The sequence below is a fragment of the Taurulus bubalis genome, assembly GCF_910589615.1.
Source record: "Taurulus bubalis genome assembly, chromosome: 9".
NCBI classification, from domain to species: Eukaryota; Metazoa; Chordata; class Actinopteri; order Perciformes; family Cottidae; genus Taurulus; species Taurulus bubalis.
Window position 1 is genome coordinate 17,165,855 of NC_136597.1, and position 62,053 is coordinate 17,227,907.

General features: G+C 41.4%; 6 protein-coding genes across 6 annotated transcripts; 2 read left to right on the forward strand and 4 right to left on the reverse strand.

The window, feature by feature from the left end:
• Positions 1-4,928: 4,928 nt before the first annotated feature.
• map2k1 (mitogen-activated protein kinase kinase 1) lies at positions 4,929-14,060 on the forward strand. Its single transcript, XM_079223942.1, has 11 exons — positions 4,929-5,035; positions 11,097-11,307; positions 11,729-11,875; positions 12,074-12,151; positions 12,322-12,373; positions 12,607-12,731; positions 13,071-13,278; positions 13,469-13,530; positions 13,619-13,677; positions 13,784-13,829; positions 13,920-14,060. Exons 1-11 carry the CDS (start codon positions 4,953-4,955, stop codon positions 14,031-14,033), a joined length of 1,185 nt encoding a protein of 394 aa, XP_079080068.1. The 5' UTR covers positions 4,929-4,952; the 3' UTR covers positions 14,034-14,060.
• A 405-nt stretch (positions 14,061-14,465) lies between these two features.
• Positions 14,466-21,630, reverse strand: LOC306741628 (uncharacterized protein). The gene is made up of 13 exons (XM_079223941.1): positions 21,587-21,630; positions 21,161-21,244; positions 20,919-20,981; positions 20,676-20,738; positions 20,434-20,496; positions 20,192-20,254; positions 19,936-20,011; positions 15,792-15,870; positions 15,536-15,611; positions 15,280-15,353; positions 15,023-15,098; positions 14,774-14,844; positions 14,466-14,593 (listed from the first exon to the last, which is right to left on the reverse strand). The coding sequence occupies exons 2-7, from the start codon at positions 21,235-21,237 to the stop codon at positions 19,966-19,968; spliced, it is 375 nt and encodes a 124-aa protein (XP_079080067.1). The 5' UTR covers positions 21,238-21,244; positions 21,587-21,630; the 3' UTR covers positions 14,466-14,593; positions 14,774-14,844; positions 15,023-15,098; positions 15,280-15,353; positions 15,536-15,611; positions 15,792-15,870; positions 19,936-19,965.
• Positions 21,631-22,174: 544 nt separating this feature from the next.
• Positions 22,175-26,766, reverse strand: LOC306740900 (large ribosomal subunit protein uL4B-like). The gene is made up of 10 exons (XM_079223143.1): positions 26,710-26,766; positions 25,863-26,034; positions 25,620-25,726; positions 25,244-25,382; positions 24,827-24,951; positions 24,526-24,655; positions 23,000-23,156; positions 22,721-22,804; positions 22,423-22,543; positions 22,175-22,334 (listed from the first exon to the last, which is right to left on the reverse strand). The coding sequence occupies exons 1-10, from the start codon at positions 26,710-26,712 to the stop codon at positions 22,233-22,235; spliced, it is 1,140 nt and encodes a 379-aa protein (XP_079079269.1). The 5' UTR covers positions 26,713-26,766; the 3' UTR covers positions 22,175-22,232.
• A 559-nt stretch (positions 26,767-27,325) lies between these two features.
• On the forward strand, positions 27,326-31,743 carry zwilch (zwilch kinetochore protein; the record flags this gene model as incomplete). The annotated part of the gene is made up of 18 exons (XM_079224047.1): positions 27,326-27,375; positions 27,562-27,604; positions 27,706-27,798; positions 28,208-28,353; positions 28,480-28,670; positions 28,801-28,880; positions 28,953-29,108; positions 29,256-29,327; positions 29,428-29,521; positions 29,616-29,668; positions 29,747-29,843; positions 29,940-30,019; positions 30,116-30,272; positions 30,405-30,433; positions 30,511-30,647; positions 30,745-30,840; positions 31,243-31,358; positions 31,470-31,743. The coding sequence occupies 18 exons, from the start codon at positions 27,326-27,328 to the stop codon at positions 31,556-31,558; spliced, it is 1,779 nt and encodes a 592-aa protein (XP_079080173.1). The 3' UTR covers positions 31,559-31,743.
• A 432-nt stretch (positions 31,744-32,175) lies between these two features.
• Positions 32,176-36,158, reverse strand: lctlb (lactase-like b; the record flags this gene model as incomplete). Its single annotated transcript, XM_079223193.1, has 14 exons — positions 32,176-32,291; positions 32,461-32,505; positions 33,366-33,429; positions 33,585-33,784; positions 33,886-34,012; positions 34,150-34,427; positions 34,507-34,668; positions 34,767-34,821; positions 34,905-35,000; positions 35,154-35,282; positions 35,379-35,488; positions 35,583-35,670; positions 35,769-35,929; positions 36,032-36,158. The coding sequence occupies 14 exons, from the start codon at positions 36,156-36,158 to the stop codon at positions 32,176-32,178; spliced, it is 1,758 nt and encodes a 585-aa protein (XP_079079319.1).
• A 1,254-nt stretch (positions 36,159-37,412) lies between these two features.
• On the reverse strand, positions 37,413-39,558 carry snapc5 (small nuclear RNA activating complex, polypeptide 5). Its single transcript, XM_079223855.1, has 4 exons — positions 39,428-39,558; positions 38,780-38,907; positions 38,621-38,701; positions 37,413-37,980 (listed from the first exon to the last, which is right to left on the reverse strand). Exons 2-4 carry the CDS (start codon positions 38,867-38,869, stop codon positions 37,804-37,806), a joined length of 348 nt encoding a protein of 115 aa, XP_079079981.1. The 5' UTR covers positions 38,870-38,907; positions 39,428-39,558; the 3' UTR covers positions 37,413-37,803.
• Between the last annotated feature and the right edge of the window lie 22,495 nt (positions 39,559-62,053).

A 62,053-nucleotide genomic window follows, 5' to 3' on the forward strand; every position in this document is an offset into this window, starting at 1 on the left:
ACAGAGCAGCTTCGTGTCTCCAATTGTTCCCCCATCCTGTGGCTAAATTTGTGTCTTGCACAGATTTGCATGTTTGGGACCCCAACTGTTGGCCTCTCGCTTTAGCCGACGCAACTGGCTGCTGTTATCGTCTGCTTCAGAAGCTGCCTTCGTGGCCTGCTGTAATCCCCAACCACAAATCCCTGACTCCCCAAACAAAGTGGTGGTGGATGAGGCAACAAATCCGCAGCATCAAACAAGACATGGCGTATTCTGTTTTTCCTGCTCTGTTGCGTGTCCTCGATCGGTGCATCTGAGTTTGTTCCTTTTATGTCTCATCTGCTGTCTCCTCATGATGCAGCAATGCCTGGTGAGTAATAAGTGTTGGACTGAAACACTGAAACTGATGTCTGTTGGAATTTTCATTTACCATCTTCAATGTGTTTGTTCTGCAATCATTTCTGACCATTTTTCCTTTCCTCTTCTGGCAGTTAAAGAATCAGTCCATACAAATCACTGGACACTAATTGAAAGAATGGCTTACAAATAAATGTATACATTTGATATCATGTGCACAATATAACATGTTGAAGACATAGCATTCAAAAAACATTCAAGTTTTAGCTAAAACCGATCAACTTAATAATCATTTGGTTTTCAACCAGGAATTTAGATAAGGATACTGCGCCGGCTACACACAGTGTGTGCCACACACACACACACACACACACACACACACACACACACACACACACACACACACACACACACACACACACACAGGTAAGCACACATTTCTGAAACAATTGTTTGAGAGTTACATAAGTGTGGAGCATAAGCATTGCAATATTGCAATACTGCAGCCAGCCAGGTGCAATGGTGTCATTTAAAAAGAATTATGGAAAACCAAAATACAACATACTGCAAGGCTGTGTGGTGTTTGTTCATTTCAAGTTTGACAGCAAAGATGAATGGCTCACAGAGATTGAGGCCAAATCTGATTGGTAGGTGTAAGAAGTGTGATTGCTCATCAATTAAATAGGAAGTAGAGAGAAAATAATATCTGGTTTCTGCTGCCACTATACTTAAAATGGAGATGACTGTAATTGTATGTGTTTACAGCTTTGAAAATGGACATTTTGAAGCTCCATTTGTGGATAATCCACAGACCTCACATTCAACAGTTTTCATAAAAATCTGTTGACAGCAAGATGGATCATCCACAGAGACACTGACTCTGGAAAGAAGTGTCACTGCGGAATATTTTAAACATCCTCTCCAGTTATGTTAAAATATAAGGAATAAATAAGAGAAAAATACCCTGCTTTGAATCATAAGTTGAGTCTAATAGGGTTTTCCACATAAAAGATTCAATCACTTTGCTCAAAGAAATCTTTAAATTTCATCTGCTCCACCACCCTCTTTGAAAAACCCTTCCAGTCTGACTACTGGACACAAGATGTGTTATATGTGTTCGATGTGTCAGTGTTATCCATCACACTCGTGAAAGCTTCATACTGGACCAAGACTCACAAAGTCATGCTCGTACGTAGGCGTCAGATTAAAGGTGAGCACAGACACTTTCCCCCTTTAGGATATGAATGTGAAAACACACCTGGTGGAACTCCAACTGAAGTAATATTGATACTCATTTATGATTGGAGGAGAACTATAAGTGTCATTTTCCAACGTTTAGATCAAAACAAATTATATTCATCTCATGTGTTTTGGGATGAAGGCAAAATCTCAGTGACAGATGTATCTCCAAACCTCAGGGGTAAATAAAACTAATCGATAGAACTAAACAAATATTATAATAGTTTCTTGATTTGATCGCTCTTCGTTGCTCCCGACAAGTGATGTTGTTAAGTGATGACTCTAACTTGAACTCAAACAAGTCTCAGAAAACATTAGCATGCAAAAAAGGATGCTCGCAGCTAAATGGAAGCATCCATAAACTTTTGCTTTATTAATGGTGCAGTGCAAATGTATTGAGAATGGAGTTATTTGTGGCAAGAATCAATGGGCTCAAAGCTGCATGGAGCCTGGAAGGCAGCACTTGAGACAGCATAATCGTTACTTCCATAACCACTTTAAAAGTCTGGCGTCATATTGAGTATGTAAAGATACATTAACATTTTACATTTACCCATCTTGGGGTTGGTTGGAGGGAAGGGAGTTGTTTGTATAATGAACTGAGTTCAATTAACTGTAATGCTAATTCACTCTTTTGTACTTATATACGTATGTACTTATATATATATATATATATATATATATATATATATATATATATATATATGTACATATATATATATATATATATATATATATATATATATATATATATATATATATGTACATATATATATATATATATATATATATATATATATATATATATATATATATATATATATATATATATATATATATATATATATATATACCTGAGCAAGACACCCAACCCCCAACTGCTCCCCGGGCGCCTCACAGGGCTGCCCACTGCTCCCTATCCAGGGATGGGTCAAATGCAGAGAAGAATTTCCCCAAGGGGATTAATAAAGGATACTTTCTTTCTCTTTTCTTTTCTTTCTATATATATATATAACTAAATTATATAGCTATTATGATTTTCTTATTTTTGAAAAGCTCCAATATGATGTAGCCTGCTTTTTAAAATGTGTAAAATAATGGAATGGCCAAAAAGATGAATAACTGCAACACCTCCCACCGAGCATGGACGACCCCTTGCTTACAGATCAAATGTAGTGGAAATAACACTCTTTTTGAGAGTATAGATCAGTAGTTCTCAACCATGTCATCTTTTGAAGCCTTAATACAAAGCAATATCTACAGTTCTTGCAACTCCTCGACACCCAGAAAGGAAAACCACTGGTGTAGATGTTTTATGGTCCATTGGGGGATTGTAGTCAGGTCTGATATGCTTGAGTGCCCACAACCCAATTTGTCAAAAGCAACTTAGAATTCACACGGTTCCTGTTCATGGGCTCGAGACAGGACACGACCAATCTTTCCTCTCTGTCAGTCTTGGTTTATGGAGAAAAAGATGATTTTGGCAGTAAGATGCTTTTGGTAAACCAGGCACGGCTCGGTGGCCTTGTGTCTGTCAGGACAATGTGTAGAGACTTTAGAGCAGATTGTAAAAATGGCAGCCAGTTTCAAATTGTGCTTGATGACTAATCTGCAGGGTACGGTTGGGCTGACAGCTGAGACATCATTCACTATAAAGGACGCTGATGGGCTCCTGTCCAACAGGTGAAGCCATTCATAGGTGGTTCTGATTCTTCTTTTACACAGAGGTCAAACAGTCTGACTGATACAGTATGTGTCCTATATTAAAGAGAGAATAGATTAGAGAGTCTAGAAAATGATTACGTTCTGTTCAAATCGTTTTAATGTTCAGAGATTCATCCTGATAGAATAGCTTTTTTTATATGCAAAAGCCATTGGGGATCTGTTACATTTGTAAGTGTTTAATCATCAGTGCAGGGCATTGATGGAGAAAGTAAAGGAAGCTTGGACTGTTAAGCATAAGTCTGAGTTCCTCTAAAAGTCAAACCATGTGTACAATATAAAAACAAATCATCAACAGTTTCTTTTAATACTCTCAAAAGCCATAAGATACCAAATGTGTAAAGGCAAGTATTAAAGAAGGGAGGGTATTGCTCCGGGTGAATTCAGACACTGCATGCTCAGTGATTTGGGACTGAAATACAGAACCTGCACAAAAAATTAATTTAAAATTGTTTAACTCAAAATGATGACTAAATGGTGTTTATGGTCCACTGATCGTGAATGTATTCCATCCTATATACATTACATTAAATCTATCACATGAAGTGGCCTTCAGATGTATTCACAGGAGTTTCCTTCACTAAAAGCATTTACACTATTTGCATACTAATTACACACAACAACAACAAGATTTGATGCCCTTCACATTTCATTTCGGGACATTCTTTTTAGCGTTTGATGCTATTCTAGATTTTGGATAATTAAACATTTAAGGGAATATTTAACGGTGGGATGAGAGATCCTGAACGAAATTATCTGATTTCATGAGAAATATACAGTTTTTAGCTTTATTCATATTGCTTTGATTTTCATCATTGTTATTCAGTGTTAAACATCCAAATGGGAATCTCATTTCTTTTGAACCACATGAAAGCATACCGTTTTTGGCTCACGTTATTGACTCTGTCAAGACAATCTTGTAGCTGTTAACACTCCTTTGAGCATATATTATACTCCAATGCAATAAAATATTGTATTCTTTACTCTGCTCTTTATTACATTGTCAAGTTTAGTTAGTTACTTTGCTTTAGTTTGATTCCGATTATTAATACAATATATTATTAACTAATAAATGATGATGTCGGCAAATATTATGGATAAGGATAAGACTTTAATGATCCTTTCATCAAATTGGCAAACTACCCAGCAGTATATATATTAAAAACAAAGAGCCATAAAAACAGTGAAGTTATTTTTACGTCAATGAATCAACAATTATAATTAAATATTATTAATTGCATTATTCTGCAATGCAATTTTTATTTTCGTACTTTAGTAGTATATTTTGATGCTAATACATTTGTAATTTGACTTGTAACAGAGTATTTCTACACTGTACTTTCATCTCCATCGCTGGTGGTAATACCCTCCATCACCAGCAGAGGAGGCGCTATCCCAAGCACAGCCATGCTGTCCGGAAGACGAATGTAAATATTTTTGTGACGTTGCATCTCCCGGATCCTTCACATCCACCCATTAACAAGAGCATCAGCCCCTCCAGCTCATGGCTGCACAGCTGTGTGTCTTATTCTGTTCGTCTCTGTCGAGTAACCCGACTGCGTCCTGTTGATACCAGAGCTCTTTTTCTCCGGGGTTTCCATTCATCCTGCTGCAGCTCGTGTCTCCACACCAGCTTGCTTCTTGTTGTCTCTAACATGCAGAAGAGAAGGAAGCCGGAGCCGATCCAACTCAACCCGATCCCCGATGGAAACACTATCAACGGCACCGGAGCCACAGAGTGAGTGTCAATATTCATCTACTTCTGATGTTCAGACTGGTGAATGTGGGGATATTGATAAGAGCTCTCTGATCGATCGTTTATGTCAGATTCACATTCAATATATATATATATATATATATATATATATATATATATATATATATATATATATATATATATATATATATATGAATATATGCTATAAAGGCTCGTGACAACTGTAACATCCGAATAACTGAATAACTCAATTACAGTGTGTGTAAGATGTTGTCTTCTGTCTAATATGAGGCACAGGTGTGCGTGCGTGCGTGTGTGCGTGCGCGCGTGCGTGTGTGCGTGCGCGCGTGCGTGTGTGCGTGCGCGCCCGCGCGCGCCCACGCGCGCCCACGCGTGCCCACGCACTGAGGTATACACTTTCATTGGTATTGATTTATATATTAAGATAATTGATTCGAAGTTTCCAAATAGGGAAATGTTCAAATATATATTATGTCTAATTAGCAGTGGAGATGAAACTAATGATAATTTTCATCAATAAATCATTTCCAATGTAATTAAATAATAATAATTAAAAAAAACTCTAGCTTAAGTTGGCATCTTGCAACAGCATTCATAGTCAGACTAATTGTCCAAAGCACAAAGCATTTTTGCTTAACAAATGACTCGCACCTAAATAATCACCTATCATAATATTTGCAGATTAATTTTCTGTCACTCAATGCTGACACGTTTGTGGTTGATCAAACTCTTTTGGTTGATCAACTAATCGTTCCATGTATCGGTTTAAATAATGCAACTGCTAAAACATTCCAAAAATGTCTAATGAAGAAATAATTGTTTTACATGCTTTCATGACTAAATCACGTTACAGTGCTTCTCAGCAGTGAAAATACATACATTATCTACCCAAGATCTTCCTCTTCGCCAGTGTTTTGGTACATTTTTGTAAAAAGACAAAAAAACATGTTTAATGAAATCTAAAGTAAAGAGGTAAAAATGAAACACCAAAGTATGGTTTACATTTTGTACTACCGTGTCATTTGCAAGTGCCTGCATCATTTCAAGTGTTGATTGTAAAAAAAAGAAAAGAGAAATGTTATTTACAATGTTCCTTCCACATGTTTTAATACATACATAACCATAGCCATAGAAGACCTTTCGGCATGTCATAGCAGGAAAAGCACAGTTTATTAACTTTATGACTGCATTCCATCGAGGTGAGCTCGGTTCTGCGTGCCGCTGGCATGACATTTGATGGAATTGAGTCATCGCTAGTGAAATTAGTATCACCTGTGTGCCATGAAAAAAGGTTGATGGTGTGCAGCTCTCAGGTCATCTCCTCATGGGGTTATGGATGGGCAGTCCACCTTGTGTGGGCAACAGATTAGTCAGAGATTGACCTTTGCAGGGAGGCATCGTGTAGAATAGTATTTATGTGTGCTGAGGAAGTTTTGCGGAGGCCTGTTCCCACCACCACTAGACATAAACACAGTAATGGAGAAAATAAACTGTTGTGACTCTTTGCTCTGGTTCTCTGTTCACAGAGAAAAGCAGTCCAGCAACAAGTTGCGTGACGTGTCATCCCTCGTGATGGCTGGTTTTCTGATGTGATGTCGAGGTGGAATATTTACATTGCGTAGGCCAAACGAAAACATTAGGAAACGGAGAAAGGGGGGGGGTATTTGTAAAGCTTGGTAATGTCTTCAAATTGCTTTTATATTGACTGACCGACCAAAACACAAAGATATGCAGGTCATTATTGTTAAAGACAAAAAAAAAGCGGCAAATTCTCAGATTGAAGAAGTGAGACCCATCACAGGAGGAGTTGTGCCTTGGCTTTGTTTTTACATGACATGATGTTTGGCTGGAGCTGTAACAGGCGAGGAGCAGCATGTTGTGATGAAGCAATAATCAGGAACTCTGAATCACATATTTGGAAGTTTCTGCTGTTGAGGGAACTCACAGCGTTGCTATATTGTGCACTGTGGCTGTTACACTGACACACTGCTGACAGAAAACCATGCTGCACCACTTTTCCATGGAAAGACCGTTTTATCTGCGTCCCCACGCTCAGCTGTCTGAGGCTCTGAGGGAAAACAAATCTCTTTCCAGGCCAGTGATGGTAGATGACGGGTCTGCAGGCTCACAGTTGTCCCTCACAATCTGGACACATTTTGTTACATAACACTGAATAAAACCAAACTCCTCTACACCCACATTAAAAAGGAAGTTACATTTTATTTAAATAATGATGAAACTGTATGTTGTATGTCAGATGCCACAGGAACCAAATATAGTGTACAAACAATGGTCATCTGAACTTTCTGTATGATGGGGAAGTTGTATGCATAGATACTAACAAAAGTGTAAATGTCAAACAGGACAAATATATTTCCAATCAAAGTGTACTATTTTCAAATGTTCACCTTTTAGGGGCTTCAATGAACCAAAAGATTCAAGGGTTATTTATTTGTGGCGGGCTGCGCTTTGCCAAACATTTACAGACCAGTGAAGGGGAGGACTACATTTAAAGAGCCGGGCTTCTCCGCTCCACATGTGGCATAATAGGATGGGTGTGTATGTTTGGGGCTTGGAGATGGGAGGAAGAGGCCCATGTGGGTTCTTGCAATGTCAAACTAGGGGGTATCTTTGTCTGGGAGCTAGACTTTTAATGGCAACTAAATCAACAAAGTATAGGCTTTAGCTGTCCAATGGTGTGCACAGCCTTTCAGGACTTAGTCTGTTATTCTTTAAGTATTCTGTTAATCCCGAAAAATTGCATTAAAACAGTGTCGCTGAATTATTACTAGGTGACCATGTGGCAAACGATTACACAGCCTTGGTTAAGTTCTACAGGTGCTTTGTATTTCAGCTGATCGCGTCTCTTCTCAGCTTACACGCTTTGTTCTTCTTATTGGTACCTTAAGTTTAATGACCTCATTTGATTCTCAGCGTAGCTCCACCCGAAAGTCCTTTTTCACAGCAGACATTTAGATTTGTCATAAGCACAGGTGTTACGTTCATTATTATAGATGCACTGTTCTGTTCTGTAAGTGTCCCAGGAAGCCGTGACAATGATTCAGGCTGCGTGCACAATACCAGTGAAACAGCTAAATGGAAATCAAGCCACATTAATTTAAACATTTGCACTTGTGATGTTTCTACTGAGACGTGTTCTGTAAAAAATGTACTGGAAAAGGATGTTAGATCCCAGATGGCATCCAGTCTCATAATACAATACCAATACTGTTGCTTAAACTATAGAAAACGCAGCCGTTGTTTAGACTAGAATAAGGGAACAAAATGATCAGAACGGATACATAAATTAGCACATTATTTGGATTTTGGACAAGCACGCGGGAGGATCTGCTGCTAATATAGCAGCACAAGGTGTTGCATGTTGGGTGCAGAAGAGCCTAATGCAATCGATGAGCCTCTCATTGAAACCAGACCATTCCACTCGGATGGAAAGGAATTGCCATTACAGCCTGCAAAATGCTCTCTCAGCGTGAAATGGCTGGCAGCCATGGGAGTAGTGTACTGAGTGGCCCACATAATGCCAGCCAAGCATGTAATATTATCAGAGGAGATCTGAGAACAAATAAAATACAACCTGTTCTGGATAGACCTCTGCAGGCAATTTGCCATTTGCTAAAATCCTAGATTTGATCCTACTATCACCAAACTTACAGAATATGCCTGCATCTTTTATAGCTTTATTATTCAGAAAGGTGTTGCGGTTCATTCTTTTGCATCGGCTTGTTGTGTTTAGAGAACTGAATGTGCAAAAATAAAATGAATGATTAACCCATACTGCTATAGCCAACCATAGTTTGAGATGCTGATCCTTCATTGGTTGGATACCACTTACTATATCTTGTTTTACCACAAAGGAATTGCTTTTGTAAAAGTAAACATTCCAAATTTGTCCCAGTTTATTTCCTGTTGCAGTGATATTAAATGAATGACATAATCTATCAGGAAGTACAAATGTGACCCGCGCTGTTGCCTATCATTCTGGAGAAATGCACGCTTGGTTGCAAAAGCATTAATTTCCCTTCACTTTAAACACTATTAATTTTTCTTGCAGAATTCAATCTTTTGAAAATGCAATCATGCCTTCCTTGTGAAACATTAAACTATGCTTTTTATATGCATTTCCCCTGAGTTTAACTAATGAAAGTCCGTGTTGGAAAAGCTACAATCAAAGTCCTCTGTATTAAAAAAGCAAGGATGTTATGATGACCTATTTCCCTTGAACCTCTTTCAGTCCACTGTGAACCATGTCATAGGTTTGGTGGGAAAGCAGCAGATTCACAGCCGTCTTAAAGGGAGGCCTCACAGTTGCCGCCTCTTAAATGGATCTGGTTTGATTTATTTCAGTCGAATAACTAATGTCATCGAAGCCACACTGCAAAACAAAGATGCCATCTTCTTTCCGGCGCTTTGTAACTAGCTGTGGAAATATTGTGTCTTTTGCATTTAAGCTTCACTAGGTGTCCTTGCACATTGTGTGGATGGAGCACAAAGGGCCAGCATCGTGCTCACTTCGTCCAGGGAGGTGGGGGCAGAGTATAGCTGGTGTGTGTGTGTGTGTGTGTGTGTGTGTGTGTGTGTGTGTGTGTGTGTGTGTGTGTGTGTGTGTGTGTGTGTGTGTGTGTGTGTGTGTGTGTGTGTGTGTGGTCCCTCACACATACTATTGTGGCAGGCTGCTCCTCTTCTCAGTATCTCCAGCCTCCTCCACCTTCAGCTTTTGTCGACAAAGCGCCCACGCTTCCCACAACCAACTCAACCTCAGCACTTGGTCTCCATGGATATGCAGGCCTACCGTCAAAAATAAAACCACTTAAACCCTCTCTTTGCTGTGTAGTGGAGCAGCAGAGAGAAGGGCGTACTTCCCCACTATAACTGCTCTCTACAAAGTCGTGATTACGTTCATAGATATAAAAAAAAAAGCAGAATTACCACTGAGCATAAAGAAAACCATCTTATTATCATCAGATAAGCATGCAAACATGAAAGATTAGCACTTCAACTAAAGATTCAGCTTTTGTTAAAAGCTAAAGATGAGACATTTTACAGTAGCTTGTACATCATTGTTGCAGGTTTGAATATCATATAACATGTTGTATGTTGTATAGTTATGCTGTGCTTATGCTGGCAATAAACACCTTTTCTTTGCACTTGCGTAAACCCGGTGCAGGACCTCGAGGAAGCCGCCTTAAGTTACCCGGCACACAAGCGGTTGAGCAAGTTTCCTGCTGAGACGCGCTAAGCATGTTCAGAGGAGTACATAGCGCTCCACAGATGTGTCGTCAAAAAACAAGGAGGTAAACCATAACCTCTGGTGTACCTTTCCCTCCCTTACATGCTCGGGTGCTACCCAGACCCTTAGAAGGAAGGGCGTATAACTGAGCCCCAAAAGCCAATCTCTGCTGCACGTTTTTCGTTCTGCAGACTTGTTCCTTCTTGTGCAGGAATAAATACTCTGAAGTAAAGGTTGTTTGGGGGTTCTCTTTATTTCAAACATCTCATCCGAAGGTTGTGAATGGGAGTTACAAATAAATTCCACCACAGACTGTCCTTGCATGTTTTGTTTACTCAAAAATAATTATAATAATACATTATATTTGTATGGCGCTTTACACGGTACTCAAGGCCTTTTACATGGTATAACAAATACAAATGTGTGCCTTGTAGACATGAACACACATCTACACTTTTTTTTTTACCAATACAACTCACTGGTCTTTACATCACCTCCCGTTAAAGATAATAAAGAAGGCTTTGGCTGGCTTTGCGTGGCAGCACTGCAGTGTTTTGAGACCGTGGCGTAGGAGTGAAGAAGAGGTCAAAGAGAAGCATCTCAGAAGAGTTTGCTCCACAATTGATTTCTCAAGGAAATGCATTGCCATGACAACAGCGCCAGGAGAGAGCCGCCATGCAGCGCTCGGAGGATCTCTGAGCTTCATCTGGGAAGAAACACTGAAACACACCCTGTGACCCTTTGTGTCTTTCTGCTGGTTAATTGTAATTGTTCATTGGAATTACTCATCTTTCTCTCCATCTTATTTCTAAGAACAAATTTGGAGGCGCTGCAGAAGAAACTAGAAGAGCTCGAGTTGGATGAGCAGCAGCGGAAACGCCTGGAGGCCTTTCTGACACAGAAGCAGAAGGTGGGAGAGCTGAAGGACGATGACTTTGAGAAGATCTGTGAGCTGGGTGCCGGCAACGGAGGAGTCGTCTTCAAGGTCTCCCACCGTCCCTCTGGTCTGATCATGGCGAGGAAGGTGAGCTGTGGCCCTGAAGGCTTGGCGTAGGTCGGCCTTAAGCTTTCAGAAAGCCATTGGAATTACATACATTATATATAATAAACATAGTTCTCTTCTTCAGTATGTCAAACAAGAAATACTTTTTTACAGGAATCATCAATGTTTGGAGTGTGGAGTCAACTTTGTCTCTCATTTTCCAGTATTTAATGAACAGGAAATGTGGATTAATGCGACGAGTCTGTTACAGCGTCCACTCTATAATATCACACAAGATAAAAAAAACAAATGAAACATGCAGCCAGATCAAAAAATAAATAATGTCGTGATCCTTTTTTTATTATAACATATGTAGGATATGATGTTCTGTAAAGATCTCCTATTATTTATGTTCCATGTGATATGAGAACATGAATACAACCTGATGTCTGCTGCGTTCCAGCTAATCCATCTGGAGATCAAACCTGCCATTAGGAACCAGATCATTAGGGAGCTGCAGGTGCTGCACGAGTGTAACTCCCCCTACATCGTGGGCTTCTACGGAGCTTTCTACAGCGACGGAGAAATCAGCATCTGCATGGAGCATATGGTACTCATCTTTAATAAGTTCTGGCTCCCACTGTGTTTATACAGCATTCACTTTGAGTGCTGCTTTGTAGACGGGGCTGTTTTTCCTTCCATGTCATTAATATTGAAAGAAACTCATTTTTGTTTAAATGATATTTTTGAATTTCAAAGAGTCCTTTCAGTAGTTGCTCTTCGTATTTCCCTTCCCTGCCGGCTGTAGGACGGAGGCTCCCTGGACCAGTCCCTGAAGAAGGCCGGCAAGATCCCAGAGCAGATCCTTGGCAAAGTCAGCATCGCTGTGGGTAGCTCCAACACCTCGACTGCCAGTTTCGTGCTCTGGTCGTCACACGACAGCTATATTGGTTTTGTTTTGGGATATAAAACTCTGTTCATCACTGCGCTAATACATTGTGTCCTTTATACAATCTGAAATTATACTTCACTGATAAGCAATATTTGTCATTCCAGGTCATTAAAGGGCTTGCCTACCTGAGGGAGAAACACAAGATCATGCACAGAGGTCATTATGTCATTTAATAAAAGATGTTATAATACGGGTTTATTAATGAAGACGGTGAGCTTTATTGAAGTCCATATTCAAGATGCATAGACTAGATCTTTGTGTTGTACATATGAATGATGCAATTAAATGTTATGCACTCGGCCTTTGCAACAGTCTGTTCTTTTGTGCTGTTCCGTGTTGAATATTTGCCCACTATGTCCTCCTAAATATACTGCATGTCCCTCTGTCAGATGTCAAGCCTTCTAACATCCTTGTGAATTCCCGCGGTGAAATCAAGCTGTGCGACTTTGGAGTGAGCGGACAGCTCATCGACTCCATGGCCAACTCCTTTGTGGGAACCCGCTCCTACATGTCGGTGAGTTAAAATGGACGCACTTTCCTTCAGCCATCATTCATACATTAGCATTTACGAAGTGTCAGATTTAATGTGGTTGGCTACTAGTCCAAAACCTGATTCCAATTTCTATGACGACTAGCTATACACTAGTCACGTGGGCCGAATACCTTTTCAGCATTGACTGTTTATAGTTGGGCTTACACTGCACTGGAACATGAAACAAATATCAAAAACCACTCAGTTTGTGAGGCTTTTTTCTTTTCTTTCTGCGTTTGCCTGTTGTCTTTTGCGATGCTTTCTAATGATACAATCCCCACATGGTTGCAGTAGTGATATAATTACATGTGTGTTGTGCAGCCAGAGCGTTTACAGGGAACCCATTACTCTGTTCAGTCGGACGTCTGGAGTATGGGACTGTCCCTGGTTGAAATGGCAATTGGACGCTTCCCCATCCCACCGCCTGACGCCAAGGAACTGGAACAGATTTTTGGCTTCCCAGTAGAAGGGGAGGCAGCTTGCAGCGAGTCCTCCCCAAAGCCGCAGCCCCCCGGGCGACCAGGCAGCTGTAAGTCTGACATGACACTGGTTTGTCTTGTGATTCTGCAGAATGGCCTTTTCAAAAGATTTCAAAGGGTCTGTTGAAATAGTTGACGAATAAAACAAGGACAGCATGAAGTGACATCCATTGGTGACATTGAGTGATGAGGACGCGGTGAATTATTAAAGCAGCTGAAATTAGTTTTTATTCCCACCAGCATACGGACCTGACAGACCACCGATGGCTATATTTGAGCTGCTTGATTACATAGTGAATGAGGTGAGTGCCTATTATATATCCACATCCTGACATGAGCATACCAGTTTAATGGTGTACATTGTGAAACCGTGCCATTCTGTGCCGACAGCCTCCACCCAAGCTGCCTGGAATATTCGGCTCTGAATTTCAAGACTTTGTGAACAAATGGTATGTAGGAGAAATACATTCGAACACCATTGGATTATCCATGTTTGCCTGGCAGACTTTCTGCCACCTAGTGGTTTTAAAATGCATTACACCGTCTCCATTGCAGTTTGATCAAGAATCCTTCAGAGAGGGCGGACCTGAAACAGTTGATGGTGAGTGTTCAAACTTAGCAGTATGCCCATTCCCTACATGTTAAAAAAAAACAACCTTTGTAGCCACCTTAAGCACCTTTTTTCCTTCAGGTACATTCTTTCATCAAGCTGTCTGAAGCAGAGCAGGTGGACTTTGCAGGCTGGTTGTGCAGTACCATTGGACTCAATCAGCCGGTGACACCCACCCACAGTACAGCAATGTGAGGGCCATTGTATTTACAACAAATCCCACATCCCAAGATCCTCTGATGAATGGGTTGTTATGGGTCAAATATATCCGTTTATACTGATCACTAAATTAGTTTAAAAGTTGTGCAATCAATAGTTGTATATTCAGTGTACAAACCTACATGCCAAGTGAAATTATGTATTGAACAAGTCTTTGGCCTACATTGCAGGCCTGCCTGAAAAGCCATCTTTTTCTAATGCTCAAATACTTTTATCATGACAAATGCTGCTCAACCTACCTGTGTGCTTGATATTCCTCTTTGCCTTGTGTCCTTTAGCGCCAACAGATTTAAGGCTTTGTTAGCTTATGTGAAATAAATTGTCTTGTGAATCATATATTTGAAAAGAATGATTTATTAAAATCACTGAACTCTTGTCGACAAGTATAGAGATTTATGCCTTGGGTTTGGCAGGTGCTGACTTCTCCGGTTTTGCTTCCAGCTTGAATTTATTTCCTGTAGGGTCATGCTTTAGGAGGATGGCATGACGCTTTTCCGTCTTGGTATAAGGGTTGTAATCTGCGGCTGATCTTCTTGCTGTAATGATAAAATAACCTAGTCTTAAAAATATGAATTTCTGCTTAACTACAAACGCGTCATACATTTAACTGTAGCTCAGGACTTCAATAACATCAGGATTCAGGAACACAGACCAAGTGGAACATCATCATAGCAAAAATAAATGCTCAACAAGTTTTCAAAGACCGCAGTGCTTACATTGGTGTACGAAGAGCCTTCTGGATCTCCAATCTTCAGAATCCTGCTTCAGTATTCTGCAGCTGATCTTGCTGTGATGATGAAATAACCCAGTCTTAAAATTATGACCTTCTGCTTAACTACAAATGCATCATACATTTAACTGTAGCTCAGGACTTCAATAACATCAGGATTCAGAAACACGAACCAAGTGGAAAATCATCATAACAAAAATAAATGTTCAACAAATGAAATGACGGCAGCGCTTACGTTGGTGTACGAAGAGCCTTCTGGACCTCATCACTCTTCAGAATCCTGCTTCAGTATTCTGCGGCTGATCTTCTTGCTGTGATGATAAAATAACCCAGTCTTAAGATTATGAATTTCTGCTTTAATATAAATTTGTCAAAAGCTTTAAGTGTTGCTCAGGACTTCAATGACATCAGGATTCAGGAACACAGACCAAGTGGAACATCATCATAGCAAAAATAAATGTTCAACAAGTTTTCAAAGACCGCAGCGCTTACATTGGTGTACGAAGAACCTTCTGGATCTCCAATCTTCAGAATCCTGCTTCAGTACTCTGCGGCTGATCTTCTTGCTGTGATGATCAAAATAACCCAGTCTTAAAATTATGATCTTCTGCTTAACTACAAATTTGTCATACACTTAATGGGTTGCTCAGGACTTCAATAACATCAGGATTCAGGAACACAGACCAAGTGGAACATCATCATAGCAAAAATAAATGTTCAACCAGTGTTGAAAGACCGCAGTACTTACGTTGCTGCACGAAGAGCCTTCTGGATCTCCTCACTCTTCAGAATCCTGCTTCAGTATTCTGCGGCTGATCTTCTTGCTGTGATGATAAAATAACCCAGTCTTAAGATTATGAATTTCTGCTTAATATAAATTTGTCAAAAGCTTTAAGTGTTGCTCAGGACTTCAATAACATCAGGATTCAGGAACACAGACCAAGTGGAACATCATCATAGCAAAAATAAATGTTCAACCAGTGTTGAAAGACCGCAGTGCTTACGTTGCTGCACGAAGAGCCTTCTGGATCTCCTCACTCTTCAGAATCCAGGTCTGTGTTGGTCATCTTGTGCATGGGCAGGCTGAAATAAACACAGCATTACGGATTTAATTCATCATGTTGAAAATGATGGAAATAATCAATTGACAAGTCTTTTGATATCACAGTCTGAGATGTTATCAGTTAATATCCCTGAAAGAAACAAGTTCAGTCAAAGATCTTTCTACTAAATGCAGATATATACATGTGAATCAGATAACGGATGCTAAGCATCTCTTCCAGTCGTGCTTTACTCAGCCATATTATTTAGCGCTTTCATCTTTACTCAAGTAAAATTTGCGCACAGGATTCCTCCCAAATTGACTGGACTATGTGAAAAAAAGGCATTTAAAATCGTTTATTCCTAACATCAGGATTCAGGAACACAGACCAAGTGGAACATCATCATAGCAAAAATAAATGCGCTCACACACACACACACACACACACACACACACACACACACACACACACAGAGATCGCTGCAGACACGAACACGAGCTTTTGAACGCGTGTTCTTTTTTTTAAATATATATTTTTATAGTTCCTCCTTTTGTAGTACCTCGCCCGGACAAGGGAAACCGGGGCACCCTCCCGGAGCCAGACCCAGGAGGGGAGCTCGTCGGCGAGCGTCTGGTGGCCGGGCTTTCGCCCATGGGGCCCGGTCGGGCTCAGCCCGAAGAAACAACATGGAGTAGCAGTCACCCCGTGGACCCACCACCCGCGGGGAGAATTATCGGGGTCGGGTGCTATGCAGACCGGGCGGCGGGCCAGGCAGGAGACCTGGGCGAGCCAATCGCCGGCAGCATAGACTAGCTCTAGGGACGTGGAACGTCACCTCGCTAGCGGGGAAAAAGCCGGAGCTGGTGGAGCGGTACCAGCTAGATATAGTTGGGCTCACCTCCACGCACAGCATGGGCTCTGGAACCAAGCTCCTGGGGAAGGGTTGGACTTTGTCCTTTTCTGGAGTTGCCCAGGGTGAGAGGCGCCGGGCGGGAGTGGGGATACTCACGAGCCCCCGGCTGAGCGCCGCTACGTCGGAGTTTTCCCCGGAGAACGAGAGGGTCGCCTCCCTGCGCCTACGGGTTGCAGGGAGTAAAGCTCTGACTGTTGTTTGTGCTTATGCACCGAACAGCAGTTCGGCGTATCCGGCCTTCTTGGAGTCGGTGGGAGGGGTCCTGGAAAGGGCGCCGCCTGCCGACTCCATAGTTCTCCTGGGAGACTTCAACGCTCACGTGGGCAATGACAGAGAAACCTGGCGGGGCGTGATTGGGAGGAACGGCTTGCCCGATCTGAACCCGAATGGTGTTTTGTTGTTGGACTTCTGTGCTAGCCACAGTTTGTCCATAACGAACACCATGTTCGAGCATAAGGTGGCTCATAAGTGTACCTGGTACCAGAACACCTTAGGCCGGAGATCAATGATAGACTTTGTAGTCGTATCATCTGATCTGCGGCCGTATGTCTTGGACACTCGGGTGAAGAAAGGAGCAGAGCTGTCAACTGATCACCACCTGGTGGTGAGTTGGATCAGATGGCGGGGGAGTCGGCTAGAAAGACCTGGAAAGCCCAAACGTGTAGTGAGGGTGAACTGGGAACGTCTGGCGGAGGATCCTGTCCGGGAGGTCTTCAACTCCCACCTCCGGAAGAACTTCTCACAAATCCCGAGGGAGGCTGGGGACATGGAACCCGAGTGGACCATGTTCAAGGCCTCTATTGTGGACGCGGCTGCTCGGAGCTGTGGCCGGAAGGTCATCGGTGCCTGTCGTGGCGGCAACCCGAGAACCCGGTGGTGGACACCGGGGGTGAGGGAAGCCGTCAAAATGAAGGAGGCCTTTCGGGCCTGGCTGGCCCAGGGGTCTCCTGAAGCAGCTGACGGGTACCGGCAGGCCAGAAGGGCTGCAGCTGCGATGGTCGCGGATGCTAAAACTCGGGCATGGGAGGAGTTCGGGGAGGCCATGGAGAAGGACTTTCGGTTGGCCTCAAGGAAGTTCTGGCAAACCATCCGACGGCTCAGGAAGGGAAAGCAGGGCCTACCCCAGGCTGTTCTCAGCAGGGGGGGGGGAAACTGCTGACCCAGACTGGGGACATCGTCGGGCGGTGGAAAGAGCACTTTGAGGAACTCCTAAACCCGGCCAACATGTCCCCCGGAGAGGGGGCAGCGCCGGAAGTCTTTGGGGTGGTTTCTCCCATATCCCTGGCAGAGGTCGCTAAGGTAGTCAAAAAGCTCCTTGGTGGTAAGGCGCCAGGGGTGGATGAGATCCGCCCTGAGATGCTGAAAGCGCTGGACATTGTTGGGCTGTCTTGGTTGACACGCCTTTTCAGTGTCGCATGGGGGTCGGGAACAGTGCCCATGGACTGGCAGACCGGGGTGGTGGTTCCCATCTTCAAGAAGGGGGACCGGAGAGTGTGCTCAAACTATCGTGGCATCACACTGCTCAGCCTCCCGGGAAAAGCTTATGCCAGGGTGCTGGAAAGGAGGCTCCGACCGCTTGTCGAACCTCAGATTCAAGACGAGCAGTGCGGATTCCGTCCCGGTCGTGGAACAGTGGACCAGCTCTTTACCCTTGCAAGACTACTGGAGGGGTCCTGGGAGTTTGCCCAACCAGTCTACATGTGCTTTGTGGACTTGGAGAAGGCTTTCGACCGGGTACCTCGGTGGGTGTTGGCCTCCGCCAGGGCTGCCCTTTATCACCGGTCCTGTTCGTGACCTTCATGGACAGGATATCTAGGCGCAGCCAGGGGGCGGAGAGGATCCGGTTCGGGAGTCTCGGGATCGCCTCTCTGCTGTTCGCGGATGATGTGGTTCTGTTTGCCTCCTCGGACTGTGACCTCCAGCATTCACTGGGGCGTTTTGCAGCCGAGTGTGAAGCGGCAGGGATGAGAGTTAGCGCCTCCAAATCTGAGGCCATGGTGCTCTGCCGGAAACCGGTGGATTGCTCCCTCCAGGTGGGGACAAACTGCCTACCCCAAGCGAAGGAGTTCAAGTATCTCGGGGTCTTGTTCACGAGTGAGGGTAAGGTGGAGCGGGAGATCGACAGACGGATCGGTGCGGCTGCAGCAATAAAACAGGCGCTGTACCGGTCCGTCCTGGTGAAGAGGGAGCTGAGCCGGAAGGCGAAGCTCTCCATTTACTGGTCGGTCTCTGTTCCAACCCTCACCTATGGTCACGAACTATGGGTCGTGACCGAAAGAACGAGATCTCGAATACAAGCGGCCGAAATGAGCTTCCTCCGCAGGGTGGCCGGGCTCACCCTTAGAGATAGGGTAAGGAGCTCGGACATCAGGAGGGAGCTTGGAGTCGAGTCGCTACTCCTTCGTGTCGAAAGGAGTCAGCTGAGGTGGTTCGGGCATCTAGTCAGGATGCCTCCTGGACGCCTCCCATTAGAGGTTTTCCAGGCACGTCCAACTGGTAGGAGACCCCGGGGAAGACCGAGGACACGCTGGAGGGATTATATCTCCCGGCTGGCCTTGGAACGCCTCGGGATCCCCCAGAATGAGCTGGAAAGTGTTGCGGGTGAGAGGGAAGCCTGGGTCGGCCTGCTGAACCTGCTGCCACCGCGACCCGACCCCGGATAAGCGGCTGATAATGGATGGATGGATAGTTTGAAGTTAAAATATTTGAAGCTGTAGTTTGAAGCGTGTTTTGTATGTATTTATATCTATAGTATACTTTAAACAGTTAATAATATTGTTCAATTTGAAGAAAAAAAATTGCCTTGGCAATAAAAAAGTATCGGTTCAGGCCCCTGTATTGTTTTAAAAGTATCGGTTTAGCACCGGTATCGGAAAAAACTCAAACGATACCCATCCCTAGTCATGTTTGAGGATGATGGCATGACGTTTTTCCTTCTTAGCGTAAGGTTCAGTTTGAGCATTACCCTCAAGTTCAGAGGATTCCGCTTCAGTACTCTGCGGCTGATCTTCTTGCTGTGATGATGAAATAACCCAGTCTTAAAATTATGACCTTCTGCTTAACTACAAATGCATCATACATTTAACGGTAGCTCAGGACTTCAATAACATCAGGATTCAGAAACACGAACCAAGTGGAAAATCATCATAACAAAAATAAATCTTCAAGAAATTAAATGACGGCAGCGCTTACGTTGGTGTACGAAGAGCCTTCTGGACCTCCTCACTCTTCAGAATCCTGCTTCAGTATTCTGCGGCTGATCTTCTTGCTGTGATGATAAAATAACCCAGTCTTAAGATTATGAATTTCTGCTTAATATAAATTTGTCAAAAGCTTTAAGTGTTGCTCAGGACTTCAATAACATCAGGATTCAGGAACACAGACCAAGTGGAACATCATCATAGCAAAAATAAATGTTCAACAAGTTTTCAAAGACCGCAGCGCTTACATTGGTGTACGAAGAGCCTTCTGGATCTCATCACTCTTCAGAATCCTGCGGCTGATCTTCTTGCTGTTATGATAAAATAACCCAGTCTTAAAATTATGATCTTCTGCTTAACTACAAATTTGTCATACACTTAATGGGTTGCTCAGGACTTCAATAACATCAGGATTCAGGAACACAGACCAAGTGGAAAATCATCATAGCAAAAATAAATGTTCAACAAATGAAATGACGGCAGCACTTACGTTGGTGTACGAAGAGCCTTCTGGATCTCATCACTCTTCAGAATCCTGCGGCTGATCTTCTTGCTGTCATGATAAAATAAACCAGTCTTAAAATTATGATCTTCTGCTTAACTACAAATTTGTCATACACTTAATGGGTTGCTCAGGACTTCAATAACATCAGGATTCAGGAACACAGACCAAGTGGAAAATCATCATAGCAAAAATAAATGTTCAACAAATGAAATGACGGCAGCGCTTACGTTGCTGTACGAAGAGCCTTCTGGATCTCATCACTCTTCAGTATTCTGCGGCTGATCTTCTTGCTGTGATGATAAAATAACCCAGTCTTAAGATTATGAATTTCTGCTTAATATAAATTTGTCAAAAGCTTTAAGTGTTGCTCAGGACTTCAATAACATCAGGATTCAGGAACACAGACCAAGTGGAACATCATCATAGCAAAAATAAATGTTCAACAAGTTTTCAAAGACCGCAGTGCTTACGTTGGTGTACGAAGAGCCTTCTGGATCTCATCACTCTTCAGAATCCTGCGGCTGATCTTCTTGCTGTTATGATAAAATAAACCAGTCTTAAAATTATGATCTTCTGCTTAACTACAAATTTGTCATACACTTAATGGGTTGCTCAGGACTTCAATAACATCAGGATTCAGGAACACAGACCAAGTGGAAAATCATCATAGCAAAAATAAATGTTCAACAAATGAAATGACGGCAGCGCTTACGTTGGTGTACGAAGAGCCTTCTGGATCTCATCACTCTTCAGAATCCTGCTCAGGTCTGTGTTGGTCATCTTGTGCATGGGCAGGCTGCAATAAACAAGGCATTACGAATTGAATTAGCATTACGACGTGACCACCAGGGGCAAGCCTCAGGAGGTTGTTTGTTTTGCAGTCAGGATTTCATGACAGGACAGTGAATAAACTTGCAGGTTAAAACATCAAGTTACTTTTCAAAAGTTAGTTTAAAACTGAGATCCACTGATTAAGATTTTGAGGTTAAAGGATAGTTTTACTGCCCATCAATGTCATTTAAGATGTTCATACCTAGTGCATATGAAAACCTATTATTGGTATAAAGGACTATTAATATAATGTTCTGATATAATTTACACAACAGTGATTACTTTTACATTTGAACAAATAAGTCACCTGAGAAATTGCAGAAGACTTTGGAGACGTTGGTTGTAGTTTGTCCTGCCGGAAACTCCCCATCTTACCTTTACCAGCACTAAAGTTTTTTTCCCACCATGCACCTTTCTTCTTTAGGTTCACGCGGTTATCGAACTGAGAAGAGCTGGTCGACTTTGCAGTATCAATGGAATCGGTCAACCGGTGACACCCACTTTACAGCTATGCGAGGCCCATTGTGTTTACAACAAATCCCACAGCCGAAGGTCCTCGGATGAATGGGTTGTTATGGGTAAAATATATTTGAATACTGATCACTAAATGAGTTTAAAAGTTATGTAATCAAAAGTTATACATTAAGTATACAAACCTACATGCCAAGTGAAAGGTTGTATGTATGGAACAAGTAGTTTGTCTACATTGCAGGCCTGTCTGAAAAGCCATCTTTTTCTAATGATCAAATAATTGAGTCAAGACAATGCTGCTCAACCTGTGTGCTTGATATTCCTCTTTGCCTTGTGCTTTAGCGCCAACCGATTTAAGTCTTTGTTAGCTTCTGTGAAATAAATGCTCATGCGAGTCAAAATTTGCAATTACAGGTCTGACTCGTATATTTGAAACAAATGATTTATTAAATCACTGAACTCTTGTCAACAATTACAGAGATTTATGCCTCGGCCTTGGGTTTGGCCTCGGCCTTGGGTTTGGGTTTGGCAAGTGCTCCCTTCTTCCCAGGCTTCTTCTTGGGTTTCAGCATCTTGGCCTTGATCTATGGAGCAAACAAGCAAGATGTCAAAGGAATTAACAATGTATGGCTACTAGTTCTGCTTTAAGCTTGAATTTGTTTTAGTTCTTACCGCAGGGTCATGCTTGAGGATGGCATGACGTCTTGCGGTCTTGGCGTAAGGGTTCAGTTTGAGCATTATCCTCAAGTTCTTCAGAGGATTCTTCTTCAATACTCTGCGGTTGATATTCTTGCTGTAATGATAAAAATAACCCAGTCTTAAAATGAGCAACTTCTGCTTAACTACAAATTCGTCATACATTTAGTGGGTTGCTCAGGACTTCAATAACATCAGGATTCAGAAACACGAACAAAGTGGAAAATCATCATAACAAAAATAAATGTTCAAGTTAAAAGACCGCAGTGCTTACGTTGGTGCACGAAGAGCCTTCTGGATCTCCTCACTCTTCAGAATCCTGCTCAGGTCTGTATTGGTCATCTTGTGCATGGGCAGGCTGAAATAAACAAGGCATTACGAATTGAATTAATGTTGAAAATTATGGAAACAGTCAATTGACAAGTCTTTTGATGCTCAAACGCAGAACTTCTTTAAATATCACAGTTTCAAAAACACGGACTAAAGTGGAAGCTCATCCCTGATGTGATAGACATGCTTTACTTGTGTAACAGTGAGTTTCTTAAACACTCACTTGTAACCGGACTTCAGGGTAGAAGGTTTACGCCAGGTGCCGTACAGCTCATCCAGCTTGCGGAAAGCACTCTCGGTCCAGATGCAGAAGCGTCCAACGTGACCACCAGGGGCAAGCCTCAGGAGGTTCAGTTTGTTTACGTTCTGCAGAGTGATGCCTTTAAAACATAGCACAATCATTCAGATTTAATTATCTTTTAACACTTCACTGCAGCACAGAAAAACAAACTACTACGACAAAAAAGGGCCCGTTTGCTCGGTCCTCTCAAAAACATGACAAATCCTCATCTTGTTCTCTATTGTTGACGTGTAAACATGGTCCATTTTTCCCCCCACTTGTCACGACATTGGTCCTCTCGAGCTCTTATTCTGTGGGTTAACAGTTCCATCTCATATTTCAACCATCCATCTTGTGACGGTGGTTCTATTGTGTGCCATCTCTTTGTAATAGCCTTTTCACTAGCTGCTAGCAGAATTTTCAGCAGATATGCCTTCCTTTAACACAGTGTTTGTGCTGATATTACCAAATTATAGGAACATACAGGACGTAGGTGTGTCATAGCACAGAATTTTGACTGTAACCATATGGACCTTTCCCCAGAACTGTACAATTTCCAGACATAGCCAAATTACATGGGAGTGGTTTACATTTACTGCCCCACATTTCCTCCAGCATGGTTGATCAATAGACAGACATTTGTTTCTAATTTGGAGGGTAATAAATAATCTAATTATATTTTTCCAACCGTGTTCTCTCCAAGTTCGCGCAGATGTTGAGGAATGTTGTATCTTTCAAATATTCGACCATTCATCCTCTGTAATAGTCACACCAAGTTCCTGTTCCCATTTCAGTTTTACATAAAATGTTACATTTCCTAATTTTTCCATCAGATTTTGATATACATTTGATACGTTTCTATATTTCTTTGAGTTGAAGGCGCCTATTATGGTTCTAATATCCCATTTTTTATTTCTGTCAAAAAAAGTCCCTTAATTGTAGATATCTGAAGTGGTCTTGGATATTTAGTGAGTATTTGTCTTTCAGCTCCTGGAAACTCACAACTTCTTTAATCATCTTTAATTACTGTGCATAATGCTGTTATTCCATACGGAATCCATAGTTTAAACCTCTGATCGAGAGTACCTGGAATAAAATGTCTATCATAGGCTATCCATCATAGAAGCCTGAGTTCTTCTAATTTATATTTCTGTACCAATTTGAACCACATCTCTAATGTAAATCGAGTGACAGCATCCATCTGTTCAAGCAAATAGTTTGCTATATTTAAGATTTAATTATCTTGTTGCTGGTTTTTCCAATAGTTGTTCAAAAGTTTACTTCAAATCTTTGATAACAAATCATTCAGGACTAAACAATGGTAGTACAGCATTTCTAGCCATGCCATTTAAGTTTACAAGCAAACATTGAATATGAACTATACATTGTTTTTAGCCATTACATTTTCAGAGCTCTTATACCCACTTACCCAACAGTAATGAATTATTGAAATGTAACAAATAACACACCTGGGATATTTCTGAAGGCCTTGGTGACACCGGAGTCTTGGTTGTAGATGATGCATGGTCCTCTGCGTTGGATCCGTCTGCGATTCCTCATCTTACCCTTACCAGCACGCATGCGCTGAGAGGCGTAGACCTGAGAATAGAAAGATTATATCATTACTATAAGCCATTTAAAAAAACGAACACAGCTCCCAAAATTGAGGGGACAATGTAAAAAGAAAGAAAAAGGATTTTTAAAATGGTGTTTTCCCTATTGGGGTTCCAAGTCATGCCAACAGAAAAAAAGTGACCAAATGTAGATTACCTTCTTGATGTCATTCCAGGCTTTCAGCTTCTTCAGGAGGAGCACTGCCTCCTTGGTTTTCTTGTAGCCCTCAACTTTGTCTTCAACCACCAACGGGACCTCAGGGATTTCCTCGATGCGGTGTCCTAACAGAAAGATAATCGTGTCAACCATTTTCTTCTCAATGTGTCACAGACTAGAGTCACCAGAGCTTGCTCAGAACTCAAGACACATCAATACCTTATGACAGCTTAAAGACGGCAGGCTACCGTCACTGTTCACAGGCTCAGACGCAAATTACACCATCATGGCAAGACAAATATTAAACTCTACTTTCAAAATAGTAATCACGGCAATATGTACCTATGAATATTTAATTATAGAAAGTTATTATGTACATTTTTGTATGTATACTTCAGATTCTCAACAATTGCTTACCTTTGGACATCACAAGTGCCGGAATTGCAGAGGCAGCCACGGCAGAGCAGATGGCATAACGCTTCTGGGTTGTATTGATTCTGCGGTGCCAGCGACGCCAGGTTTTGGTGGGGGCGAACATACGACCTCCACGACACATCTAGTCCAAAGTCAAGGAGGTTTAAAAACTACTGAATAAAATTCCATAAGTGGTGAATTAAGTAATACCTGCTCAGACTCAATGTTCGTCAGCCATCTGAGCCAGCATATGACAGTAGGCAAACCGTCACTGGTCACAGAGTAAGTCGCAAATTACACCATCATTGCAAGTTCTAGTTTTCACATTTTAAAAAAAAGGAGAAAATGGAAAGCTTTTCAATTTTAGTCACAAGGATACATTTCCAAAAGCACCCTGGCCAGAGCGGTGAGTACCACCACCTCTCACACGGGGGATACGGGCTACAGCTCTTCCTGTACCCCAAGACTCTGCACTGGTCTGGTGGCCTGTAATAAAACAAATATATATCTAAGTTACAAACCAAATACATCACATTTGTGAATGCATGTCCTCTGTTGTCATCTTAGAATCCTGTATTAACTATGATGGCCAATCTTTGTCCACTTGGACATATACACTCACCTGCCAGTTCACTGACTGCATAAGGCTGGCGATTGTTTTTGCGCATGTTGGTGTGCACAAAATTCACAACATCGGGGCGAATTGGAGCCTTGAACACAGCCGGCATGACGACATTCTTGCCAGAAGTTTCTCCTTTCTCGGAATAAACCGAGATCAGTGGTCGGGCACAGGCCTAAGATGCAAAACAAACATTGAAATGCAAGTAAATATGTTAAGCTGGATTTGAGACTAATGAATACCCTTTAATGTCAATCATTCTTATATATATATATATATATAGTGCTTAGGACAAGCCACCGAACCGCCTGTACGTCGAGGCCGTTAAACTATAAACCAACTTCAAAACCAGTTAGATATAACTCGGTGTACTTGACTGCCAATATCAACAGTGTACAACTCATTAACATTACTTATTTAGACAAACTGCAGGGGGAAATATGCCGCGTTGGATTTTAGCTTAGCTTCTTTAAGCTAACGCGACTAAATTAGCAAGCCAGTATAAAACGTAGCGTTGTCTAATCATAGGTGGCATTAGCGCCTTTAATAGTATTGAAATGTGATGCTTACGAGAAAAATATACCATTAGATGACCTGTAAAAAGGCCACACGTGTTACTGGTCTACTACTGAGGCGACAGCTACACGTGTAACTGGGTTGAACGCTACACGTCCAAAATGGCTCCTCGTGTTAGCTTCGTTAGACGGAAGTGTCCACACTTCTGTTCTCATAATCTTAGTTCAAGCATCGCACAATCAACGAACAAAGGTTTATGTGATATGTAAAAATCACCAAATACACCCTACGTATTATATAGCATGGCAATAACAGTCCGGGTGCGTTTTCTCACCATTTTCGGAAAATATTTTTCGGCTCGCCGGGAACCACACTGCTCACGGAATGGCGGCCACAGTGAAAAGGAAGTAGGTACGTTACCCTAAATGCTTTATGCCTCCGCCTCGACGAATATCACTTCCGCCGACTGTTAACTTTCACCATTATTTTTCTTACCACGAAGAAACGTTGATTAAAAAATGTCTAAGATTATATCAAACATTTGCATTCGCATTTTCAATCAAATTCTCCAAACAAAATGTATTAAAGTCAGTTGCTTCAAATGGGACTATTTCTTTACGCCATGTTGGCGGAGCATGAACGTAAAGACCGAACTATTTTTCTTAGTAACATTTTATTTCATGAAATATTATTTGATTATAAAACGTGTTACAGTGTATGAGATTATATAAACCATTTGCTGACTTAATGCATTACTTTCTGATATATACACGCATAACCCTGAAAAAAAATCGTGACCTGCGACCTTATGACGTCACCGCCCGAGTTAGCGCGCGACAGTCAAAATATCAACAGTAGCAGCCTAGCAGTCCGTTTAACTCTGTTAACATCTTTTGTATTTGATCCATGTACTTCACTCTGTAACAGGTGATCTGTTGTACAATTGTGTAATGGGTTCAAAGGTGATATCCAGAGCGAAGGAGTTTTATAATATTCTTCGGTGAGTTGACTTATTTTACTTTCTGTGTAGCTTTAGATAAAGTCAAATGGACGCTGTGCAGTGGATGAGCCGTCCGCCTTTAGCTTAACTCTACATGTGAATTATTCTATTGCTTTGATTGCTACTAAATACTTATTTTGCCGAGGTGACGTAAATTTGTGTGTGTTATGTGTCGTTTGATTGAAGGTCTCTTCAAGATGAGGAAAACAACGATCCATGTACATATGAGGTAATTACATTTTAGTTTAAGTAACATCCGTTGTAATATGGTGTACATACATGTGTTACACCGTAATGAATAATGGTGTTTCTGTCTCTGATTGGTTTTAGGAGGACATCCAAATGTTAAAGATGAATGGAGACAGAATCCCTGTGCTGAATATGTACTGTGGGAACCAGCCAGTCTTCATCTGTGAAAAAGCTGTGAGTGAAGTATTGTTGTGACTCATTGAATGTAGTCAGTGTTTGTAAGCTCTACACACATATTATTGTGTAATATATTTTTAAACACATGGACATTGTCTTGCATTTAAAAAGTCTATGATTTCTAGTTGCCTGGGTCTTCTGCTACATCACCAGTTATTTAGGATTCTTTTGACATGCTGATATTGGTTTGGAATGGCGCACATTCAGTTTCATGGCTGAAAAGGAATCCCTTCCCTAGTCTTGGACTTCTGTTAAATTGTCAGAATTGTGTATTACAACCATACACCATTGTAAAAGCAAAGGATATAACTACCTGCAGGTACCCTTTTCTCTCTCATACAATTGTATTAAAACACCTCTCTAACGTTCACTATTGGACCGTGTTTTTTTTTCTTGATTTTTCAAGGTTCCAAAAATAAATGAACCTGATGACCAACCAATGACTGAAACACCAAACTGCGCTGACAGCGATGATGATGCTGATGATAATGCTGATGCCAATATTCTCCAGGCAGAATTGGGACCACAGCCGCTCACAATCATGAAAGCAAGGTGATCAACTAAGACATTTAACACGTCAATCAAATGAAGCAAGTGCTTGTAGGATTACATAACCAGTATAACCAATACACTGTTGATAACAATCTAAATGCATTTTTTTCTTCCTTTTTTTTATAGGCAGTTTCTGTCTTGGTACACATTATCTCAAAATACTAATGTGTCATCTGTGGACAACAACCCTGCATTGCACCCTCTGTGGGTGCGATGTGACATGTCTGATCCAGCTGGAACCACCTGGTTTGGAGCTGAAACGGTCAGCATGGGAAATAGAGTGTCTGGTGTCAAATTATACTCTGTTACCTGCAAAGGTATTGCCCAAAGGCTTTCCATAATACATCCTTATAAATATTATCAGTATAGCGAATATTTCTTTAATTTAACTCCTGTGGGATTTTGATGTTTCTGGCATTCCTTTTATTCCAACTTAAATTGTGTTAGGCTCAACTGTGGACAAAGGATCGCTCATAACCTTAGACGAGCTCAAACAAGAGCACAAGAAAAGGCACCACCCATCCTCGGTGAGTGTGCATCCTTTCTTATAAGTCTGTGGGAATTAATGTGTATTCACTTACATCCGTCAATGCTTCTAGATGGCAATCAAAGGCAGTGCTAGGTTCATTTTGTTTGGCTCCACTGTTGTGGAACACACCATAATTGAGTCACAGAGTAGTGTGACAGTGGATTTCAAATGGAGCCATGTGGAGAGTATCCTTGAGACCCCACCCCTGTCCTCGTTAGCAACACTGGTAAGAACTAGTAATTCACATTCTAAACACACCTTTTTTCACCCGTAAATACTTACTTTATATATATATATATAATTGTGTAATACTATTTAAAATACAGAATAAAGTGGTAAATTGTGTTTACTTTGGCTTGTTTATCATGTGCAGAATATCAAAGTTGCCAGCGGGGACATGAGGAGTCCAATGTATGAGATCTACAGGGAGCTCGAGTTTCTTCAGGTTTGTGTCCCATAGTAATCTAACATGATGACTGTAATGATGACTGTAAGCATTAATACACAAATAGACATCTAAATGTATCCGATTCTTGTTATTTCAGACTCTTGCTGATGGTTTGAGAACTGGTGAGACTGAATGGTTGGAGCCTTTGGAAAGCATGTCAGCTGTAGATCTGACCAAGGCCTTCCTTGAAGGTATCTGCTTTCTTAAGTCGATGCACATTTGTTATGATTTCATTCTAGCAGTTAGTTAAGACTATTATTTAGCTTTTTTTAATTTTTGTTTCAGAGCTTCAGGATACTGCAAAGACACTACAGGACAAGGCTGCCAAAAAAGCTGATGTATGATAGAATAAAGGGCTTTTTCACAAATTAATTCATTTCAGAATAAATGTAAAATAAAATCATCTTTTCTTAAAGACCACAAAGCTGAAAACTGAGACGGAAATTTTCAACTCTTTCTTGGAACGAGGAGATTTGGATTTTGTGGAGCAGCTGTGGGTTCGGATGAGAAAGAGTGAGTCAGGCCATCTATTAAGGAAGGATTCACTTGATTTTGTATTACAAACAGACAGTAATTAACCATTTTCCTCCATTTTGTTTTTTGTTACAGGTGTGACTTCATGTCAAGACATTGGAGACTGCCTGAAATTGGTCACAGAAGCTCTAAGATACGGTGACATCAAACCCTGGGTAATAAATGATGCAGCTCCTTAAAACTGTTTATTGCTGACAAAAGATTTTTGGGTTGTTTTGTGTACGTTTTTTGTTTTGTCTCTGTTCCGCTAGATTCACAGAGACAGCAGCAGCTCCCTCAGCAAGCTCATTCTGCAGTCTTACCACCAGCAGATTGACCATGTGTCTCTCACAGGCGTCACCCCTGTCCAAATGCTGCTGGAGATGGGTCTGGACAAGATGAGAAAGGATTACATCAACTACCTCATCGGTAACCTCCTAAATATCACTTTGAAGCTCTGTGTAACTCTATGTCCTTTACATGTGATTCAAAGTTTCACAGTAATATTTTAAGCACAAACTTTGCTTTAATATTCTATTTGCTTTTCTTTTTTTTCCTCAGGTGAGGAATTGACCACTCTTAACCACTTGGTAAGACTGTTTTACTGACAACTATTTTGTAATGACTGTTAAGAACATATTCTAAGTTTAAATATTTTACTCCATAGTGCTATTACTTGAGCACAGAGGTTGATCTGCAGGAGCAAGTGATCCGACTCAGAAAGCTGCACCATCTGCTGGAAATAATAGTGACCTGCAGTACTTTCCTAGGTTTGCCCTACGACCGGCTCTTCCTTCTCACACAGTAAATTAATTTGCCTTTTTTTCCAATCATGTAGAAGAGTGCAAAAGTGTTCTTTCCCAAAGATGACATTAAAGTACACAATTTAATTTCCTCTTAGGTCATGTTTGCAGCACTACAAAGCACACCCATATGATGAGGAGCATGAATTCAAACTGCAAATCAAACCCGCACTGATCGGCCATTTCTACCAGAAGTAAGGAATACAACCCGTTGCACACTAACTGATTCATTAAATCTAAAGAAAATGGTAAACAACAGTGATATGTTTGTCTTTACATTAATATTTTAACATAAAATAGTCATTTGTTTCACCCACAAAAGTGTCAACAAAGTGAAACGAAAGGTAGGAGAAGGGCAGTGTGAGCAGCTTGTACTTTGCCTTTTTTTGACGGAAGCAAGTCAACTGTATTCAGAGGGTTTGTTGTGCTTCGTATTTTGACGAACACATTTGCTTCCACACAGTTCTCCTTATGTGGTCATGTGTGTCTGTGATTCAAACCCACTGTATTCTGTGTATGTTTTGAACACCGAAGTGCCAACGGTGAAGTTTTAACAGAGGCTGTTATCTCATCCCTCATGTTTGTGTGTTCCACAGAGAGCAGCCAGTACTTTGGGGGGCCGAGGTGTCCAGCGGCCACGGTTCTCGTGAGGTCAGGACATCCGTACAGCTCAGTGACAGACCACTGGTTGATCATGTCATCTTTGAAACAGGTGACCTGAATGCACCACTCCAACATACAGTACACCCCATATACTTACAAGAGGTTATTATCCCGGTGAAGTAAAGATAAAAATGTTCTTCTTCAACTGTTCTGTCTTTAGATTACCCAAATGAAACCGTGAATGGGGACAGTGAGAATTCTGCCTTCTTCTCCACCATGGCGTGCTGTAGCCTCGTCAACTTTGCCTGAATTTACACAGAGCTCCACTTTACAACAAAGGAGGTGTTTCTTGTCATTTTTTTGATATTCTCATCAGCAATTAAAATGTTTTAAAATGCCAGAAGAACTAGCCAAATCACCATATATTACATCACAAAGTGTATGTTTCTGTTAATAGACTGTAATTTTGTCAAATGTTTTGAATAAAGCACTTTCAGTCAGTTCTGTCACACTGCCATGGGTTTCTAAATGCATCTTTATTATCACATTTGCTGATTTGTTTAAGGTTCGATATAACAGTTGAAAGAACTTGAAAAGTGTTTTTGCTAAACAACTCAAAACACAAAGTAGAATAGATCACAAGGGCTGTTTGCAATGGTAATATTCCACAGCAATATTGTAAAAAGAAAATCCAACATGTTGCAGGGATATCCACACTGTTTGAGTCTCTGGTACTAAATGTATTATAAAAGGCTAAACCAATGTTTCTTACAACATGGTATACACATCAGATTAATAAAGCTACTTATTCTCTTTTAAATTCAGTTCAAATAATTTATTTATGTTCACGCATTATCCATGAAAGAAAGTATGCACTTGCAATATGTGTGTGTATTGATGTTTGTGATTGTAAACATGCACACTGTCTAGTTCCGCCTCCGCAGCAGGAACATAAGGAAGACGGCGCTGAGCAAAATAGAGAGTGTGCAAACAGTGGGAACAACAATTTCAGTTACCATCTCCATGTGGCTGGTCAAAGGGTCTGCAAAGCACACACATACATTAACAAATCACCAGCATTATTATATAGTTCAGACAGCGCTCATGAAGCAAGTGATGATGCTCAAGCACAGCACTCAAAGGGTTAATATTTGTCCCCTAAATCTAATCATCCTTTATCTGATTTATAGTGAGCATGAGTGATTCCTTACCATGTATAAGTCTTAGAATATTGGCAGCAGTACTCCGCTGTTCTTCTAATAAAAAAAAGAGAAAGTACTCAGAATTGATTAACGCTTTAACCCTTTGAGAACTGCATGCAGCTACTGGGGAATATTTCATAAAGCAGCATTTTCACCGCCAGATAATTTTTTTTAAATCAATATCTTCTGAAATGCTATTATCACCAGGCATCAACCGGCCTGGCTGAATCATGTTTCTTTACCTCACGTTGAAGCTTTGATTTCTAAATTGAATTCCAATATGTCAGATAGTTTCATATATAATCCTGCTTTGTGAAATACCCTGTGGGCACAAGTACACAGATAAGCGCTATGCTTACTGAGTTTTTGTCAAAGCTGCTTGCAAATTACATGTAAGCACACTAGTACAACTTCAGATAAATGAAGACATAGTTGCACACAAGCTTGTTTCAGAGGCATGTCTTATTGTTAAGCAGCAGAAGCTTAATTCTGTTAGTAAACTTTAATAAAGCAAAATCACAAAGCAACAACAACAAAACACACTGACATTAATGGACAACATATACCCTCAAGTTCTAAACTTCATCATGCACTGGCCAAACCTTTGGCATTTCTGCATGTTCCTTGGATTTTCTTCTAGCTGGGGGGGCAAACAAAGAAGATATCTCAGACATTTTGTTAGAGATTTTGTTAATTGTGATTTACTACTTTCTATCTTTTCTTTTAGCTAATAATTTGTTAATGTGTTTTTCTGAGGTGCAGCAACACATTTTCAAGTAAATTATTGATCTTACTTGCATTTCAAAACTATTGGTAAGTTTTTGATATTTAGGTCTCTTTATTTGTTTACCCCAGCTAGTTGTTCACCACTGATCATTGATAAACTTGGACAGGGATTTTCCAGACCAACTGACCTGCAGCTAGCAGCTGGTTGCTAGAGGAACAGGTCTCAACAGCCTTCCTCCTCCAGTTCTCAACCTGCAAGGATTTACAATGCAATTGCATATCATCACTTATTTGTTACACAATAGAGCATGAACCAATTAATCTTAATGTTTTAAAGGAATGTCTGAAAGGTGTGTCTGGAAAGGATTAGAGGGAGGACTTTGTAGTGACCACGTTATGTCTTGTACCTCTCTCTGATTGGGAAATCCATTGGAGCTGATGACACGTTTGTAAAACTGGACAGAAGCTTTGGGATAGCGGGGCTTGTTTTTGTTCCTGAAGTCCACATAGTACAAGCCAAACCTCTCGGAGTACCCTTCATCCCACTCAAACTTGTCCAGCAGAGACCATGCGGTGTAGCCCTTCACATTGACTCCATCTTTGATAGCTGAGTGGCACCACAGAGAAAGAGTTGACCGCATAAAATGGATTGGACTTTAAATAAATTTGCTCCAAATGACCAAACAATACATGTATGAGCTCATTCACCTTTCAGCATCTCATTGATGTAGTCTTTAAAATACTGTATCCTCCAGTCATCACACAGTTCTGTGCATAACATCTTCTCAGAAACTCCATTCTCCGTCACATAAATCATTGGGTTTCCGTACTGAGACTAGATGGGGAACAAATAGACATGCAATAATTTGCCTTATGTCATTCAAGTAGGGCTGCAGAGTGCTACGATCGTTTCAGCTTCATACACATGTCAACAAGCCTGTTCTGCATGATTCACTATTCGCCATAAGTCACCTTGACAAAATTGAGCAGACGTCTGAAACCCCAAGGCACAGAGTAGAGCCACTCTGACCCGGGGTCAGGCCATCGCGGGTCAACCAGCTCAGCCAGGTCACGGTCAGTGAAGTAGCTGCTGCTACTACGAACTGACGGGTTGTTCTTTTGGGTGATGTAGCGGGTGGTGAAATGGCCGATGCCGAGGAAGTCACAGGTCCCCTTGATGTAGCTCTTCTCTTGGGGGGAAAATGTGGGCAGGCGGGACGTCCCGAGGCCTTGTTGATTACTCTTCCTTCCTGCACACACAAGTAGTGATTAGTTAATTCCCCAAAGAACAATATTACTTCAAGATTCAAGATTCAAGAACTTACTTACCAATGAAGTCTTTCATCACTTGAGGGTAGTCTCCATGGAAGATGGGTGTGGCAAACCAACCCAGGTAGAACTGAACGTATCTCTCAGCTGCTTCAATATCTTTCTGGTTGCTGATATCCACCGGCTCTCCCCAATCCCCAGACAGAGAGATGCCAACCAGACCTGCAGATGTGGACAAGAGCTCTCAGCACTAAGACAGACAGTACTGTTGAGAGGCAAACATTGAATTAAGTTACTTTCAAGAGTTTTATCTTGTTTACCTTTTTGTTTCCCCCTCCATTGTGTATCATAAGTGTGCCAAACTTTTGCATGTGCCTAAGAAAAAGATTACTATTATGATTATGCTCTATATTTTCGTTCAAATATAGTATATATACAGTATATATGTGTTGTCCTACCTTGATTATGTGATGTGCAGCTCTGTATGCCCCTGTTCCTCTCAGCCTCAGTCCAGGAGCATGCTCACCGGTCTCATAGCCTTCAACTGCTACAGACTGAAGCAGGTTAGCAGATTATGGAGTATTAGTGTGATAAGAGTACTTATAACAGGTAGATACATATTAATCCAAGCTCTATAATGAAGACAAATCATATGTTACAAGGCAGACGTGAATGTAAAACCTGCAAATCATTGATTTTGAACCTACCCATGGATTGTTGAAAGTCATCCAGTACTTGATTCGGTTGCCAAATCTTTCAAAGCACAGGTTTGCAAATTCATTGAAATGATTGACCATGCTTATATTCTGCCATCCACCATATTTCTCTTGTAAGACCTAGAAAATCAAAGAGTGCATTAACTCTGTAAAGAACAATAGTGATGTCATGCAAAAGGTCTTAAATGAAAGATTAGCAGTGTTTTGCATTCCAACCTGTGGAAGATCCCAGTGATACAGGGTGACGATCGGAGTGATCTTGCTCTCCAGCAGGTGGTCAATCAGCTCATTATAGTACTGTATTCCTTTTTCATTTATATGGTCAGCTGCAAATGGTATTTAAGTGTCGATAGTTTAAGCTGTTAAACTAAATCATACAAGTTCAGTTGCAAAAGGCTTTAATTGACAGCAGTTACTTACACTTTATGCCAGTGGGGATGAGTCTAGGCCAGGATATGGAGAAGCGATAGTGGTTCAGCTTCAGTTCCTTCATCAGAGAAACGTCATCCTGTAATACACACACTCAATGGAGTGAGATATTCAGATTACATGTTTATTACTCCTCTGTTCTCTCTATAACAAACACATCACACCGGATCACCCCACCTTGACTTTGTGGTAGCCCTCACAGGAGGAATCCCCGGTGTCATTTTGTTGGATTTTGCCTTTCTTATGACTGAACACGTCCCAGATGCTCAGTCCTTTTCCATCTTTGTCCCAGGCTCCTTCTGTTTGATAGGCTGAACTGCCGGCACCCCACGAAAATCCTAATAAATACATACACGGCAACAACCACTTGACCAGCTCTTACCAAATCATTAACATGTACTGCCACTATCCCACTGAGCAAAAGAGCCATTTTGGTTTACCAGCTGGAAAAGTGCCATAATAGAAGGAGCTGTGGCTGTTCTTTGTCCAGTCGAAGTCCTCAGCCGAAGACAGACACAGCACCAACACAAACACATGACACACACTGAGTGCACAGCGGGGCAGCATGGTACTCCTGAGCCTGCAGCACTGTCTGGTTCTGCTCCCGTCCCTTACTGTCGTTTACACACAGAGGAGAACCATTAAGCATCACCTCTTCATGTTGTAATACATATATACACATGGTTACACCTTTCATTTCTTTAAAAAAAAAAATCTACGTTAGTGACAGGAAACTGTTTTAATATAGTCACTGTCATCAAACAGTGTGAAAGCATCCAATATGATGGACTTGGGGGGTCCTGGCATCCAAATACCCCTTTTCAAACTCAATGGGGTGTGAGCTCATCTTGCTGAGGCAGACAGATCCCATACAAACTACGGTTTCACCTCTGTAAGCAAAGTTAATGTCAGAGAGGGTGATATATTTACAGTACAAATTACATGACATTGAATGAACCTTTTTAACATGTGGACTTAAAGCCAATATGGGAACATATATTATCTCATCATTTGACAATTATAAGGAAATGAATGCTGTTTATTTTACATTGTCATGGTTGCTTCCAGGTACTTAGGTGCATATCACATTCCAATTGTATTTACTAATATTCCTGCAATCAGTGTGATACATGTTTTGTCATATAATGCATCATTTAAGACATTGCTTTGTGATACATTTTGGGAATTTTAAATGGAAATATGGTAGACATATAACCTAAAAAGTTTAAAAGAATTCCTTCAAATTATAAATATTTATTGTCATACACAGTCCTGTTTCCCTATGTTTTTTCCAAGATTTATCATTTCTCACTTACACTTTTTTGTTTAAGTATTCCCACTGCAAATTATCTATTAAATTACAAGTGCACAATTCATAACCATTACTCCATAACATTTGAATCACTAGGTCCGGTATATGATGTCCGATTACCTGTGTGCCTTATGAAGAATTCATTTGCAGCAGGTGTGTGTGCTGAGCTCGAGTCCCCGGGTGAATGGGAGCTCTCCTGGAACAGCAGCGCATGTAGAAAGCTGAATATATCTATTGGTGCAATCTCTATTGTAGGTTGCCTGTTGTAGCACCACCCTTCTCCAGAGCGGTCCCTGCTGTCAGTGTGAAAGCTGGCCTTATTGTGAGGCTCACTGTATTGTTTTAGCTGTTTAGAAAATGCTGAATGGTTTGCTGGTAGAAAGTGTTTGCACTGCATTATCTATTCGCCTGGGTCAGGTTAGGACAATTTTACACCGGTATCATCTTAATCACAAAACTAGAAAGTGTACATCGTAAAAGACGTCAGATCAATCAGATGAACCCTATGCAAAACATTTTAATTTGTGCTTACAATTATCATCTCATACATACATACACACTATCTTCTTATATGGCCCAGCCATACATTTTAATGCTAATTCTCAAAATGAAATATGTCTAGTAAGCTATAGGCACCTAATAACACTGTCTTACTGCATTTCAGTGAGACATTTCTCACAAAATTTGACACATGAATTCTAACATGGTATGTTGTGGATGACGATCTTCGATTCACGCACAGGAGAGGGCAATGTTAAACTGTAAGTGTAACTCACTCCATTCAAATAAATTAAACTCCATAAATGATAATCGGGTAAACAAATCAACAGATGTCCGTTTACATGTGGTTCTTCTTCAGTGGTGCAAATATTGAGGCCCCATGATGAAAAACTGAGAATCTCAGTAATTATCCTCCTCCTCATCCTCTTCAGGCACAAACTCAAGCTCATTGTCATCTTCATCCTCCTCCTCTTCATCATCCTCCTCATCTTCCTCCTCCATATCAAAATCTACAGCGGCATTCAGTAGCAGTTTGGTTTGATTGATCTCGCTCTCATCATCAAGGTTAATATGAACCTGAAACAAAGAAAACAAATAATAAACAATAAAAAATGTAATCTTTAAAAGCAGAAAATCTTATGAGAACAGAAAAGATCTTGAGTAAATTAATATTATTTTCATATTCATAATTATCTGAGCACCATTACATTTTTAATGGCTTGGAAACGGCAACACCCTATAAGCAAAACTGTGCAATAGTGTAGAGCAGTGGTTCTCAAATGCGGGTACGAGTACCCCAGGGGGTACTTCAGATTGAAAAAAAATCCTTTAAAAATAGTTATTTAATAAATATCCAATAATATAAGTGTAATTTCTTAAACCAAAATGTATATATTATATATTAAATCAGACACTAATGGCACAGCGCTGTGTATTACATTGTTTCTTCAACCAAAAATGCTTTGCGCTGGTTAGGGGGTAATTGGCTGGGAAAAAAAAATCCACAGGGGGTACATCACTGAAAAAAGGTTGAGAACCACTGGTGTAGAGTAATAGTAGTGATACATCAGATCTTTAATTTCAACAGGCCATCTTAAGTGTGAATTAATCAACAAACACAAGCAGAAATATTACTGAGAATATCTTAATATGACAGATCGTGACTCCTGAGTATTTTGCAGGGTTGTCCCTGATGTTCTCTCTAGCAGTGCTTCACCTCAGTTTCTGGGGAAGATCGTTGAGATGCTCCTTCTTCTGTTTGAGCACTAATGATCGATTTCAAGGCCACTTCTTCAAACTGAAACACAGAGTGAATACATAAGATGTAAACTACAGGTACCCCACACACACACACACACACAGAACTCTCACTCACCTTCAACCTGTTCAGCTGGTCTTGTAGCATGACTTTGATTTTAAGGAGAGTCTCCTCTTCCTTCTTCAACTCTTGCAGACGGCTGTGCATCTTTACTGGTACTGCTGCAGTCAGACCATTCCTCAACACTGAAAGGTAGATGATCAACAGTCAGGGAGACGGTGTCATGCCAGATGTTATGTTGATTACAAAGTGGGATGTGAGTGGCAACGTTTTAAACCTGTCACTTCAATCTTCACGAAACTTCAGTCTTACTAGTAACGTCATGCGAGGGGGATTTTTAGCGCTAGCTAGTTTGCTGTTTCATCCGGTTCCTGTCCCGCTTGTTTAGCGTTAGATTCCATATAACAATTCATCAACTCTGCTCCTGCCACTGTAACGTTTAATGGGCTACGATTAAGTACGACCTACTAAAATATAGAAGTGCTTCTGTCGCATCTAAATATACAAAGATGGACGTTTAATCTCCACAACAGTACGGATTGTGTCACACTGAAAGAAATCAGTTACGTTTAATAGTTTTCACTGTTACTGCTAGCTAAAAACAATTTGGCTAAATAATGTTAACTTTAACGTTAGCGGTAACATTAACACTACCCCCCAACATAATCCTTTACACACAAGCAAGAATACAACTCAGACGTTTACCTTTGTTTATAAATTCTGCCTACAGCTTCATTTTAAAGTCGAAATCAATGAACAAGATAACGTGCTTCCGACAGCTTTTGTTTTGAATTCCGATAGCGGAGCTGTTATGCTACAGACACAGCTAACGTTACTAGCTAAAGTTTGGTTCCTGTGGTTAAGCGGTCATATCCGGATTTATGGTTAGTTAAAAGACTGTCGGAAATATCAATACTTTGGTGTCCGGAACGAAGGATGTGTCAAATAGTACGGCGACTGCAGTGTCTTTGGTTTTACAAGCTACATTGATACACCAGAAATTATAGAATTGAAAGAAGGTCCGGAGGTTTTTACGAACATGTTGACAGAGAAGTAATTCGAAGGAAATGGCTTTACACACGGCAGTATTTAAAACAACATACATTCATGGTACTATTGTTCCCCTGCTTATTTTTGATAAATAATTGCAATCGATAATAATCCACAACACATGCCTTTACAAATAATCTACAAATCACAAATACAACATCACGAGAAGCACCTAAAGGCAACAGTAATAGTAAAGCAAAATCGACTTTGTCGACACCTGGTGGTCAAACAACGGTATTGGCCTACTGACACGTTAGGGCTGGCAATCCTGTTTTAAAAAAAAACCCGACGTGTCCCATTTGGATTTAAACCATATTCTAATACATACACTTCCCGTTATAACCGACACCTAAAAAATAGCAAGCAATTACTGTTTTATATCAATGGCTTGCAGTGGGGAAATACTGTAAGTACCATGATCAGATACTTTACTGTACTACTACAATGTAAAATAAAATAAAAAATCTAAACTAAAAGTATTGCCGGTAAATAGTATTCAGGTGTGAAAAGTGTTATAGTTATTGTATTATTCCTGAAGCATCAAAGTGTCTGATACATTTTAATGTGGAAGTGAAGAGGGAGCTAACTGTTATGACTTAATTCACTCTTGGATAGTTTATACTAAAACTATATATTCCTTAGCTTATCTGTTGCAAATGTACGGTCTTAACATGCACAGCAACCTGTGACTACAACTGTCAGATAAGTGTAGTTGAGTAAAAGTACAACATTTCACTCTGAATTGCAGTGGAGGAGAGACAGAGTCTGACTAGCTAACCTCTGATGACTGGGAATGGCTACTGGTGCCTTTATAAGGTTTTTACGTGCAAACTATTTGGGGGAAAGATAACATCAAAGTGTCTCCAGATAGAATGTGTGAAATGACAATGATAGAACAGCGTGACAACTCTGCAGTTATGAACTGACAGAGAATCACTAAGATCAATCTGCTTCCCCCAGGTGGCCAAAAAATATACCACTTATTGCAGGTCCAAAGCTATGTTACATTGTGATGAACAAAATACAAGTTTAGTTATGTTATTTGTGTGACTCACTTCATGAACTGTAGATTTAAATGTGTTATAGTCATTGTCATTGTTTGAGTACTTTGTGCTGCTAATGTTTTCCAAACATTATAGATTCCACTATAGTTATGATCAGTGACAAAATACATCACCCTCAACTATAAAACTCAAAGCCCAAACCTAAATGCATTTACTCCAATCAAAGGTGAACAAAACATTAAAATGATCCATCCACAAGGAGACAGCTTCTGGCCATAACTGTGGTGAGATATATTGTTACACTAATTAATGTGTGTAAATATAAAGAAAACAATGTCGAATTAAATTAAATTATTGAATGCTGACTGAAAATGACTGAATTTTACAACAATGTGATTACATTTTCTTAAATTGTTAATTCTGCGCCTGGCCGCCTGCCTCGTTCCTATTTGCCACGCGGGTTCTTCGTCACAGCGCGAGGTCGCAAAGATCAACTTTAGACATTTTGTGCATAGTCGCATCATCCCTGAATGCTGTCTCCTTTTTGACAAAGGCTTGAAACAGCTGATGGGCTGTTCAATTCTTGTCAGGGTGGTTACAAATTAAGTGCACGCCATTTTTGTGCTATCGCTGCTCCCAGCTAAATTATTCATGGAGGCTAAGCTGTGTCTCACCTTAAGGGCCTGTATAGTATTGGCTACGTTGTGTCTCACCTTGAGGGCCTAAAAGTAACGTTACTCTGTCGAGGCTTGAGCAGTTGGAAATGAATGCTAGTTAGCTCACCATGCTCATGAATGTGTATTAATGTAGCTTTTTCTTTCTTGTCGGTTATCAATGGCCGTCCTCTTTTTGGAAAGGTTTGAAGTGGCAGGTGTCAACTTCACGGCACTAGGAAGCCTAATTTGTAACAAATGTCGTTCATGGTGTTAGTCTCCCCCATAAAACATAAGGGTCACACCATTGGAAGCCAAAACGGCCTTAAAAGTGAGGCCTGCTTGCTACCTCGCCAGACTTTGAGCTGGCTGTAGCAGCTAATAATATCCAAGGTGTAAATTTGCCTTTCAAGCTGGCATGAATCCAGATAGTGGAATTTACTTATTGATTCCCAAGACGAAAAGTGATTTGACACCTTATTAATGACAAAAGGTTACAAACGTGCTTTGAGAATACATTTGTTGGAAGACCAGATTTGAGTTTTTAAGCATCTTCATGTTAAGGAAGCTGGGATCGTTTTCATGGTACAGAAACAACCGTTTTTCCACAGTGATGGAGCAGCCCTTCATGTTTATTTAACTTTCTGACCCTCCCCATCAGTAAACATTCAGCAGCCTTGCATGTTACTAAGAAAGCATGCAAGTGTCCTCTAAACCCCCGAACCCCCATTACGCTGAAAGGGATCAAGTAGTCCTAACGTAGATAACCAATTCAGTGAAAACTTTAATATATTACAGATGGAACTCACTGATGTGAACAAGATCTGAAACGGCTCTTAATCAGTCTTCAAAAATGTTAGAAGAGCCCATTAGGGTCTTTATAGGATTCCTTGACTAAGTCTATCCAGATGTGTGAGTTGATAATCACAGCAGGCGGGCCGGGCTGGAGACTAACAATGGAGCCCGGCCAAAAGGAGAGACATAGCCTACCTGTCTCTGATCACTGTAGGATGTAGGCTCCTCATTTGTCCTAAACCAAATACCTTCTATTGGTGTGTTAGATAGACAATACTTTAACAACATAGGTTTTATGTGGTTATATTGTATGTGTAACATTTTGAACCGCTTTGCACCGCTATCTTGAACTTTGTTGGGCCTATGATTTCAGTTTGTAGAACTACTGTATGTCGTCTGTGCTTCAGGTAAGAAGCAGTAGCTGTCTAATGCAACCCAGTACCACCGCTGACCCAGGATCAGCCCCAGAGGAAACACAGCAGAGCAGGAGCAGACAAGAGAATATCCGCGTCAGATATTAAGTGAATTGTGTTCAATTTTGCTAAGTCCTTAGAAGCATAATGATTTTTGCTACACTTATTCCACTATACTGCATCATATGTTCTAATTGTTTAAGATGTAAATTAAACATCCAGTACATTGTTGACTTTTAGAGGACTACTTTCTATCGCAACAATAGTCAAGATTGGAATCCTTTACATTTGTGTCTGTCACCTTACGGACTAATTGACTGTTCATTATAGCACTGTACATTTTGCATGTTGTGGTATGTGACCATGGACAAGAACATTATTGTTTTGTAAGCCAAGCACATAGTGAGTCTTGGGAGGGTGAAACTGGAGCTGTGTGTCGGTGTACGAGAGACCTTAAGGATTTGGGGGTCAGACGAGTAGGTGCTCTGAGGCCTGCGCCCCGCTATCACAGCTGCCACCCTCCCAGCACAGACACGAGAGGTCCCACTGGCGTGAGGCTTACTTGGAGCTGGTTTTAGCAGAATGAAAGTGACTAATACTGTACTGTTATCATTCTGCTCTTTCAGAGCTACAGTTGTTTTTCCTTGTCATTACGAAGACTCTGTTGCTGCTACATTGTAATTTCTCCCCCAATCAAAGCTCTGCTTGGGGAGGACTTGAGCCTCGTGTTGAGGCCTGGTGGCAGCTGAGGCCGGGGCTCAGTCGCCCTACGTGCCGCTGCCAGTGGTGCATGTGCAGCGTTTGAAGGTGGTCCCACCGTCTGTGGAATGCAGTGCTGAGCGTGTGGGATGAGGGGCCTCCCAAAAGGGAGGGAGAGAAGGAAAGGAGGCAGGGAACACAGAGAGAAAGAGAGAGAGAGAAGAGAGCGAGAGAGGGGGGTGACCTTTAAACAGTGCCGTCAGGAAGTTATGACTCAATTTTCAATCGTGGCAGTATAAAACAGAGCAAGAGCATGGAAAAAGAGAAGGGATGACAGCTGTAGAAGGAGAGAGGGAGGGAAGATGATGATACAGATTGTAAGGTGATGCCCAGAGAGATAAGATTGTAAAACAGCAGTGAGGCGTTTGTGAAGTCGGTGAGTCACCGGGCAATCATTGGTTCTCTTGCAATCACAGCTGAGGAAAACTACATGATGGCTGGCATTGCTTGTAGTTTGCCTCTGGTTCAGGAACAAGGCACCCAGTCTGAACAGAGCTTTACTCTGAAATGTGCTTGTGTCTGACAAAGTTGAAAATTTGAGTTCATGTTTCACATGACTGTTATACACTGTAGGTCAAGCATCTATAGGAGGTGAAGGGAAAGGTGGGGGTGGCAGCTCCAGGATGTTCCCTCTTAAACGTTACAATGATGTGGACAGGAGCCTCAGGCGCCTACAGTATGAAAGGAAAGAACTCGTGGGGATGCGGAGGAGCCTTTGTTTCATAGGAACTACCTTAACCTTTACATTTCCTGTGCTCAACTCCTACACGCACACATTCATGCAAATTGTCACGCACACGCAGCAAGACAAATGTATCAGAGTGCATTCATTGTAATCAGCACAGTCTTCTGCACGTACACAGAGACAGAAAGATATGGACGCATGCTTTGGTGGAGAACACATGGATGTGTTCATGTAAGTGAAGATGTAAAGGAATGATCCAGTTTGTCTTCGATCTTTGCAAAGTGAAACTTTTCACACTAAATCCATAAACTGCTTAATCCCACTGGGCATGCTGTCGCTGCATCACAGAAGATGATTGATAACAGTGTTGATCACCAGATTAACCACAGCCGTGTAGTGCGATCCATCGTGTGGGTTTTGTCTATCAACACTTGTATGTATGTGTGTAAGTGTATAGCTGGGTGCCCAATGCAGCTATGATGCTGACCTAATTTGTCAAGCAAGTGTAGTAAAAGCCAAACAGTCCCGTGTCCAACTGGAAAACCTCATCATTTGCTGCCGTCAGCATATTATTATCTGAAGCAGTTGCGTACCAGAAGACATTCTTGGTTCTGTGCCCTATTCATGACAAGCTCAGGAAAGCACATTTATCCCATGTTCAGATTTGATTTCGGTCCGCTTCTGTGGTTTCTTATTTGGCTTTTATCCTTAAACCGATCCATCCACAGGGGTTTAAGTGCATTCAGTCAAATTGGAAAGGATGTGCAGCGTGTTGTAACGCAGGGAAGTAAAAAAGCAGAGTGATAGAGGTGGAGGTCTCGGACAAGTCGGACGCATAGGAAAACTGAAAAGGGGCTAAAAGCGCTGGCAGATCCTGGATTAAGGCAATCCAATGTAACCACAGCAAAAAAGGATGTTGATTTAGGTTGAGCTTAATCGAGGGAGCTTCTTTATGTTGCAGCCTGGGGAATGCCTCAGATCACGGCATGAGGTTTGGGCCCTGATATGATGTGGTTTGGTCAGGGATGGCAGGAGGGAGTTTGGGGCCGGGGCTGAGGAGAATTTCTCGGTCAAAGTTAAAGTTTGTAAACTAATTGACCACCCATACACAGCACTGCTGCTCCAATGGCCTTTCTCTCAAGACCGACAAACAAACCAAAAACTCAAGAACACCTCCACCAGACCAGGCCACTGACAGTTGTGTGATTAATTATATTTTCTTCTCTCTCTCTCTCTCTCTCTCTCTCTCTCTCTCTCTCTCTCTCTCCTGATCCTGGTGTATTAGTCTGCGTTGTTCACATCCCTTGGTACCCTAAATTAAACATCCTTGTAATGTCAAACCAGTCAAAAGGAAATCCACTGTTTTCCTTGTTGCTGTCGTTTTTTCTTTTCATAATGATTCATTATTATTAAGTCTGCAGGCTCGTTTTTCTCTGCTAGTGAGCCTTTTCAATCTCAAATATCCCACTGACTGGTTACTAAATGTGGTGAAAGATGTTTTAAAGAAAGGTGAAAATAAACAAATCCTTTTGACCCTATTGATTACAATCCCAAAAGAGTGAAAGAGTTGTGAAATAAGGCCCAGTACAGCACTGGGCAAAGGAAAGTCTGACGTGGTGATGCCAAGGGCCAAGGTCAAATGACAACACAAGGTCAGGTTAATCCCATAGGACTGACTGTGATTAACGACTAGATAATAGAGTGTAATCAATGCTTGTCTGTGTGGGACTGTGTGCCATGTTTTAAAGGGAATGCAAGTCAAATGCTTGGCTGGTTAATTTGCGGGTCAGAATGTGTTCCTTTGGGCTCAATGGTTTGGCTGCCATCCCAGTTGTAGTTGGTGAGAGACTGAGCTGTTCTTATCATTTCATCTGAAGCAAATATTGACTTCAGAACTTTGGGAATTCCTCACATTCCTCATTGAAAGACCATAGCACAGGTACTGCACTCCTGCCTTTCCTCCTGATATCCTCACTCTCACTAACCAAACCCTCTCCTCTTATTCTACCTCAGCCAGAGGCACACAGCAGCCTATCACCTTCCACATGGTCATAGTGTTGTTTAAAGAAAATGCTTATTCTCTTCTTTGTGAGAGTTACATGATGATTGATATCACTCTCACATTTGTTTGTTCAACATAAAGCTTTCGCTATAGGATAGTGGAAATGGGAAACTGCAAGCTTGAATCTGTCCAAATGTAACAAAATCCACCTATCGGCACCTCTAACGCTCACCCATGAATCTAAACGGATATGTAAAAACAGCCAGTTTGGCCGGCAGCTTCAAATTTAACAGGCAGTCACATGGAATGGTATCAATCTTCTCATTTAACTCACGATAAGAAAGAAAATAAACGTATTCCAAAATGTCAAACGGTTCCTTTTAAAAATGAGTAAAATTGTAAAAATTGTCCTTGAATAGATAACTATAGGCCTTTTCCATGTAACCTAAATGATGGCATTGCATTGTGAGTGTTGTTTGATTCCCTCTGTGAAGTCCATGTGTATGTAATGAGGTGATGTCAGCAGTCAGCTGTGAGCATGGCAGCCGATGCTAATAAGGCAAAGCGGGCCCATTGGTTGGAGGAATGTGTGAACACAGTGACAAAACCATTTATTTACAGGCTCTTCCACAGTGAGGTCTAGCACCCGCAGCCCAAGTGTAGCCCCAGGGAAGACACAGCTGCGTGTGAACGTTGTAGCACCAGCTCTGCTGACTGAGAGCTGTCCTGATCGCTAAAGGAACACCACCCATCTTGTCTGATATTCTGAGTGTACGAACTGAGACATTCCAGACGTGTGAACTACCCGTGACAAATGATCACCCTTTGGGTTTTTAGCTTTCACATGCTGCGGGCTTCTTGGCACGGGGAAGTGGGTCTAGGCCTGAGAGTTTTCCCTGCTCTACAACTTCGGTAACTGGAGCGGCACCACAGAATGTGGACAAGTCCTGGTATGGACTGTTACGTGAGGGAGAGCCTTCAGGCTCGGGCTATGATTTAATATTGCCCTTTTTCACCACCGGACAGCCTGCACTCAGAGCACTGACAGGACTGTGGGTCATTCAGTTGACTGGATTAAATCAATTTAAATAATCCACACCATAGGCACAGCACAAAATGAATTGGTTTCGTTTTAGTTTCAAACCATAACCCTTTGAGAAGAGAGAAATGAAAATAACATATATTACTGCCAGATTAGTCACAGCATATTAAGGGGTGATGTTGATCTTGAATGGATTCCAACTCTGCTCCAATTTCTTCTGCGGTTGCATGAAATATGTTCTTTCCTTAATTCGCAATTTGAGTCACGAGCTGGACTCCATGTTTTAAAAGGCATCATAGAAGCTTGTTGACTTCTCCATTTCATTAAACAAGCCTTGCACTGTGCCATTACTGATGTCATTGTACTGTTTCCTGTCATTTTTCAGATCAGGCTCTGTTCCACATGCCCCTCTCCAAAATCTGTCCGGTCAAACCCCGGCATGATGGATCCTTTTACACTTCATTTGTAGCTTTCATCAACATTCCATTGAATGATGAAACATTGGTTGACTACTGTCCAAAGTAATCAAACTGCAGCAAAATAACTGGTCGGTCCCCTTGAGACATAGATTTCCCAAATGAACTGATGACATTTGCTATTACAAAGAGAAAAAAGTGCTGCATTAAAAATGTTCTGCCCTCATGCGGTCCAAAATGCATAGTTTTTCCTGTAAAGTTTGCCTTCAGCACTTGTGTCACACATACTGTAAAGATTTTCATTTTGCAAAAGCACTATTTGGAAGAAATAGAATATAGATGAACACTGATTTCTACACGGCGTAATTGTCTCTCTGCTGTTGCTGGTCCAGTTGCTGGATGCAGTTGAAGTCACAAGCAGTATTTGCATGAAGTTGCCCCTTCTCCACTCCTACTTTTGCTACACTCTGGTGCTAATGGAGATTTCTTCCAGAAAAAATCAACAGCAGATTGAACAAGAATGCTTCTTAGATCTTAACTCCTCCTGTGTGTATGTGTATGTGTGTGTGTGTGTATGTGTGTGTGCGTGTGTGTGTGTGTGTGTGTGTGTATGTGTGTGTGTGTGTATATGAGAGTGAAAGCTTGCACATGTTCATGTCTGCATTTGATGTACTGTTAGCAGGCAGATCGTAATCGCACATGTCATGTATGACCAGCTGTGGCGTGTCTGAGACGTTGTCGGATTAACATCCAGACACACAGCTTGATTGAAAGTGGAAGCTGAATCTTTGATTAAGTCTCGTAACGTCTTTTTCAGTTGTAGCCGCAAAAATATTAACGGTAAAGATGGTTTCACATAAAACACACTTGACCACCCATACACAAACACAAGTGATTTTAATAGACTTTAATAGATTGGCACTGACATTGGTATACATTTTTGGTAGGAAAACATGAAGCGTTATGGCGGGCTTAATGTACTACATGTTGTATTTAAAGAGGATATCGAGAGGTAGCAGTGTATTTATCTAGTTTTTTTTCCAATAGCTGGACTGTGTGGAAGTCGTCCTCCACGACTGTGTGTTACATTGTGGGACTCAAGAGGAAGTGTTGTGGAGGGGCTGTGAGGCCGTTACTAGGCAACAGGGTGGGCAACTTGGCGTAATGAGCGCAGGGCTCAGGAGCTGTCTGCTCAGTGTTCCAGGTCCTGACAAGAACAGACAGGCTGGCCTGGGACGGCCTGCATGGAGCTGCCACCACGGCCACCTGCTCACAGCAATCATCACCAGCGCTCCAGCCAGCCACCGATACAGCATACAGACCCAATTAAGAGCCTCGCATGTCCCCCTCCAGCCAGCCATCACTAACACTCCTGCAAGTCTGACAAGGCTGCCTTTTTTCCCCTTAGCAAATCACTAATTAACAACGTTGGTAGCGGTCAGGCTGGACAGAGCTGCTGAAAGGGGTTGGGACTCTGCTCGGGTAATCAGCTTAAATACAGGTTTGTTTCCTGCCCCCTGTGCCTCGCTACTTCCAGCAGGGATTGCATTCTTTTATCTGTTTATCTCCAATTTCCTCTGACTTGTAACGTGTCTCCTAGACACACTGTCACCTTCACTTAAGGCCAGGCTGGCGGCCCCTGCGATCAGATGGTTTCAGAGCAGTGATCAGAGTTGTTTTTGGCAGGACATAGCTCTCAACAACATCTCTGTCTGTTCCATTACTGCCTTACCACCTCCTCTCCCTCCACTCCCACCTCACTGAAGGCTTCTGAGCTGCAAAAACACAACAAAACATTTAAAGGATCAAAGATTCTCACATGTAAAATATACCCTCCAGACTATATTTAGTCATTCATGTGTGAAGACGGTATCTTCTTAAAGATAGAAACCAAGCACAGAGTGTTGTTCCTGCCACTGGCAAATGCCATATTTTCATTTGTTGAAATGAAAAAAAAGGAAGGGAGAAATTATATCATGAAATGACCTCATTACTAGAGCCGGATTAAGAGAGCTGTGTGTTTCAGCCGAGAGCTGAGGAGGTGGAGGAATTTCCTTTCAGTGGGGAGGTGTTATTGTTGGAGCCCTGTGCTGGATGAAATATGCTCTTCCCCAGTTTGGAATTGACTTTTGATACGGGACCGCTACTCTTGATTGTAGGGAATTATACCTAATCATCTCTTGAGCAATTCAGACAAAAATAATTTACATTAGAATGACACATTTAAGTGAAGAGGTCGACTTGTACAATCATTAAATACATTCACTCTGCTTGGATTTTTTCATCCATGCATCATATGATGTTTGTAATGTGTGTTCTGGCTTTTAAGGAGAGAAAAGTTGGACTTGGATGTTGCAATAATAAGATTTGCTCATAATGATGCAGTATTGCACTCTGTACAAATCATTTGGGTACTTCATAAGACTTTTGATTAGCATTAAAAGAATAGGCCGACTGTGTTTTTTGGATGTTTTTTTCCCTCGTTCTTTTCCCAGAAACATATTAATGGTGTTCACTGTGGAGGACAAAATGTGGAGGACATTTAATTTGTTTGTAATAAAAAGTTTTATGTGTTCATTTAGTCAGAGCTTATAGACACACTTCTTTTGGTTAGTTTGCTAAAATATAGTTTCATTGTTGCTTTGTTAGTTCATTTAATGGGTATACATGTGAATTTATTTTTATGTCTATGCACTGTCAACACTGATTTGTTCGCCTCCAGTGCATGCTGGGTTTGGCTTCAACCCCCTTGATCCTAAACAGTTTAAGCTTTATAGGAAGTAGAAGGATAGATAGTTTGGAGGTTAAGCAGCAGAGGGTGCTGTTCATCAGAAGGGGTGAACCCTTTGTAGCGTGTTTGTGAAGACGTACTGCAATAGATACAAAGAGTGTTGATATTTTAATGATCATAATATTTTATTTCTTTTAAATGTTTTCATTTTCACCTCCAACAAATTGCTTTTGCTGTATATTATTTCATAACTACCACATCCAGTATGTTTTCCTCAATATTGCTTTTCACTATAATGAAAGAATTGAGATACAGCCGTCACCATGCTGCTGTCATGCATGCTTTGTCAGACATTTGGTTTGAGGCATTCCCTGTGATGGATGATGTATAATTCTGAGCATGGGTAAACCCTTGACAGCTCAGGCGTTAGCTGACAATCTTCAGGGGGCAAAATCAGATAAACCTCTTGAGCAGAACCTGGAAACACCTCTCAGATAAGACACCATGCAAACACACTATTTCCTGTTCTCGCAACAAGACAGCTTGCACTCCTTAGTTCATCTTTCCACCGTGGCTTTTTTCCTCCTTTTATTCGCTGATAGCAATTTTCATTTTAAAATGTTGCTTTATATATATAAAAAAACCTCTCTTTCTCTCTGCTCACAGTTGTATCAACTGAATTAAAGAACATGAAGGGCTGCTTATTCTTGCTGTTTTAGTTTTTCAAGACACTTGTTACTTCCAGTAAGTTGTGGAATTGGGAAGGCTGAAAGCTCATTGAGCTCTTCTTTCATTGCTTACCACACATGGAAACTTGTGTGCTGCCCAACACCCAATCTGTTCCTGTATAGGCAGTGGTTTCAGTGCAGGAGGTTCAACAAATACCTATATGGGGAGATTTGGGAGCACCACCTCAAACCCTCTGGACTCTGGTAGCCCTTCCATGACTGATTGTTCTGAGCATGCAGATTTTTCGTCATGAAGAATGAATTTGTGGCCACAAGTTCCCCAGGAGGGCTGTGAAGAGGGCAGGATTGGTCGAGTGGGTCTTTCGTTTCTCTGGTTGGCCCTCGACAACCAGGGTCTACGTTGGTGAGTCTGGTCTCCAGGGCCCTCGTCTCACTTAGCCCCTCAATATCCCTCTTTCCCTGTGTGGGGCCAGGCCTGCTCTGGATGAAATTTCAGCAGGGGTATGAGGCAATGGTTCATGGAGTTTAGCACCTCCTTATAGGCAAAATAAATGACTTCTCCTAATGCTCTAATTGGTGGCAGTTTGATGATCAGGTATCACTGCCCTTCAGGGCTGAAGCACCTCGTTGTTTTACTACAGCTCAGTGAAAGAGCCCGTCTGTACCTGTTGCTTCTGGGATTTTTTTTTCTCGAGCATAGGTAGGGAAAAATGCTTGGTAGCATGTGGTCTCTCTGGTTCTCTGAACTGTCTTTTTTCCATGAAGTCAAAGTAAAGCATTTGACATTTTAAGTTAAGCTTGGCTACTGATCTCTCCTCCTCAAAATCCCTACCCCCTGGCTGGGATCTGCGTGTGAATTGTGAATCAAATGAGTGGCTTAAAAATGGTTCAGCCTCTCTCGCTCCCACTCTTTCTCTCTCTCTTCGTGTGGTTTGGTAGGTGACTGATCAGACTCCTTTTGTAGTTGGTCTATGTGATTTTAAAAACTAAGAGAGCGAGAGGTGGATAGAAGCACCTATAATATAGAAATGCTTACTCACTTTACTAAATCTCTGTTCCTTCCTCACACGAGTGTCAAAGTCAGAGCCCCTCTGTTCTGCTGCAGCAACAGGTATGAGGCCCATACTTACACAGTAAATGTGCGTGTTTAGCCAGTCAAATTGTCTTGCCAAATACATCCATCACACTGCAAATAGCCAAACTGACTGACAGTTTTTGACGTCACTGACTGGCACAGTTACGTTCACAAAATACTCCTTCGATTTATCCAAGGTATTTCCGTCCCCTGAGGAAGACACAAGTACCGTGACAAACCTTTCAACCCATGCCGGACTGGGCTTGCTACACTGCCTTGTGTATGAAAGTAAACTGAATTAATGGTCAATGAATCGGGCAGCTGAGTGTGTGCCCAACACACAGCCTGATGTGGCTAAAACTATACGTATTATCTGTTGGGAATAACCAGATTTACTGTATTGTACAAGTACGTATACAGTAAAAGAAAGTTGTCTGCTTCATGGTCAGTTCAGACTGTTGCATACTTTAAAATGCATTGTGAGCAGTCCTTCTTGTCTTTCAACAAACATCTCTTTTTTTATTGTTTAATGGTTTACAGTAAGTTTGTATAGTGGAAACCTCTGAGAGACAGTGTTCTGAGTTTAGAAAATAAACATAAACCTCACTCTTTTGTCGCTTCACCCAAAGAATGTTCTCAGTATGCTGTTTGCAAGTAGATTTTGCCCATTTGTCAGCATGAGGTGAAACCTCTACATGTGAAGTGAAGGGCAGTGGTACGTCGGTGTCAGTTTGTTATTGTACGGCATGCCTCATGGCTGCAGCATGTCACTTTCCATCACTTTCCCAGGTTAGCCCTGTGTAAGGCTTTAGGCTGGCCCGCTGTTTACAATACCTCCCATTCAGCCTGCTGCTCCTCAATGAAATTTCTATTTATAGAGGCCACTGGCGTGCAGAAAGTCATCTGCTTGTTCTGAATGAGGTCTGGTGGTTTTGACAAGGTTAGCTGGATTAAAGCATTGGAGGGGGGCTGAAGGACAGGTCACAGGGGCTGGTTGGGGTGAGAAGGCCACCACGAGAAGACTGGCTTCCTTTATTGTATGCGATGGTCAATGTCAGCACACTATTTAGTTAAATGCTGGACATGTGATGTAGCTGAGCCAAACATTTACTCAAAACCCAAACTCCAGTTTTATCCCTTTAATGTGGCGTTTGTGTCTGCCCTTCACCCACGCTGACGCCAAGTATGCATAGATTTATGTTCTTATGACGGGAAGTCATCATAAAGTGAGAGCTGTTACAACCAGTCAGCAGTGTCATGCACATTGATGTAATACTTTTGACAACACTGCCCTATAGATTGCCTTATGCCCCCACCCATTCATCCAGCCAATGGCTCACTGAGAAAGAGTCCTTCTCCAATCAGAGGCCAGCTTTTGTAAAAGTTAGGCTTTCCAATGCCTGAAAAATATTTTTGACTGAATACAAAATGTTTTTGACTGATGCACTAATGACCTTAATGTCTGTTGTTTTCTTAAAGGTCCATTATTGTGCCAGGGGGCGTTTTGGCCAATTTCACTGTTCACTGTGTTGAGGAAATGTTTTCAGTCGAATTCAACGTGGCAGAATAGAATGGGGAAAAAAATGTCAATTTCCTTAATCCTTGCAGAGTTTTTCCCCTTCTGTGTCTTTGTTTTGATTCCGTGGTGTGTGATGGTGTTTCCCACACAGTGGTGCTGCAGCCAACTTGTCCTGCTCCATTGTGCTGCTGGCCTCTCTTTGAACCTGTACAGCTATAAACATGGCTAAGTGCTCTCCATCAGAAGCAGGCTCGCAGGAGGACAATACTGTGACAGGAATTTGCTGTTCACTGTCTCCAGCCACACACTGGAGCAAAAAGGAGAGGGAGACAAGAGCCTGGATGAGGCACTTGAACACAGCTCAGTTACTACAACCTCTGACCCTTGAGACAAATCTAAGCAGAGATATCTGTCAGATTTGAGGAAACACCCACAAACAACCCCCCCCCCCCCCCCCAACACACAAACACACACACAACAACAACTTCATCTGCCTCCCATGTTCCTTCAACCTCAGGCTATTATCTCCTCCGAGCAGAGTTCAGCCAAACCTAAACAGAGGACTGATCTTTCGCTCTTTTTTAATATCGAAATGGAGCCTCTTGCTGATCTCTGTAAGCTGCTGATTTGGTTTCAAAGATTTGGCCAGCTATCTCCGCAGTATCTCCCAGAAAAACATTGTCAATGTGTGGTCAGGATAAGCTGTGTTGGGATGAAGTGCAATGAATGCCAGTGTGGTCGTGTTTGGACAATTTAGCAAGGCTTCAGACAAAAAACCCTCAAAGTCATCTAAACATAGAGACTCCTAAACCTCCCAGTCTCTCACGGTCTTGACTGAGTGACTATGATAGACGGTCCCTGAGACTACTTAAGACAGATACGATTCCAGAGTCGTGGACAACTTTGAACAGTTTATGCCATACAAATCAGTATATCTTTTTAAATCCTTACGTGTAACGTTTTCTCTCACGTGTATTTTTGTAGTGTACCCGCTCTGAGCTTCTCCTCTAAAGCCACAGCTCCCCTGAGCAGAGACCCTGCCACCCACACAGCTCAGATACCATCTTGTGCATAACCAAAGGGGTCTTTCTAACACACATAGACATGCATATAAATACACAGGCACATACAATGGCTGCATATTGTAAGATAATGTCTTGGTCGACAATTTCCAGGCACTTTGATTATCACGTATCGGTTCCTACCTAAAACACCTTGTCCTGCACCATGTTGATTGTGTTGACACAAATGCACATTCTGGCCCCAATGGGAGCTATTCTGTTTCTAAGTGAGGGTTGAGACCTTCCCAGTCAGCGTGGGGTTTACTCAGATCAGAGACAGTTTCATGTAAGACTTCAATTAAGGCCTCGACAACCCTTGACTCATTTTCCACTCTCTAATTTTTCTAATGGCTGGGACAGGAGGCTGGGAGCAGCACAGCCAGCTCTGCACTGCTCATTAGCTCTAGCACCGCCGCCCGCGCTGCATTTAACTTAATAATGAGGCCAAATTAACAACAGCCCTGGCCTTGCTCCAGGTGCAATGTGGGTGAGAGTGAGGGTTAGGAGGAGGGGAGCGAGTGTACCTGGCCAGCTGAGGGGCCTCCTTGGTCTCTAAAGGGCTTTCTACTCCTACTCATCCACTCCTACTCACCCACTGTGCTCATTGTTTCCGCAATCTAAAATCTGCATACTTTTCTCAAACTTTAACCTGTATTAACTACCGAAAGCACAACAATATGCAATACATTACTACTAGATGACACTGGAGCAAGGGTGGAGGGAACTGATATGTGTCAGAGGAGGGTGCTGTGAAGGGTGGGGTAAGGTTGAGTTTGGATGGGTGGAGAACACATGTCCTCATCTCCTGGTGTGCGGAGCCTGCACAGTCGTGGTCGCCCTCCACCTCAACCCTGTGCCAAAGTGGGTGCTGCCAAGGGCTACGTGTTAATGAATCCAGGGAGCCTGGGAAAGAATACAAACAGACCAGGCCCGGGATGACGAACACTTTCTTTAGTCTACGCTTCACTCATGATTTATTTTTCGTCCTGCATCATGTGTTTCTTGGGTGAGCTTTTGTCTCCTGCATTCAGAGGGAATGCTACACAGCTCTGGCAAACACATGTGTGAGTCATTTTGCATTATTCATACAATTCTTAATAAACTAACAAGTAGAAAGTGTGTTTGTTTTATGCTGCAGTGAAAGGAGCATCATCTGGGCTGTTTTTTCTTCTTCTTATGCTTAACTATACAATAACTTACTGTATATCTTTGAATCCCCGCTGATATAGTAGAGTAGCCCGAGCTTTTGTCATGTCCAAAGTCCAAAAATAAATGCTGTTGGGAAAAAAAATATTTTGGTTGTTAAGGCATTTCCAGAATCCTCACAGACAACAATCCACAATCTGAATACAACATATTTAGTTTTCTCCAAGATAAAAATATTTGAATTCCTTTTCCCCAACATGGTACTACTTTTCCGATCAAGGTATCAGCAATTAACATGTCTCAGTGCTTGTTTTGTACAGTACAAGAAAAATATAAATATTTTGAAGAGAAAAATATAATATAATATAATTAAACTTTCAAATTTGGGATCTTATTGTGCAATCTGAGCACGGACATACGTCGTTCCTGCCGACCTTCTGGCCATCAGAACAGTGGTGAGTGTTGGTAAACAACCTTATGTTTTTTTAAAGCTTGGCTGGTATTTATTTATCAGGAAACGAATGCTCAACTCAAGCCTAAATGTAATGATAATATGTGAGAGGCAAAAACTGGAGCTAATATTAGTACTTAGAGTGAAGTATTTTTTCACCTGCTGAAGTCCTGGCAGCCAATAACCTCAACCATCAGTTTCCATTGAGGTGTGACTTCTCTCCTGCTACCCTCCTCCCAATGTGAACCCTGACCTTGTCACAAGGCTAATGCTAATTCCCTCTGCGGAGCATTCAGGAAACAAGTTCCCATTTTCTCACTTACATGCGCTCTGTGTCGTGACAGGATGCTCTCTATTTAGAAATCTATGTAATAGCATGGATTTAGACTGCTGTTATGCCACGGCACACTTTAGACTTTTAATGCAGTGTAGAGGCCAGAGGTGATGGGGTGATGCATACAGCAGGATTTCATTTAGTATGTGTTTGTATTCTGACTCACTTCAGTCAACAGAAAGGAAATGACCATGCATGAATTGAAACTCACTTGCATGTGCCTGCCCTGCACACACAAATGCAAAAAACACACACTGACTGCATGCATAATTTCTTGGGAGTGTAAATAAAGAAAAGATTATTTTTGTAAATGAAGAATGACAATGCTATTGGACCCACTCCTTATGTAACTATGTGGTTTTGCCTTTTCTCTGTAGATTTGTGCATTTTCCATGACCTGGTTTTCAACTGGCAAGCGGCCTGGCACATTGTAGGTAATTGTACAATTTTCCCCTCCGGGTAGATGATGTTTTTTTAACCGAAGCCTTTGATATTCTAACTTATTTTTATTCAAGCTTTTAATGTCTCCCAACAAAATCACTCAGGAATACATTGCCACTGACTCAAATACATTTGCATCTCTGGACCATTTAAAATATGGGTGTTTCGCATTACTAAGAATACAAAACGCTTGCATTAAGTCATTTGATGACTTGTAGGAAAACATAAGCTAAGTAATATCCAGCACTACAAAGAATACAAATATTGTGAGTCTGGTTGACTTTGAGTATTACCGCTGCCAACAACTGGGTCCCCATGTTGTGAATATAATGATTTTATTAATAGTTTCAATGTATGATTTTGTGTAGTTCTGCTATGTTTATGTACTTTGTGTATTTAAATGACTAAGTAGACTCAGTACCTTTGGCCTGTAATTTCTTCCCATCCATCATCATCCCAGTGCTTTCTGCATGTGTATGCCCATGAGTATGTGTGTGTTTCTGTGTTTAAAACAGAGCCCTTGGTGTTTGGACAAAGCAAACACACTATCATTACTGGCATGATTATGGGGCATTGAAAGTTTAAGCAAATATTCAAGAGGCTTTGTCTGGTTTTAGGATTTTTTGATACACGGATGACCACTGACATAACTAAAAAGCTGACGAGCTTGTTCCCAGTCCTGACAGATTGAAGTTGGTAACTCTTTGCCACGGGTACAAATAGCAAGTCAAGAGGAATTTACTTAGCATTTAATAAGTCCCCCATCTCACTCCAAGTTAAAATAATGTTGTTCTGGATATAATCATCCAATTAGGGTGAGGGAGGCAGGACTTGGCCGGGACAAGGATCACATTTCAAAGGCTTGTTGTGTCTGCCAGCCTGCACACTAATGGCAAGATAGCCAATAGTTAGAGCACGAGTTAGGAGGAGGAACGCTTTCCTGTTGGCCCATCTATGAGGCTGTGCAACTCTGTGTCACCTACTTTACCAATAATATGGAAGATATTGTACACATTGTACTTGTTATCCAAGTTCATCTTCAACATTCCTGCTTTATCTCTTTTGATACACTAGAAGGCAAATATACCATTTCTTTTGATTTGCATTGTTGGAGAGGACTATTGGAACCTCTTGATTAACATGATGTCGTGATTTATCAAAATATATTTCTTATACACCCAAGAGCTGTTTATCATCTCACCCTTTAGCTACAAACCCAGTATTATTACACAGAGTTTTTGCAGTTTAAAGAACCAACATCATCAGGTCATTTACCATCATCCAGTGAACATAAGGTGACATTAAAGGTTGCTTCTGTTATTTGTATTCATTGAGAGAGTGCATGCAACCTTCCTCTTGAGTGTAAGAAAGTGTATACGAGAGAGGAGAGACATCCTGCCACTGACACGTTTACAGGCCGCCAACCCTACAGAGTGCTGGAGGCGTGGCCTGATGGCAGCAGTGCTGTCTGAGTAATTACAGGCTCCCTGGTGGATATTACTAAGGTCCCAGCGATCCAGACTCCACGCAAAGCCACTCTCTCAGTAGTCAAGGCAGCAAGAAAAAAAATCTTGACCAAAGAAGAGCCAGGGAAAAAAAACAACCTTTTCCTTCTTTCTGGTATAATTCAACAAGTACAGCTCTGTTTTCTGTACATAGCGCTGTTTGGCTTCTGCCAGAAATATGTACCTCAGTATAGTCACATTTTTATTATCCAAGAGGGCTGCTGGTATTTTGAAAATGAGGTAAGCTCAATTACCTACAAAGGGCTCCTCTCAGGGGTCTGTCATCACACAGGGTCAAATGGGAGGGAGAAAGAGGAACGAGAGACCCCTCTGCCTGGCTTTTGATACTGCAGAATTATGGGTACAGTGGCATGGATTGTAACCATATTATTGCTTTCAGAATGCGGAGACCAGATGTTAAGATGACATGCAGGACAGGAAAGCAGTGAAGTGGCACTCTGCACAATCCTTATCTCAGTAGGGAACCCAAACTGAGCCATAAACTTCCTATACTGTGTTTCTATTCAGAGGACTGTGGTTGTTACAGTGGTGACTGGACACCACTTAAATAAATGAAATGTCAAACTTAAAATGACTTGAGCTCAGACAACCCTGTATTTACTTCTAAAGCTAATATTGGTTTGTAATAGTAGACAGCACCATACCAATGCACTGAGAAACCTGTGTACTAGTATTTCTTCTTTGAATGACGGAACAAACTGTGCTTATTTGACTTTAGTTTTTTTAGAATGTTAATATTTATGACATAACCATGAATGTTATTCTTGTTTTAGTAACACATTATTTAGACTCTATAATCAATGTTGTCAATATGAAACATAATTATCTGTATACATTTGTATTTGAAATATTTCCCAGGAACGTAACGTGATTAAAACATTTTTATTTAATGATCAAACCTAACAACCTACATGAAATACAATTATCACTGGAGAAAATACCACTGAAACACAAATAAAATATCTATTAATAAACATGAACTTCAATAAAACTACACTGTAAAACTATAGATTTCATAATTTCATACAAATGATTAAAATATATTTAGCAATAAAGAATGTATTGATTAAGTAGTATTAGTCTGCATTTATTCATATGATCATTTCACAACATTTATTTATTTAATCTTTAATGCTTTCATCCACATTTGATCAACTGTTTTTGTCATTTACTTGTTTCTTCTAGCTGTTCTTATACCTTTTCGAGGTGGCCCAATAATAATAGTATTAATAATAGTAATTAAGATGAACGTCAATGCAGGCTTAAATCATGTAATTTATTATTATTTATTATTTTAGAAGAAAATGAAGAGGAGCTGGTCCCACTGGTCTAAATGCTTACATAGTTGTGATTCAACAAGTGAAACAACATCGATGGAAAATGCCATTGTATGGAGCAGTTTCTGATTTCCAGCCTCAGCTATGCCGACATAATGCCATGCAACACTGTATGTGCTGTTGAATAGTAAAAGACAGACAGCTAAAATGTGTCTCCATGTAATTTTCTTTAGACAAACATGTAACTGAACCTGAAACAATAGATTGTTGTTCATAAAACTTGTCTAAACTAAATTTAGAGAAATTGGCCAAAACTGTTGTTTGAGGGTATTTATATCTGTTAAATGTTTCATTATGAAATGTGTTTGTTTCATGTGTCTGTATGTGAGTGGGGCTTCCAGGGGCCAGGGGGCCTCCAGCTGTGGTGACGCATTGGGCACCAGAGCTGTTTGGGTTCCAGCCTGTCCCAGGAGCCGCCTCACGTCTCCTTGCTTCCTTATCTTAATGACCATTAACCGTTTCTGCTCTGTGTCAGCTCTGCAGCTTAAAGGAAGGGACAGGAAGAAAGAAAAAAAGAGCAAGGGAGTCAGAGTAAGAGACCAAAAGAGATAGTGAGGGAGAGAGGGAGAAAGAGGGCCTCCGATAGAAAATTCCTGACAGCTGATAAGAGGGAAAAGGAGATCCAGTTTACTGCACAGATAGGGTAGGAATGTGCGGCCAGATGATGATGACTGGGTCCATGACTACAGTGCCCCTATGTGTGCCTGCCAAGACACATCACCACTAGCTGCCTGCAAGCAGCCAACCTCCTTGTTTTCTAGAAAAATGCTGAATTTGATGTGCTCCTCCATGAAAGTGCCTTTACACTTTCTCTGACTTTTGCACTGTAATATCATGGAAACATAATTATGTTACTGCAATAGTGGCGTGCAGGCCATCCATAATAACTATTTTCACTGTTTTATACCTGACAGCAGAGTATATATATATACAGCTACATAATATTGTGGTACATAAAATATTCATATATGTCAGCTGTCTAATTTTAGAACGATCAGTATGCACCACAAACTGCATGGCTGAATGAAACTTTCCTTGGAAACGCACAATTTCATGTGAATTATTGGTCTGCTACAATAGCAAAGAAGTGAACATGAGAGGAAATGGGATCCGGCTCAGACAGTGTGGAGCATAGCCAGGCAGTCGGAGAGGGCATTTTAGCTGTGCAACTGAGCTCCCAGCTTTTTAATTTACTATAAATCACGGTGAATAGATGTACCCTAAAAAGGCCGGCGTAGACGCCGTCTCTCGGTTAGAGACAGAGAGAAAGAGCGGGGTGAAGCAGATTGGGTTAGTGGGAGCCAGGGCTGTATGTGGATCAGACTCACGCTCAGCTGTCTCCAGAGGAAATCAAACAGGCCTGTGCGGTTCATTATTTCGTCAGTCAACTCGGCAGCAGAGAGCACTGGCGACATGGTCATTTACTGTGAGTCTCCACTGACCTCGCTTAGCATGGCTACAATAAGGGCAGCCAGTCAGCTGGAAAAGCTAAGCATTCACTGCATTCACTTCAGTGTTACTGTGGATTTATTTCAAAACAAACTCCTGTTCTTTATTTCATGAACTGATGAGAGAACTTAAATGACTGATACTTCTCTGAATCTTTGATCTTTAACCTTAACTTAAGTCTCTCCCTAGTCACTGCCGACACACATTGTTGATGTGAACATGAGCTTTGCCACTGGTACTTTATACGCTGATATTTGGAAGGAGATTGGGGAGTGGGGGAGGGTCTGGAGGTTCAAGGTCTCCGTTGTTTGTTCTCCTCTTTGAATACAAAGTCCTGTGTGGTGACCCCACCGCCAGACTACCAGTAGACTTGCAGTCTACAGGAAGCAGCAGCGCACATGCACAGCAGACCAGTACTCAACCTCTGAACTGCATCACCCCACCTTTCAGCTAAAGAGAAAAAGAGCGAGACATGTAGTGAGGCACGGTCTCCTGTGCACGCTATGTTTTTTATAAAACTCAACATTTGAGAAATATAAAGGCAAGCAGGCTGAATATACAGTACATATTGTACCACTTTTCACTGATAAAAAAAAGGGAGTCAAACCGGATGGAAGAGTGTATTATGACATGGCCCTGATGATGCAACATCACAAGCATTAACGATGGAAAGGAAAGAATGGCTGTGTTCTTCATATTTTTCCATTCTTGCACATCTCTATTTCTGAACAGAGATCGCCTGACAGCTATCGG

Coding starts and splice junctions, on each gene's coding strand:
- map2k1 (XM_079223942.1), top strand. CDS start 4,953: ATGCAGAAGAGAAGGAAGCCGGAGCCGATCCAACTCAACCCGATCCCC. Junction 5,036..11,096: donor AACGGCACCGGAGCCACAGA/GTGAGTGTCAAT, acceptor CTTATTTCTAAG/AACAAATTTGGAGGCGCTGC. Junction 12,152..12,321: donor TTGGCAAAGTCAGCATCGCT/GTGGGTAGCTCC, acceptor TTGTCATTCCAG/GTCATTAAAGGGCTTGCCTA.
- LOC306741628 (XM_079223941.1), bottom strand. CDS start 21,237: ATGCACAAGATGACCAACACAGACCTGAGCAGGATTCTGAAGAGTGAT. Junction 20,982..21,160: donor AAGGCTCTTCGTACACCAAC/GTAAGCGCTGCC, acceptor TTATCATAACAG/CAAGAAGATCAGCCGCAGGA. Junction 20,497..20,675: donor AAGGCTCTTCGTACAGCAAC/GTAAGCGCTGCC, acceptor TTATCATGACAG/CAAGAAGATCAGCCGCAGGA.
- LOC306740900 (XM_079223143.1), bottom strand. Junction 25,383..25,619: donor GCCAGGGTGCTTTTGGAAAT/GTATCCTTGTGA, acceptor ACTTTGGACTAG/ATGTGTCGTGGAGGTCGTAT. Junction 22,544..22,720: donor AAGGCTCTTCGTGCACCAAC/GTAAGCACTGCG, acceptor TTATCATTACAG/CAAGAATATCAACCGCAGAG.
- snapc5 (XM_079223855.1), bottom strand. CDS start 38,869: ATGCACAGCCGTCTGCAAGAGTTGAAGAAGGAAGAGGAGACTCTCCTT. Junction 38,702..38,779: donor ACCAGCTGAACAGGTTGAAG/GTGAGTGAGAGT, acceptor TCTGTGTTTCAG/TTTGAAGAAGTGGCCTTGAA. Junction 37,981..38,620: donor GATCTTCCCCAGAAACTGAG/GTGAAGCACTGC, acceptor TCTTTGTTTCAG/GTTCATATTAACCTTGATGA.